The sequence below is a fragment of the Hypanus sabinus genome, unplaced genomic scaffold, assembly GCF_030144855.1.
Source record: "Hypanus sabinus isolate sHypSab1 unplaced genomic scaffold, sHypSab1.hap1 scaffold_387, whole genome shotgun sequence".
In the NCBI taxonomy this organism is placed as follows: domain Eukaryota; kingdom Metazoa; phylum Chordata; class Chondrichthyes; order Myliobatiformes; family Dasyatidae; genus Hypanus; species Hypanus sabinus.
This window is the reverse complement of record NW_026781277.1, coordinates 110,798-173,361: the sequence shown is the minus strand read 5'-3', so window position 1 is coordinate 173,361 and position 62,564 is coordinate 110,798. Positions and strand designations below refer to the sequence as shown.

Genomic DNA, 62,564 nt, shown 5'->3' with positions numbered 1-62,564 from the left:
AGGCAGGAGAGGTGAAGAAGGAATCTAAGGGGAAAGCACTATGAGTAGTAGAAGAAGGCAGAGTCATGAGAGGTGATAGGCAGCTAGAAGAGGAGACAGAGTGAAGGTGGGATGGGGGAAGGGAGAGGGAGGGGGGAATTTCTAGAAGTTGGAGAATTCGATGTTCGATTTTTCCTCTGATTGGTTTTACACCCTCCCCCCACCTTCTTTATAGGGCCACTGCCCCCTCCTTCTTCAGTCCTGACGAAGGGTCTCAACCTGAAACGTTGACTGCTCCTTTCAACCGATGCTGCCCGACCTGCTGAGTTCATCCAGCTTTTTGTACGTAATTTTTTTCTATACCAGGGCCTCAATACCACGGAGCAGAGCTATCGTTCGCCATAATTCCTTTGAATCTGATGGCATTGTGATCACCAGATGCAGACAGTCTCCACACACAGACTTCTGTTACGTTTGTCCGGTCTTAGTCCCTAATGAGAGATCAAGTATCACCTACCCCTTTAATCCCTCACACTCTATCGTGTCCAAAAGAACAGAACCCCAGAATATTGAGCTGCCAGTTCTCTGCAAGCCAGTCTCAATAATGGTGACAATATCATAATGCCATCTGTTGATCCATGACTGCTCATCTGCCTTTCCTTCAATACAATACATGGTGGGAATTTTCTATGTATTTCTATCAATTTACAGAGAGTGAGGAAGTGGTGGGTGCTGTTATCACACAGATTTACAAGGATTTCAGCCACCCCGGAAAAACAGGAGTTGTATTCTGTGACTGCTTCGGAGATGGGGTCATTTTTGTTGCAGTTGGAAGTTTGAACATCCCTTAGAAGGCTAACAATTATACCAGTGCCCAGGAAGAGCAGTGTGAGTTGCATTAATGACTATCGTCCATAGCAATAACAGTTACTGTGATGAAATGATTGAGGGGTTTGCGATGGCTAGAATTAGCTCTTCTCTCAGCAAGGACCTGGGCCCACTGTAATTTACCTGTATCCACAATAGGTCACAATGCAATCTCATCGGCTCCTCACGCGGCTTTGGATTACCTTGACAATACGAATACTTACATCAGATTGCAGTTTCTCAACCAGAGCTCAGTGTGTAATGCAATTATTCCTACAGCTCTGATCGAAAGGCTCGAACTGCTGGCCTTTCTACCTCCCTCTGCAACCGGATCCTCAATTTCCTCAACAGAAAACCACAATCTGTGCGGTTTAGATATAACGCCTGCACATTGCCATCGATACTGGTTCACTTCAAGGATATGTGCTCTGCCCACTGCCCTACTCTCTCTGCACCCATGACTGTGCAGCTTGGCACAGCTCAAACGCCTGTGACAAATTTGCTAATGACACCACTATTGTTGGCAGATTTACAGATGGTGAGTAGAAGGCAAACAGGAGCGAGATACATCACCTGGATGAGTGGTGTTGCAGCAACAAACTTACACTCAACATCGGTCAGATCAATGTTCTAATTGTGGACTTCTGAGTGGGTAAGACGAGGGCACAGGGACACACCAATCGTCATTGATCAGTCAGCAGTAGAAAGAGTGAGCAACTTCATGTCCCTGTGTGTCAGCATCTCTGAGGATCTCCAGGGCCCAGCATACCGATGCAGTTACAAAGAATGCACGGCAGCCATTATATTTCATTAGAAGTTTGACGAGATTTGAGATGTGACCAAAGACTCACAGATTGCTACAGTTGTACCGTAAAAACTATTCTAACTGGCTGCACATCGCTTGATATGGTGGGATGGGGGAAGTGGTGAAGCTACTGCACAGGATAGAAATACTCTCAGCAATGTTGTCAATTCAGTCAGCTCCATCATGGGCAGTAGCCTCCGTAGCATCCAGGACATCGTCTTGGAGCGATGCCTCAAAACGGCGGCATCAGTCATTAGGGATCTGCTTCACCAAGGAGATGCCCCCTTCTCATTGGTATCACCAGGAAGGTGGTACAGGAGATTGAGGACACACACTCAACTAGTCAGCAACCGCTTCCTTCCCTCTGCCATCTGATTTCTGAATTGACATGGAACCCACGAACCTACTTCACTGAATTCATTGTTGCAATACTTATTTAACTTTCAGTAACAGATACTTATTGTAATAGTTTTTTCTCTACTATTATATATTGCATTGTATTGCTGCCACAAAGCCAACAACGTTCACGATGTATGCCTGTGATATGACACATCCTCCTGATGACTCTACGGGGATTAATCCCGATTGGGCCTATCAGGCTGAAGATCCACTTCCCGTGTACTTCTCTGTTTCCCAATAACAAACTGTGCAGACAGACGGACAAAGATCACATCCTCATCCCTGGGACTCAATCACAGCCGTCGTGGGGCAGTAATGCCGCTGCTCCACTTGTCAGTGATGGGAAACCATCTTTCTCATTTCACTTTCCAGAGAGCCAGACTCTGAGCATTGCCGATTTGGGGCTGTGTTCACAAGGATACCCGAGGCTTTTTGAGGCAGACTCACTCCACTGCCCTGAGAGGACACTTGCAGTGTGGACGGTCCTGCAGCAGCCCCGGGGTCATCAGCTCCTGGACTCAGACACTGGGCCTTGGGCAACAGCGTAGCTCCGCAAAGTCTCCACCATAACTTACATGGTTAGTTTCTCCCCAGAGCAGTCAAAGTATGCAGCGCAAGAATGTTGTTGGTCAGTTATCAAACTGGAACAACGTGAAGAGAGAACAACGTGGAGGGAGAACAGTTAATTCACTGAATTAAAAATATATAGTTCAGTACAATGTAGCAAGACATTTGGCAGAGTCCCACCTGGGAGATTAGTCAAGAAGGTTTGGCATTCAGAATGAGGTGGTAAATTGATTTGGACATTGGTTTTGCGGCAGAAGCCAGTAAGTGGTGGAAGATGGTTTGACTCTCTGACTGGAGACCAGTGACTCGTGGGGTGCAGTGGGGGTCGGTGCTAGGTTCATTGTTGCTTAACATCTCGCTCAACGTTCTGGATGATTTAATTACTGCAATCGTTGTTTTTTGTTCAACAGTAGGTTATTTGCTGTGGTCCGCACTTGTTAACTTAGTTTACAGTAACTCTGTAGTCGGAGCTTTTCTTGTGCACAGACCAGGCAGAAATTGGCCACTCAGCCCATCAAGCCTGCTGCCCCACACAGTGAAATAATGGTGGTCGCTTTGCAATGCTGCCTGTCGCTTTCTGTAACTGGTCACCACCCCACCCACAATGTTTGTTATGTATCGAGACCTTGAACAGAATCAACGTCTTTTCTTTTAAAGGACGTTGAGGAAATCAGCTCGAAACACCAACAATAAACACAGTCATGAGAAAAACGACATGCATTCATCTGAAGTCACAAGTTTTGGAAACAGAAGCCGTGTTGACTAAACATCTTTTTGCACACTTGCTTTGGAATCGTAACCCCTGATGTAGGAACTGTTTTTAACCTGGACATGAATTGTGGAGAATCTCAACCATGCAGACAGGATAATGCAAGAACACAAATACCACGACCGCCAGAAGAGACAAAATAGAGCGAATAACTTCCTCCAATACACACAAAATGCCGGAGCAGCTCAGCAGGGCAGGCAGCATCTGGGAAAGGAGTCTTGCCGAAGGGTTTCGGCCCAAAACATCATCTGTTCACTCTCTTCCTAGATGCTGTCTGGCCTGCTGAGTTACTCCAACATTTTGTGTGTGTTGCTCTAGCATCTGCAAATGTTCTCTTGTTTGCAAGCAACTTCTTGGTCACTGATCCAAAACACGGGTAACGTGTCAACTGGAAGTAAAGATCAGAAATAAAGAACAGAAGCTGAATTCACCTCAATTCACTAAGAATGTTCAGTCTCCCTGTGGGTATATTTTCAAGTTGTTTCCTTCTAACTTTACACCAGACCATCAGAGGAGGGTCATTTAGTAACTATGGGGGAGGGGCCGGTGTTGCTGCTCTGTGAGACTCACAGTGCAATTTTCTGTGTGCAAGCGGCTGCCTGTCTGCAGGGCAAATTCTGACACGCAGGCATTCCTCGGAGCAGGGAGCGGCTTCTCTGCTGAAAACGAACAAACTACTTCAAAATTTTGCGCTCACCTTCAACTGTGAAGAAAACTAATTTAACACTGAATTTAAATATTTCTGTAACATGAAAAAAAACACCGATATAGAAAAGAAAGTTCACCAGTGTCTGCAATCTGAATGCCTACTTATTACAATTGCTATTAGACTTTGAGAGTTTCCAGTAGTTTATTTTACTTCAAACACCCAATATCTGTGGTTTATATATATATATATTTGCCATTTAATTAAATGAATCGATCTGTGGCATAGTCCACGACGATGTTCCGAATGCCAATATCTTACAGTAGTTCTGTATTCTCAATAGTTTTTCCTGCGTATGTGAGTGAGTGTGTGTCAGGGAGGGCGAAGAGGGAGAGAGACTCTTTCGCTGCCCTGTGGGGACATTTCACATATCACTGCAGAAAGGTTTTTCTGCAGAGTCTCAGTAGAAACCAACTAGAGAATGTTTGTAGTTGAAGGTAATTGTTTCTTTTAATCCATTTGGTCAATAATTAATTTGTTAATTTAAAGATTTCAGAGTTCCCTTCTCCCACTGACTTCCCTCCCGAGCCCGACAAAAGCCAAACCCGATTGTAAACGCTCCCTGGTTCTGAAGAATCGGAGACATCACTTACTGTGATGTTGAAACCGGACGGAGTTCAGTGAGGTGCCGGGTGAACGGTGTGCTCACCATACATAGAGATGTCAGTCTGAGCCGCTACACCCGAAGTTATTCGGTTATATAGTGTCAGTCGCTCATTTCAAAACACTCGCTTTCCTTACCGCGCTGTCCTCCCACTTGCCCCCTACCTGCTGCGCTCTTCTCCCACCCCCCATCCACTTTTCCTCCCACCCTCCTTCCCCCTCCCGTGCTCTACTCATCCCATGCTCAACTACCCTTCCTCTTTCCCCACACCCTTCCCCGCTCTCTCATGCCTTCATCCCTCTCCATCTCGCCTTCTTTTTCCTGCCCAGCTGCCACCTGTCAATCCCTGTCTAACAATGTAGACTGTCATCTAAACGGGAGAATGTTCAAACATCAGAGTGCAGAGGGAATCAGGTGTACTCGGGTCTGACTCCTGGAAGGTTAATCTATAGGTTGAGTCTGTGATAAAGAAGGCAAGTGCAATGTTGTCATTTATTGCAAGGGGAATAGAATATAAAAGCAAGGAGAAAATTCTGAGTCTTTATGAGACATTAATCAGGACATATTTCAAGTGTCATTAACAGTTTTGGGCCCAATATCTCAGGAAGCATGTGTTGTTGTTGTTGAATGACCGCAGGAGGCTCATGAGGATGATTCCAGCAATGAAGGGGTTCACATACAAGGAGCATGATGCAGCTTTGGGTCTGTACTCACTGGAATTTAGAAAAATGCTGGGGAATCTCATTGACACCTACTGACTGTTAAAAGGACTGGCTGGGGTGAATGTGGAGAGGATGCTCCTGTGGTGAAGGTATCCAAATCTAGGGGTTGCAGCCTTAAAATTGAGGGGCGACCGTTTAGAAAAGATTGAAGAAGGATTTGTTTTAGCCAGAGAGTAGTGAATCTGTCACAGACTGTAGTGGAGGACAATCTGTGGGTGTTTAAGGCAAAAGTTGATTGTCTCTTGATCATTCAGAACATCAAAGGAGATGGTGAGAATGGTATAGGGTTGAGTGGGATCGGGGATAAACGTCCTTTAAAAGAAAAGACGTTGATTCTGTTCAAGGTCTCGATACATAACAAACATTGTGGGTGGGGTGGTGACCAGTTACAGAAAGCGACAGGCGGCATTGCAAAGCGACCACCATTATTTCACTGTGTGGGGCAGCAGGCTCGATGGGCTGAGTGGCCAATTTCTGCCTGGTCTGTGCACAAGAAAAGCTCCGACTACAGAGTTACTGTAAACTAAGTTAAGAAGTGCGGACCACGGCAAATAACCTACTGTTGAACAAAAAGCAACGATTGCAGTAATTAAATCATCCAGAACGTTGAGCGAGATGATAAGCAACAATGAACCTAGCACCGACCCCCACTGCACCCCACGAGTCACTGGTCTCCAGTCAGAGAGTCAAACCATCTTCCACCACTTACTGGCTTCTGCCGCAAAACCAATGTCCAAATCAATTTACCACCTCATTCTGAATGCCAAACCTTCTTGACTAATCTCCCAGGTGGGACTCTGCCAAATGTCTTGCTACATTGTACTGAACTATATAGTTTTAATTCAGTGAATTAACTGTTCTCTCTCCCAGAGCAGTAAGTGTCACATTGTTCCAGTTTGATAACTGACCAACAACACTCTTGCACAGCATACTTTGACTGCTCTGGGGAGAAACTAACCATGAAAGTTATGGGGGAGACTTTGCAGAGCTCTGCTGTTGCCCAATGACCAGAGTCTGAGTCCAGGAGCTGATGACCCCGGGGCTGCTGCAGGACCGTCCACACTGCAAGTGTCCTCTCAGGGCAGTGGAGTGAGTCTGCCTCAAAAAGCCTCGGGTATCCCTGTGAACACAGCCCCAAATCGGCAATGCTCAGAGTCTGGCTCTCCGGAAAGTGAAATGAGAAAGATGGTTTCCCATCACTGACAAGTGGAGCAGCGGCATTACTGCCCCACGACGGCTGTGATTGAGTCCCAGGGATGAGGATGTGATCTTTGTCCGTCTGTCTGCACAGTTTGTTATTGGGAAACAGAGAAGTACACGGGAAGCGGATCTTCAGCCTGATAGGCCCAATCAGGATTAATCCCCGTAGAGTCATCAGGAGGATGTGTCATATCACAGGCATACATCGTGAACGTTGTTGGCTTTGTGGCAGCAGTACAATGCTATATATTATAGTAGAGAAAAAAACTGTATTACAATAAGTATCTGTTACTGAAAGTTCAGTATGTATTGCAACAATGAATTCAGTGAAGTAGGTTCATGGGTTCCATGTCAATTCAGAAATCAGATGGCAGAGGGAAGGAAGCGGTTCCTGACTAGTTGAGTGTGTGCCCTCAATCTCCTGTACCACCTTCCTGGTGATACCAACGAGAAGAGGGCATCTCCTTGGTGAAGCAGATCCCTAATGACTGATGCCGCCGTTTTGAGGCATCGCTCCAAGACGATGTCCTGGATGCTACGGAGGCTGCTGCCCATGATGGAGCTGACTGAATTGACAACATTGCTGAGAGTATTTCAATCCTGTGCAGTAGCTTCAACACTTCCCCCATCCCGCCATATCAAGCAATGTGCAGCCAGTTAAAACAGTTTTTACGGTACAACTGTAGAAATCTGTGAGTCTTTGGTCACATCTCAAATCTCGTCAAACTCCGAATGAAATATAACGGCTGCTGTGCATTCTTTGTAACTGCATCGGTATGCTGGGCCCTGGAGATCCTCAGAGATGCTGACACACAGGGACATGAAGTTGCTCACTCTTTCCACTGCTGACCGATCAATGACGATTGGTGTGTGTCTGTGCCCTTGTCTTACCCACTCAGAAGTCCACAATTAGAACATTGATCTGACCGATGTTGAGTGCAAGTTTGTTGCTGCAACACCACTCCTCCAGGTGATATACACCATTCCTCCAGGTGATATACACCACTCCTCCAGGTGATATACACCACTCATCCCGGTGATATACCCCACTCCTCCAGGTGATATACCCCACTCCTCCAGGTGATATACACCACTCCTCCAGGTGATATACACCACTCCTCCAGGTGATATACACCACTCCTCCAGGTGATATACACCACTCATCCCGGTGATATACCCCACTCCTCCAGGTGATATACACCACTCATCCAGGTGATATACACCACTCCTCCAGGTGATATACACCACTCCTCCAGGTGATATACACCACTCATCCAGGTGATATACACCACTCCTCCAGGTGATATACACCACTCCTCCAGGTGATATACACCACTCATCCCGGTGATATACCCCACTCCTCCAGGTGATATACACCACTCCTCCAGGTGATATACACCACTCATCCCGGTGATATACACCACTCCTCCAGGTGATATACACCACTCCTCCAGGTGATATACACCACTCCTCCAGGTGATATACACCACTCATCCAGGTGATATACACCACTCCTCCAGGTGATATACACCACTCCTCCAGGTGATATACAACACTCCTCCAGGTGATGTACACCACTCATCCCGGTGATGTATCTCGCTCCTGTTTGCCTTCTCCTCGCCATCTGAAAATCTGCCAACAATAGCAAATTTTTTCACTGGCATTTGAGCTGTGCCAAGCTGCACAGCCATGGGTGCAGAGAGAGTAGGGCAGTGGGCAGAGCACATGTCCTTGAGTTGCCCCAGTATTGATGGTGATGTGCAGGCGTTATATCCAAACCGCACAGATTGTGGTTTTCTGTTGAGGAAATTGAGGATCCAGTTGCAGAGGGAGGTAGAAAGGCCCAGCGGTTCGAGCCTTTTGATCAGAACTGTAGGAATAATTGCTTTACACACTGAGCTCTGGTTGAGAAACAGCAATATGATGTAAGTATTCGTATTGTCAAGGTAATCCAAAGCCGCGTGAGGAGCCGATGAGATTGCATTGTGACCTATTGTGGATACAGGGAAATTACAGTGGGCCCAGGTCCTTGCTGAGAGAAGAGCTAATTCTAGCCATCGCAAACCCCTCAATCATTTCATCACAGTAACTGTTATTGCTATGGATGATAGTCATTAATGCAACTCACACTGCTCTTCCTGGGCACTGGTATAATTGTTAGCCTTTTAAGGCATGTGGAAACTTCCAACTGCGGCAAAAATGACCCCAACTCTGAAGCATTCACAGAATACAACTCCTGTTTCTCTGGGGTGGCTGAAATCCCTTGTAAATCTGTGTGACGACAGCACCCACCACTTCCTCACTCTCCTGAAATCGATTGAAACACAAAAAAAAATTCCCACAATGTATTGTATTGAAGAAAAGACAGATGAGCTTGGGCATGGATCAACACATGGCATTATGATATTGTCATCAGTATTGAAACTGGCTTGCAGAGAACTGGCAGCTCAATATTCTGGGATTCTGTTGTTTCAGAGTTGACAGCGTTTGGGATTAAAGGGGTCGGGCTGGTTTCACTCAGGGAAAATGTCACGGCAGTGTGCAGTAAGGGCAGATGGGAGAACTCATCTAGTGAGTCTTTATGGGTAGATCGGAGAAATAAAATTTGTTTCAACATGTTAATGGGTCTATTTTATAGACTGCTCAAGAGTCTGTGGGATTTAGAAGAACAAATTAGTAGATGTCAGAGAATATTGCAAAAAACATAATTTGTTATAATTTGATTTTAACAGTCCACATACGGACTGGAACTCTCATAAGAACATAAGAACATAAGAGATAGGAGCAGGAGTAGGCCAATCGGCCCCTCAAGCCTGCTCCGCCATTCAACAAGATCATGGCTGATCCAATCTTAACTCTTATTTTTCACCGAATCCCACAAGGCAACAGTGCCAACCAACAGGGCACCATGCCGCCCATTTTATTTTATTGTTCATCCCGCCCAAACCCATGTGATCACCCGGGAAAAAAAACGATTTGCCAATTGAGGAGAAAAAATCTGGAAAATTCCTCTCCGACTCATCCAGCCTATCGAAAACTGGTCCAGGAGATCACATGGCTGATCTAAACCTAGCCTCATGTCCACTTACCTGCTCGCTCACTGTATCCCCTAATGCCATTTTTATCCAGGAAAATGTCTATCTCCGTTTTGAATTTATTGAGTGTAGTAGCTTCCACAGCTCTCTGGGGCAGTAAATTAGACAGCCTCACTACCCTCTGAGTGAAGAAATTTCTCCTCACCTCAGTCCTGGAATGGCATCCCCTTATTTTAAGATTAGGCCTCCTAGTCCTAGTTTCACCCATCATTGGAAACATACTCCCCACATCCACCCGATCAAGCCCCTTCACAATCTTATATGTTTCAATAAGATTGTCTCTCATTCTTCGGAACTCCAATGAGTAGAGTCCCAATCTACTCAACATCTCATCATACATCAACCCACCCATCCCCGGAATTAACCTAGTGAACCTTCTCTGCACTGCCTCGAGAGCCAGTAAGTCCTTTCTTAAATATGGACACCAGAACTGCACGCAGTACTCCAGGTGTGGTCTCACCAATACCCGGTACAACTGCAGTAAGACCTCCCTGTTCTTATACTCCATCCCCCTAGCAATAAAAGCCAGCATTCCATTGACCTTCTTGACCACTTCCTGCACTTGCATACTAACTTTTTGTGTTTCCTCATACTGTAGACATACTCATGTAATTGACAAATGTCTTCAGGAAAGTTTCATTAATCAGTACATCGAAGTCCCAAAGACTCAAGTGTGATAATTGATCTCCCATTGGGGACTGAGACAGGACAGACATAACAGAAGTATGTGTAGGGAAACTGTTTGCATCTGGTGATCACAATGCCATCATATTCAAAGGAAGTATGGAGAACGACAGCTCTGCTCCGTGGTATTGAGGCCCTGCTATAGAAAAAAAACGTACAAACAAGTTGGATGAACTCAGCAGGTTGGGCATCATCTGTTGAAAGGAGCAGTCAACATTTCGGGTTGAGACCCTTCATCAGGACGAAAGAAGGAGGGGGCAGCGGCCCTATAAAGAAGGTGGGGGGAGAGGGTGGAAAACCAATCAGAGGAAAAATCGTATTCTTGAACATCGAAATCTCCAACTTCCAGTAATTCCCTCTCTCTCCCTTCCTCCATCCCACCTTCACTCTGTGTCCTCTTCTAGCTGCCTATCTCCTCTCATGACTCTGCCTTCTTCTACTACCTATAGTGCTTTCCCCTTAGATTCCTTCTTCACCTCTCCTGCCTATCCCCTCCCTGCTTCCCCTCCCCACCCTTTGTTCTTTCCTCTGATTGGTTTCCCACCATCCCCCCACCTTCTTTATAGGGCCCCTGCCCCCTCCCTCTTTAGTCCTGACCCAAAATGTTGACTTCTCCTTTCAATGGATCATGCCCGACCTGCTGAGTTCATCCAGCTTGTTTGTATGTCTTGATTTGACCACAGCATCAGCAGTGTATTTTGTGTTTAGAAAAAAAATAGATGCATAACTGGTGTAGGCAGGTAGGAAAAAATTGAGGTACTTATGGAGTCGAGAAAATGCAAGATAAGATTGAGGAAAGAAACCAGGAAGTCTATAGGGTGGCATAAGTTTGTCCTAACAGACAAGGTGAGGGATTATATGTTTTAAATGCAAAAGGATTTCAGGGGACACAATTGATTGTCTGGATTATCAGAATGGCAATGTACGCATGGAGCCAAAACAGATAGAGGAGTTCTTAAGTGGATTTTTGCTTCTGTGTTCACTCGTGAAAATGATCTATATAAGTGAAGCCACGGATGTTATACAAATTGCGGATGAGTAAGTGTTTTGGGCAAGTTGGGCAACTTCGAGTGTATAAATCCCCAGTGACTGAGAAGTTCAGTCCTTGGACCCCGATGTAAGCGGATGCAAGAATGTAACCATTGTGTTAAAATTATGCTCAAAGACAGGAGAGCTACCAGAGGATTGGAGGATAGCTAATTTAGATCAACTGTTTAAAAAAGGATCCAAAATTAAACCAGGAAATTATAGGCCAATGCACTTGAAATCAGTCATGTGAAGACATTGGATATAGGAGTATTTAAATAAACAGGACTGATTAGGGACATCCAACATGACTTTGTGTGTTCTAGACAATCGATTGAGTTTTTCAAAGAGGTTACAAGGAATGTTACCAGGAAAGTTGATGAAGGCAAGGCTCTAGATATTGTCTACATGGACTTTAGCAAGGCATTTGACAAGGTCCCGCGTAGGGTGTTGACCTATAAATTTCATTCTCTTAGCATTTAAGTTGGGTTAGTAAATGGGAGTAGACATTAGCATAGAGGAGGAAGGCAGATAGTGGTAGCAGATGGTTGCCTCTCTGACTGGAGACCCGTGACTTGTGGATTTCCAGAGGGATCGTTGCTGATATCCGTTGTTGTTTGTCAACTTTCTCAATGATCTCGATGATAATTAGATTATCCGGGTCAGCAAATTGGCGGATGACACCAAGGTTCGGGGTGTATTTGACAGCGAGGAAGACTTGCAGCAGGATCTGCATCAGGTGTAAAAATGCCTGATAATGACAGATGGAGTTTAATCCAGGCTTGTGAGCTGTTACACTTCAGTAGGATCAACCACGATGGGTCTTACACAATGAAGGGTTCGGTACTAAGGGGTGCGGTAGGACAAAGGCATCCGGGAATACGGGTCCACAATTCATTGAAAGTGGCAGCTCACCTAGATAAGGTAGAAAAGAAATCTTTGGCACATTGGCCTTCATAAATTAAAGGATTCAGTACAGAGCTGTTCCTGTAATAAGATGGTTATGAAGCCTACTTGGTTGCAAAGAAAGAAAAAAGGAGAGATCCACACGGAAATCTGGACAGAAAGGTTGTTTGTTTTCCTCTTTAGGGTTGCTACATTGACCCCACTCCCGCCTCCTCCCGCTCTCAGACCCGTCCTGAGCCGGTGAGAGTTAGTGTGACCCAGACTGCGGCAGTCCCGCTCTACCCCGGCTCACCCGGTCCTGTCCATCTGTAATGAGCGACGGACACATCACAGCCGAGTGGCCTCGGGAGCAGCAGCTCAGACTCAACTCTTCGTACAGGGTGAGGACACACAGTGCAGGACCATTGTCGATCACCCGGGATGTCAGAATGTGATTTGCTGGGACCACACTGAACGCTGTCTGGTTAAACATCAGAGGTAAGTGTTGTCTATGATTCTGCACAACTATTCAGCGTTTACAGCGAGACTCGGCTTTGGTCGGGATCGGGAGTGAATTTAGTGGGAGAAGGGAGTCCTGACATGTTCATGTTAACAAGTCAAGTTACTGTCCAAATGGATTAAGAGAAACAACGTCTTTGCCGTCAAGCAGAAATACTCTCCCGGGGTGACTTCTACTGAGTGTGAGCAGAAAGCATCTTTCACCCCCGTAGTGGGATGTGAAATATCCCACGGGACAGTGACCCGTCACCGATCTCTCTCAAACAAGAGAAATCAGCAGGTGCTGGAAATTTGTGAAACACACACAAGATGTTGGAGGAACTCTACAGGCCAGGCAGTGTCTATGGAGAAAAGAACAGTCAACCTTCGAGACCCCAGCTAATGGATTTTACCACAAAGAGTTAAACTTTCTTCACACTTGAATGACAGTGTTTTCACTGGAACACTGGAATTTAGAAGGATGAGAGGTGATCTGATTGAAACATAAGATTATTAAGGGATTGGACACACTGGAGGCAGGAAGCATGTTCCTGATGTTGAGGGAGTCCGGAACCAGAGGCCAGAGTTTAAGAATAAGAGGTAGGCCATTTAGAACACAGTTGAGGATAAACTTTTTCACCCAGAGAGTTGTGAATCTATGGAATGCTCTGCTTCAGAAAACAGTGGAGGCCAATTCTCCGGATGCTTTCAAGAAAGAGTTAGATAGAGCTTTTAAAGATAGCGGAGTCAAGGGAGATGGGGAGAAGGCAGGAATGGGGTACTGATTGTGGATGATCAGCCATGATCACGGTGAATGGCGGTGCTGGCTCGAAGGGTCCAATGGCCTACTCCTGCACCTACTGTCTATTGTCTATAAAACTGCACCGTCTGGCACCAACAAACATTCCACTCTCAAAATCACTGAGATCACATTTCATCTCCATGGTGATGTTTGTTGGAGACAGAACGTACCCTGTGCTAAGGAACAGGATAGAGAGAGAGATCCGCTGGTAACGCTGTGGGTCTAGTTAATGTTTATCACCAGGAGCTGACTGAACATTAACCAGGGTGTGTTCATTACTTACTGAACCCGTAACACAGCCTCACTGGGACAGGGTGGTAACAGAACCTGGAGCCGCGGTACACAGTCAGAAGCTCTATATATTGAAATATAAACATCACAAAGGCAGTCAGACACTTAAATGAACAATCAAATGAGATTGATAAAGTATTGTGTTGATCGACGTTAGAACTGTAGCGAATCGCTTTTAAGTGAATTAACAATTCCCTTCATCTAGTTGAATGCATCGACGTCCTGTGCATGTCCCGCGGGAAACCGGGGCAGTTGGAGGTGTTATCGGAAACGCCGCACTTTCAACCCAGCTCCGAATCATCAGCAAAGGCTCGGGACATGCGAGTTTCCCGCATCTCAGAACTGTCCCCAGCAGCAGGAGGCCAATCCGCGCAAACTCGGGGATTTACTGATCCCTGACTGAGGGAACTGCGGATTTGCTTGGTTTATTCCTTCACTGGCGGGATCGACACTATCTGTCCATCCTAGACGGCATTTCGGTTGGTGGTCAAAAGTATGGAACCACCCACATTGGAGATTACATCCGGGGTGGGAGGTGGTCGTGGGGGAAGGCGGTGTAAGGAGTTGATGGTTCCATTATATAGTGGGTTTGTGAGACCTGTTGTGGATCACCGCCTGCAGTGTTGTTTCCCTTCTCTCAGATGTGACTGGGTAGGTGGGAAATGAAAGGAAGGTTTACCAGACAGATATCTGCCCCCGTGAGTTTTTCTATGAGGAATCTGTTGTCATCTTGACTTGTGGTGTTACATAAAACAGGGGAGACCTACTTGTATACATCACAGATTTTTTAAAATAACAATGTCCTTGATTGTATTCACGGTAATTTGGTAAAATGAGTGGGAAATTCGATGAGACATAAAGTATGCCGCGGAGTTTGACAGAGACATGGACAAAATAGTTCCTCTTGTGTGAGGATCTGAAACCAGGCACCGCCAGCTGAAGACAGTTGAGATATTTTCTCTCTCTCTGTGGGTCCAGTGTGTCATGGGAATGACTGTCCTCAACATTCAATTAATATTGTAATCCTGCAGCGTGGTGGCCCTTGATACACAAATGAGTGAGATGTTACAGGTGAGAGGCAGGATTGATGAGCCGAGATCACAGTCAGATCTGCGTTGGTCACAGTCAATGCGGGATGCTGATGTAATTAAATCTCCCATCAGCAACTTCTGGCTGACAAAAACACATATCATTAGGCACTGTACTGTGCACATCCCGTACCCAATACTGCGGCCACTGATTGTATGTCCGTGGTTTTCTACATCTGTAGCCCGTCCATTTCAATGTTCGACATGTTACACGTCCAATGACGCCTCTCTGCACAATGCATTTGCAGCGTGGTTATTTGAGTTACTGTCATTTTCCCGGCAGATTGAACCAATTTCGCTTTTCCCATTTGATCTCTCTCATTAACAAGGCGTTTTCCCTCTCAGAACTGCCGCTCACTGATCTTCTTCCGCGCCATTCTCCACAAAACTGAGACTGTTGAACGGGACAATCCCAGGAGTTCAGCAGTTCCTGCGATATTCAAACTGCACCCTCTGGCACCGACAAACATTCCACTCTCAAAATCACTGAGATCACATTTCATCTCCATGGTGATGTTTGTTGGAGACAGAACGTACACTGTGCTAAGGAACAAGACAAGGAGAGAACCGCTGATAAGGCTGTGGGTTTAGTTAATGATTATCACCAGGAGCTGACTGAACATTAACCAGGGTGTGTTCATTACTTACAGAACCCGTAACACAGCCTCACTGGGACAGGGTGGTAACAGAACCTGGAGCCGCGGTACAGGGTAAGGAGCTCTTTTTACTGAAATACGAACATCACAAAGGCAGTTACCCGCTTAAATGAGGCTGAGAACTTATTCAGTTGTTCAACAATTGAACTGTAGCGAATTGCTTTTGAAAGAATTAACAATTCCCTTCAGCTAATTGAATGCATCGACTTACTGTGCATGTCCCGCGGGAAACCGGTGTAGTTGGAGGTGTTATCGGAAACGCCGCACTTTCAACCCAGCTCCGAATCATCAGCAAAGGGTCGGGAGGTGCGAGCTTCCCGAATCTCGGAACTGTCCCCGGGCTACTGCTTGCAAGAGCGGGAAGCCGAACCGTCCACACTCGGAGATTTACTGATCCCTGACCGAGGGAACTGAGGATTCGCTTTGCTTATTCCATCGCAGGCGGGATCGACACTATCTGTCCACCCGGTACGACATTTCGGTAAGTAGCTGCTGGAAGATGGTGAATTTATGAGAACTACTCACACTGCAGTTTATAGCAGGGGTGGGTGGGAGCGGGGATGGGTGTAAAGATGTGATGGTTCCATTATCCAGTCGGTTGTTGAGAGCTGTTGTGGATCAATGCCTGCAGTGTTGATTCCCTTCTGTCAGAAGTGTGTGGGTCGGTGGGACATCAAAAGAAGGTTTGACAGAGAGACGCACACAAAATGGTGGTGGAACACAGCTGGCTAGGAAGCATCTATAGGGAGAAGCACTGTTGACGTTTCGGGCTGAGACCCTTCCTCAGGACTAACTGAAAGGAAAGATAGTAAGAGATTTGAAAGTAGTGGGGGGAGGGGAAAATGCAAAATGATAGGAGAAGACCGATGGGAGTTGGGTGAAGCTGAGAGCCGGAAAGGTGATTGGCAAAAGGGATACAGAGCTGGAGAAGGGAAAGGATCATGGGACGGGAGGTCTCAGGAGAAAGAAAGGGGGAGTGGAGCACCAGAGTGAGATAGAGAACAGGCAGAGCGATGGGCAGAGAGAGAGAGAGAGAGAGAGAGAGAGAAAGGGAGGGGGACATTAAAACAAAATATATCAGATTGAACTGAAAGCAAGCACTGCCAGTTGAAGGCAATTGAGATGTTCTCTCTCTCTCTGTCTCTGTCGCTATCTCTCTCTGTCTCTGTCTCTGTCTCTGTTTGTCTCTCTCTGTCTCTGGGTCTGCCTCTCTCTCTGGTTCTAGTGTCTCATTGGAATGGCCTCCTCAATATTCAGCAGAAGCAGATTATTACAATTAATTCTGTATCTCTGCACTGTAATGGTCTTTGAAGGACAAGTGAGTGAGATGTTACAGGTGAGAGGCTGGATTAAGGCGCTGAGATCACAGGCAGACCTAGATCGGCCACATTAATGGGGGATTGAATTCAAGAGTAGAGAGATCATGTTGCAACTCTACAAATCTCTGGTGAGACCGCACTTACAGTATTGCGTACAATTCTGGTTACCTCTTTATAGGAAGGATGTGGAAGCTATGGACAGGGTGCAGAGGAGATTTACCAGGATGATGCCTGGATTGGAGAACAAGTCATAAGAAGCAAGGTTAGCAGAGCTGGGACTTTTCTCTTTGGAGCATAGAAGAATGAGAGGGGATGAGAGAGGTCCACAAGATCATGAGAAGCATAGATAGGGTGGATAGTCAGTACCTGGTTACCAGGGCAACAATAGCAAACACCGGAGGGCATATGTACAAAATTAAGGGAGGGAAGTTTAGGGGAGACATCAGGGGTAAGTTTTTTACACAGAGGGTTGTGAGTGCCTGGAATGACTTGCCAGGGATGTTGGTGGAGGCTAAAACATTAGGGGTATTTAAGAGCCTCTTGGACAGGCACAAGCATGAAAGAAAAATGGAGGTTTATGGGGTAGTGTGGGTTTAGTACTTTTTTAAAGGATTATATGGGTCGGCCAACATGAAGGGCTGAAATGACTGCTCTGTGCTGTAGTTTTTTGTGGTAATGGGGTAGTTGGTTTACAAACAGAGGCAGTGTGCAGTGGAACTGCCAGAATGGGGAGGCTGCTGATAGGGCAAAATTGTAGTTAATGGGATGAGCTGCAACATAAAAGCAAACAAAATAGAAATGGGAGAGTACAAGACTGATTGTGTTATAGTTGAATCCGTACAGTGTATGAAATAATAGACGAACGCAGCAAATTTACAGATCGGCATGTATGGCATTGTGGGCGTCACTGAATCGTGGCTGAAAAAATATTTTACTTGGGAGTTTAACAACCAAGGATACACACTGTATCGAAAGGACAGACAGGTCGGTAGAAAGGGTGGCGTGACTCTTGGTGAAAAATGAAATCAAATCATCAGAAAAATGTGACATAGGGTAGTAGCGTTTTGAATCACTGTGGGTAGAGCTAGGAAACTGCAAGGGTGCAAAGACCTTGATGGGGATTATATACAGACCCCCACTCAGTAGTAATGACATGGTCTAAAAATTACAATGTGGGATAGAAAATGTTTGTCAAAAGGGCAGTGTTACGATCGTCATGGATATTTTAGCATGGTAAAATCAGGTTGGTGCTGGATCCCAAGAGGCAGAATTTGAGAGCAGCTTGTGGTTGATCCCATGCGGGGATCAACTATTCTGTATTGGGTGTTGAACAATGAACTGGAAGTTATTAGAGAGCTTTAGATAAAAAAAAACATCCAGGGCCAGTGATTATAATGTGATAGAATTTACCCTGCAATTTGAGAGAATAATAATGTGGGACAAGAAAACAGAGAATGAACTGAAAAAGTACCTTGGATCAGTTTTTACCGTGGAAGATAAAAGTGATATGGGATGAGAGCAGGAGATTGTGGCTGAGAGGGACAATGGAACAGCTATGAAATGGAAGAATAGACTCGATGGGACAAATGGCCTATTTATGCTCCTATATTTCATGGTCAGAACATTTAGTAATTGGGCAGGATCTTTCTCTGACACGATTCTGATATTGGGTCGTCCACTATTTATCTTTCCACAGATCCTATCCCATATACAGTTTCCAGCACATAATTTTCAATATCATAATTATAAAAGAAACATCTTATTCTTGTTACCTTGCTGGAAATGTGATCATTAATTATGCTGGGCAATGTCTCATTCAATAAGATAACGATAACGTGTTCAACTTAGCTTCAGGAGACAATGTGAGACATATTCCTGCCCTCTGGTGACCCACAGCCGGGATTTCCAGCACGATCTCCGGCCCATTCAGAAGACAATCATGTTCTCAGTGTTTTGTGGGTTGGTTGGGAGTGTTAGTTTTTGAACTGGGTATGACCGAGACGCTGGAGCATATTAGCGGAAGCAAAGAGTCTTGAGTGTTTTGGTGCTTGGGTTATAATCCAGGTATGGTGACTCCGGGGATATGGAACCTGCAGTGTTTGGCTTCGGCAGATGTGACGTGATTTTCATCCTTCCGCTGTGAGACAGAAGTTTTCAATGGAAGCTTCTGAGACTTGCCAGGCGGTTAAGTGGCAGGATCAGCTGTGAGCTTGGGTGATGGGATATCACAGTTTTTCACCCAGGTAAAATGGACTGGGGATCAAGCTACCTGTTTTTAAGAGGTGCTGAGCAAGCATTCTTATTCTGGGCTCCTTTGCTTGTTTCTAGAGTTCCTTTGGCAGTAATGACTGCTAATCTGAGGAGGGAATAAGTTCCTGCTCCATCCCGCACGGGAAGAGGCTGCGATTAAATGGGCTGTGCTGTTTTCACACCAGTAGTAATAGACCCGGGGGTTCAGTGTTGAAAACGTGTTTGGAAATCCGCCCTCACTGTCGCTGATCAGTCAGACAGAGGAAATCAAGCAGAAACTCAAGATGCTGGCGATCTCACTATACCTGAAAAGGTTTGAAGCTATTCTGAGGACAGGTTGTGAATGGGAATTGTTAACTTTGCTCCTCTCCCTACAGCTGTTCCTTACCCGCAGAGCGTTTCTCATGACAGCAGTTTCTTTCCAATGCTTTAACCTTGGGATGGTTTCAATCTTCTGGAAATGGAACTGCCCAGCCGCATGTTTTGTGATAGTTACTCGAACAGTAAAGAAACCACAGCTTCTCGCAGAAATCTATTCTGATCACACAGGAGGAACTCAGCAGGCCAGGCAACATCTATGGAAGAGTGCAATCAAAGATTCCAGCCGTGACCCTTCAGCAGGACTAACTCTTGGCCCGCAACATTGTCTGTACTATTTTCCATAGATCCTGCCTGGCCTGTTGAATTCCTCCAGTATTCTGTGTGTGTTGCTTGCATTACCAGAATCTGCAGAATTTCTCTTGTTTGAAATTATCCTGATTATTTCCTTTGACTATCTAAAACAACTTTCCGAGCAGTTCCATCGGGAACCCGACTCTATTGGCTGTACCAGACTTTCTGTACAGTTTCAAATACAGTGCACAGGATGTGGAGGTGGGGTCTATCCACACTGACGATATAAGGAGTTGATGGGTTCATTTCATTGCCTGTTTCTCAGACCTGAGGAGAGTCACCGCATGCCGTGATGTTTGTTTTTCAGAACGAATGTCAATCCGATGACCGTAGTTCAAAGAAGCTTTAGTACATTGATAGTTCGTTTGTGTGAATTTCCTTTCAGGAAATATCTGTGAGATTCCGTTTGTTTTCGCTGAATTACAAGAATCAGAGTTGAATCTATCTCATGCGCTGTTAGTGGATGAATGGAGAATATGACTGTTTCTGTTGTTATTAGGTAAAGAAGGAGATTTGTTTGCATTTGATGTTCGTTGGATAACTGAGTTGTGGACTTGCTTGGAACACACAACATCAAGCGGGATCTTGACAGGAATCCGGAGAATATAGAAGCATAGAAAAACTACAGCATAATACAGGCCCTTCAGCCCACAGAGAAATGCCGAACATGCCCCTACCTGAGAAATTACTAGGGTTACCCATAGCTCTCTATTTTTCTAAGCTCCCTGTACCTATCCACATGTCTCTTAAAGATGCTATCGTATCCGCCTCCACCACCGTTGCCGGCAGCCCAGACAATGTACTCACCACTCTGTGTAAACAACTGTGAAAATATGTTTGCTTCTGTCATGGGAGATGAAACAGTTTTTGCTTTTTTTAATGTCATGAATTCCGCAGATCACAGATTCTTGACAGCAAAGGTGTCTGCAGGCGGACGCAGGGTTGGGTCGCTGAGATGAGCTTATAGAATGGCGGAACAGGATTGAGAGGTCGAGTGTCCTAATGCTAATCTAATACGGCAGAACCAACCTCCCACAAAAAGGAGATGGAGTGAATTTAGAGTCCAGAGTTTTCCCATCACTGACTGATGAGAAACAGTTAATGTATCTGTAAAATAAAAGTGATGTCAGGCAAATGCAATGTAATTTCATGGTTGCTGCTCTGACATGATAACTTGTCCCAGTAAGTGATCAATCAACTGAAGGGGAAAGGTATTCCTGGGAGTTGCTCCACAAATAGCGAATTGCCCCAGTGATCCAACTACGGACAACTGTTGAGAATGACTTCATGAAAAGGTTGAACCTGAGATCACGGCATCTCCAGGCAGCTGGTGCACAGTTAGATCTGGAGAAAGGAAGTGTGCAGTGTTCAATGCAAAGGATTATCCCAAATGCATATCTTCTCACCAGAGTCCACACTGTCCTTCTTTCTGCTATCTAAATGCAATAAAACCATAGCTGGTGCTATGGTTTATAGTCTGACAATGGACCGGTCCCACAGTGAACAGTGTATCAGATTATACTAGCTAAACTGAACCCGGATGGGAAATATGATATCACTCTGTAGCAGATCAAGTTTTAAAGAGCAAGTTAACCATTGCCACCGTGTACTGAATTAGGAATTCTGGCTCGATCCAAATGTTAGGAAGACATTCGTGCAAAATGAGTCTTTGTGGGTTAGCACAGTCGTTGTGGAACAAAGCACGGAATTACATGCTGAACAGCCTGAAGTGCAGGTTTATGAACGTGTTATCAACTGAACATTGCTCAGGGTGTGTTCACTTACTGCGAGGGCCCATAAAATTCAGATGCTCGGATTCACTGAAACCAGAGCCAGGAGTCCAGCACCTGGTAAGAACAGGGACTGTACTGGGCTGTGTTATGGTGTTCTAATAAGCCCACTTGTCTCGGCAAGTATTTCTAGTATTCCTACCATATCCATACTATCAGTTGCTGTTCCAGGGAAAGCTGAAACAGGTGATGATAGGTGGGGTTATTTTTATGAGTTGGAACTGTTTTCAAAGAAAACGAAGTGCAGGGTTTTTTTTTCCAATGTGTTTAATTTCGCAGGGCACAGATCCTTAACATACCAGGGCTGTTCCAGGCAGTCGCAGGGATGAGCCACTGAGTTTCTGAACAGGAAAGGGGAGAACACGTTTTCTACTGTCGGGGGAGCTGAAACAGGTTAAGATAGACAAGGTTATTTTTCTGAGAGGGAATTAGTATATTTTTGGATTTCGCTTCCTCAAAGGGAAAGACAAGCAGAGCTTTATTTCAATGAGTTTAATTCCACTGAACAGAGATTCTCTACAGACAAGGGAGAGAATTGTTGCCGCTGGTCTCAGGGATGTACCGCTGAGATTACGTTCCCGCTCTGATCACAGAGAATGGCGGAACAGGATGAGGTGGTGAATGTCCTGTTACTCTTTCAACACTCTATGCGCTGGAACTAGCGTGTGTTTGGAATTCTCTTCCTCAAAGGAAATGAGAAGCAGGTATATTTTTTCAATGTGTTTAATTCCGCAGTGCACAGAGTCTTGTCAGACAAGGGAGTGAACTGTTGCAGGCGGTCGCAGGGATGTGTCACTGAGATCTCAGTCCAGCAGTGATCAGAGAGAATGGCGGAACAGGACTAAGTGGGCGAATGTCCAGTTACTAATTCAACATTCTAGCAGCACACTCTGAGAGATCAGAGACAAAGTGAATTTAATGTTTTCCCCATCATTCTCTGACGAGGAACGGTACAAGTTCCTGTAAAATAAATGCGATGCTGGTGGATGTATGTGCGAAGTAAACGGGTTGCCTGGCAAATTCGCCAGCGGGATATGATCATAATTTCATATGATTGCTACTCTGATGTGGTAACTTGTTTCCCGTCAGTGAGAAATAAGCTGAAGGAAAAGGCCATCCATATCTTGCTGTCGTCTTTGACCGGTTGTTATCTCTGGGGGATGGTTATCTCGGCACAGTTGCTCTCCAGTGAGCCCATTACTGCAATGGTCCAACTGCAGACAACTGTTAAAGATGGCCCTTTATAAGCAGGGTGAGCTTGAAGTCAGCTCCAGGAAGGGGGGGGGGGGCACAGTAAAATCCGGAGAAAGGGAATGACTTCTGTTCAAAAGAGAATATTATTCCAAATACATAATATTCCATCAGAGTTGAGAGCGCCCTTCCTTCTGCTGTCTCTGTGCAATAAATCCGCAGTGGTATTTGCCTTGAGCTGTAGCTGAAGTTTATAATCTGACAATGTACTGGTCCTAAGGTCAATAATAAATTAAAGCGATGACACGAACCAAACGGAACCAGGATGCAGGTTGTGATACTTCTCTAAAGCACGTCAAATACTCAAGAGAGAGGAAATTACTGCATCGCTTGCACTGGTTCAGACCACTTGTAAGAGTGACTTGTTCATGAAAATTAAGCTTTCATGTGGTTTAACACAAGCATTGTGGAACAAGGTGTGGCGTTACATGCTGAATAGACTGAAGTTCAGGTTTATGAGTGTGTTATCAACTGAACATTGCTCAGGGTGTGTTCACTTACTGTTAGGGACATAAAATTCAGATGCTCGGATTCACTGAAACCAGACTCAGCAGTCCAGCACCAGGTAAGGACACGGCCTTAGGGGAAATTTTATGGTGTTTTATTATGCCCACTGGTAGCCCTGGTAGTGCTAATGTTTCTATCAGTTCAATATTGACCTTAGGATTACGTGGATTAATGAATATGTGTGTTTTATACTGTTTGTTTATTTTGTTTTAGCAAAGTCGTCATATATCTGGCAATGATATTTAAAATAAGAATTCCTGTAATAAATCTCACTGGCAGTTGATAAAAGTATGGAAGTCTACACTCAGGGGGCATGTTTTTATGTACTTCTGCACATAATGATGTGGCACTGAGTGTTTGTTCACGGTTTACTGCGGCTGTTCCCCGTGTTCAGTGTTCAGTGATGCTCTTCTGCACGTCGCTGTTGCAGTGAATGGTTATTTGAGTTCTTGCCGCCTTCCTGTTGGAGTTAATCAGTCTGGCCAATCTCACTGAGCTCTCTCATTACCGGGCCTTTAGAACTGCTGCTCACTGGATTTTTTTTGATTTGCTTCCAGACCATTCTCTGTAAACTGAGAGATTTATGCGTGAAAATCCATGTAGTTGATCAGTTTCCATAACACTCAGACCACCCGGACTGGCACCAGCGGTCACTCCACGGTCAACGTCACTTACATCACATTTATTTCCTCTTCAGATGGTTGGTCTGAATAACAACTGATCTTGTTGAACATTTCTGCATGTGTTTGTGCTTTAAGTTGCAGGCAGATGATTAACAGATTTGCATTAATGAGCTAGTATACAGTTGTTCCTAACAAAGAGGCCATTTAGTGCATTTACCATTTATACAAACCCTCACCCATTTTGAATATGAACACGGATGAGATCTGGGTCTGATTGTTGATGATTTGCATGTTTGTAACCACAGGCTGTCGCTGGCAAAACACTGTTAAAAGGTGCAGGTAACTTGGAGAGAGAGACCCATTACTGTTCACTCTAAATTGCGTGTCTGTGTAACCAAAATGCTCCCACGAATGGAACATTTGTTGCAGCGCAGATGGAATTAAACACTGTCAGATAAACATTTATGAAACCTGAAAGTTTTTCTTTGTTGTACTGCATTTTATCCTAACCTTTAGTTAGTAATTAAAACAAAAGTATGTTTTTTTTCTCTTGTCTGTCTTCATCCTAGATATTCATAGATGCATTTTACAAAAGAGGTCCCATCTACGACGTTGTGTTTTTTTCAGGCCGTGTGAAAACTTCCGGCTCAGAGCAATGGTTATCCACGTAGCTGCAAAAATAGTTATTATTGGGAACATTGGAGACCGAACCACGTTACATTCTATGCATATTAATCACGATTGAATACGATATACTATCGTGCTCCCTGTTATAGACAAGATGTTAGAAGTCAATAGAGTGGACAAAACTGTTTCACCGGGAGCCTCTCTGGTGTCCAGGAAATAATAATGAACAACGCAAGAAAAAATAATAATAATTTCACCTTTTTGAGGGAGCGCATTGTGAGGCGATGAGGCTCAAGTGCTTAACAATATAGAACTAATTTTAAGCAGCAAATAACTAGAAAGTCCATTTACTATAAAGTTAAGAGCTTTTCATTTTCATTTCTGAAAAGATCACTATTTATGCCCTGATAATCACTTTCACTACCTTTTCAGAACACTGGGTGTAGTACCTCCCCGATTATCGGTATGAGCAAGGAGAAGATCTGGGCCAAGTTGCACAATTAAGCATTCAGCATATCACGCAGCATCTTGGACAATCCCAGTTCTGATACTGGGTCTCCCACAGTGTCTTTCTACACAGATCCAATCTGATGTACAGAGTTTCCAGCACTTTAATTTCAACTTTATATTAAAATCATTGTTTCTTTATTCATTTACGGGATGTGGTCGTCACCAGCTCAGCCAGCGTTTATTACCCATCCCTAAATACCCTTGAGAAGGAAGTGATGTGCTGCCTTATTGAATCGCTGAAATCCCTGATGTGCTTGGATCTCTAAAGTACTGTTAAGGAGGGAATTACATGATTGTGATCCTGCAACAATGAATGAATGAATGGTGAAATGGTTCCAAGTCAGGATGGCGAGTGACTTGGAGAGGATTTCCAAATGGTGGTGTTGTTCCTTTTATCTTGCTGGAAAAGTGATGGCCAATTGTGCCAGGCAATATCTCATTTAACAATAATAACATGTGTTCAGTTTAGCTGCTGGAGACAATGTGAAACGTATCCGCGCCCACTGGTAACTCACACCCTGGATATCCAGCTCGATCTCTGGCCCAATCAGAGGATCATCCGGTTCCCGTCCTGCTATAGGTTGATGTAGGAGGGACAGGTTTTGAACCCTGAATTGTCGAGACACTGCAGCATATTAACGGCAGCACAGAATCCGGGAAGAGTTGGTGCTTCAGCCCTAATCCTGGGATGGGGACTTCTGGAATATGGAACTGTCAGAGTTTGAGATTTGGCTCATGCATGAACTTCTACAGATGGGGCTGGATATTCCTTCTTCCGCAATGAAGCAGATGTGTCTGGAGGCTGGGCATTGTTTGGGACAAATTACTGACCACACCACTCCATGTGAGACATTGTGTAAGGATTTTGAGTTGAGTATGTGACAGGTTCCTGTGAGGTTGGGTCCTGGATTACCACAGGTTTTGACCCATGTAAAGTGGACCCAGTGATCTGGCCACTCAGGTCTATGAGATGTTGAACAAGTCTGCATGTGTTCCAGGCTCAGGAGTTAGTTTCTGAGATTTATTTGGAAGCAATGATTGCTAATCTGAGGGTGGAGTGAGTTCACATTTCATCCCTCTCAGAGAGAGTCTGTGATTGTATGGGCTGCTCCTTGTTTACAACAGGGGAATAGGATCTGGGGGTTCAGTGTACAAATCCTGTTTGGAAATTTCCCCTCACTGTCACTTGTCTATCAGGCAGTGGAAATCAAACGGAAACTCAAGATGCTGGAGGTCTGGACTAAAACTGAAAATGTTTGAAGTCCTTCTGATGAAATGTTGTGAAACCGAATTGTTAACTTTATTCCTCTACTGACAGCTGTTCCTTACTTGCTGAACGTTTCCATTAATTCCAGTTTCTTTTTATTAGATTCACCTTGGACGGGTTTAGTTTCCTGGAAATGGTCCTGCGCAAAGGGTCTCGCTTTTTGATAGTTGGTAACAGTAAACAGTAATAGTTCTCACAGTAACGTATCTGGATCACAGACACAAAATGCTGGAGGGACTCAGCAGAGTAGGTAGCATTTATGGAAAAGGGTACAGTCGACGTTTCTGGCCAAGACCCTTCATCTGGACTGAGTCTCGGCCAGAAACGTCGGATAGACTCTTTTGCATAGATGCTGCCTGGCCTGCTGTGTTCCTCCAGCATTCTGTGCGTGTTGCTTGGATTTCCATTATCTGCAGATTTTCCCATGTGTGAAATTATCCTGGAACTAATTAGCCTGTTATTTCTGGAAATGTGTTCAGTACAGTGTTTCGCAACAAAGCTTACAAGAGCAATCACGGAAATGATTGGTTTTATGAATGGGGAGCATTTGATGGCTCTGGGTCTGTGTCCAATGGAGTTCACAGGGATGGTGCTGGCGGGAACTGTTAAAGGAACCAACTGAATGTTGAAAATCCTACGTACAGTGGACATGGAGAGGATGTTTCCTTGAGACGGAGAGTCTGGGATCTGACAGCACAGTCTCAGAATAAAGCTGCTTTCCTTTAAAACGGAGATAAGAACAATTTCTGCCAAAGTTTGGCTAATTTGTTGAATTTGATGTTGCTGAGGGTGGCGGCAGCTGTCACTTTATATTTATAGAAGGCATCAATATATTTTTGATTGTTATTTTACTTCAGGGTTGTGAGAGGAACGCAGGAATATGGCATTGGGGCGATAAAAAATCAGCCATGATTGAATGATGGAGCAAACTCGATGGATCAAATCACTTCATTCTGCTCCAACATCTTAAGTCTTATCATGACTGAATGTTGAGTCCTTCGTATCCCGTATCAGGATTTGTGACGTGTGAAGGACTATTACAGATTTTTTCACTGAGATCCTTTTACTTGTCTTCTATGTTTAAATTTCAGTGAGATTTGCATTTGAAACATTTATGAGGTTAAAGCAGTAGATGTTGTCTATATGAACTTCAGTAAGGCCTTTGACAAGGCTCCGCATGGAAGGTTCAGTCGTTAGGTATTAATATTGAAGTAGTAAAATGGATTCAACAGTGGCTGGATGGGAGGTGCCAGAGAGTAGTGGTGGATAACTGTTTCTCAGGTTGGAGGCCGGTGACTATTGGTGTGGCTCAGGGATCTGTACTGGGTCCAATGTTGTTTGTCATATACATTAATGATCTGGATGATGGGGTGGTGAACTGGATTAGTAAGTATGCAGATGATACTAAGGTAGGTGGCATTGTGGATAATGAGGTAGGTTTTCAAAGCTTGCAAAGAGATTTAGGCCGGTTAGAAGAATGGTCTGAACTATAGCAGATGGAGTTTAATGCTGAAAAGTGTGAGGTGATACATTTTGATAGGAACAATCCAAATAGGACATACATGGTAAATGGTAGGGCATTGAAGAATGCAGTAGAACAGAGTTATCTGGGAATAATGGTGCATAGTTCCCTGAAGGTGGAATCTCATGTGGATAGGGTGGTGAAGAAAGGCTTTGATATGCTGGACTTTATGAATCAGAGCATTGAGTATAGGAGTTGGGATGTAATGTTAAAATTGCACATGGCATTGGTAAGGCCGAATTTGGAGTATCGTGTACAGTTTTGGTCACTAAATGATAGGAAAGATGTCAGAGAGAGTACAGAGAAGATTTACTAGAATGTTGCCTGGGTTTCAGCACCTAAGTTACAGGGAAAGGTTGAACAAGATAGACCTTTATTCTTTGGAGCGTAGAGATTGAGGGGGGACTTGATAGAGGTATTTAAAGTTATGAGGGGGATAGATCGAGTTGACATGATTAGGCTTTTTCCATTGAGATTAGGGGAGATTCAAACAAGAGGACATGAGTTGAGAGTTAGGGGGCAAAAGTTTCAGGGTAACATGAGGGGGAATTTCTTTACTCAGAGAGTAGTAGATGTGTGGAATGAGCTTCCAGTAGAAGTGATAGAGGCAGGTTCGATATTGTCATTTCAAATAAAATTGGATCGGTATATGGACAGGAAAGGAATGGAGTGTTATGAGCTGAGTGCGGGCCAGTGGGACTAGGTGAAAGTAAACTTTCAGCATAGACTAGAAAGGCCGAGATGGCCTGTTTCTGTGCTGTAATGGTTATATGGTTTAAGTTTGAACAATGCACAGTAGTTGCTGTTCACAGAGAAGATTATTGTAGCATATAGGGGATCTAAATGGACAGGGGTGGTAAAGAGTTTGTAAAACCAACCCGAACAGTAGCAGATTCATGCAGATGTTGGAGATTATCTGCAGGAAACAGCCAGAGGAAGTGGTTGAGGCAGGCACAGTTGCATAATTCAAAAAGCAGCTGGGATGTGTAGATGATAAGGCCAGATGGGAAATGGGCCCATCACAGGAAATTGTGAACATCTCCGTGGACACTGTGGTTGGCATTGTCTCGGTGGGCTGAACGCTCTGAATTTGGGCTCTATTGCTCTGTGATTCTGTCAGTAGATGTGCCAGGTATCACTGGAGAAACATACAGACATCGTGTGGAAATTGTTGTTAATGTGGAATGTTTGGTCCCCAAGTCAACTGCTTCTCTGATAAACAGGGGATGGAAATGCTGTCATATTTGCAAAGTAATCGTACTCTCTCTGACTCACTGTCTGCATGTTGTGTGTAATGCAGGTCATCACCAGCAGGTTGTGCTGTCCAGCACCGGGACCAAAGTGTGAACAAGACGAAGACAATCAACAATCGTCAGTCAGAATCAGAATGGACAAAGGTATGATCACAGGGATCTTTGAATTAAACTTTTGTCGCTTTTGTACACAGTAGTTCAGATGAAACAACTGACAATGATGTTAACAGGGCATAGAAAAGTTTCATCAAGCAGTGTCATTTATCCCGCTGGCAAAGCGGCCTTGAGTAATTGATCAACCCAACAGTTCCAGCGCAGGGACCTGACACCGGTAATAATCGAATCATACTGCTCACCGTGCAAAGCTTCAGCTGACTGAAAGGAGCAGGGAGTCCTGAATCAGGTGGTCTTGAATGAAACACAGACAGGAATGCGATATCGATCTTGTGGTTTACGTAAATGTTCAGGGTCAGGGTCCGTTTCACCTCCAGACAGGCCCTGATATGTAAGCCATCGCCAGCTTTCATTTATAAAACTCAATGCCAGATGATAGGAACATTTCCGGTATTTCACAGATTGTGCAATAACACAGCAATTCAGGGTTTGGAAGGAAAGCTATCAAGAGGCCCCTGGTTTTTTTCGGCTGCTGCACAAAAGAGAAGAGGGGTGTTTCCGAAATCTGTTTCCTGTAGCAGAGCGGAGATCACTGGCGGTGTTGGGAATTGCTGAGGATCAGGAGGCAGCTCATTGCAGATACATTTGTGATCTACTTTGGGGTTTTAATACCCCAGTGAATGTCTGGGCTGTGGAGAAATGGTGAACTTGAGTTTCTAAATATTTCCCTCTTGAGATGATCTTCTACCTGAATTTAAATTCCCAGGATCTCTGCTGTGAAACCCAGTATAACCAATGACCAAATGTCTCTGTCACCTGTAGACATTGTGATTGTGTTCAAAGCTGTGATTCCAGGTGGAACAAAAGATGTTACAGCCTGGAAACATGCCCTTCTGCCCATCTGATTCATGCAGTTTTAAATGTCTGAGCTTGCCCCTTTTTCCTGCAGCCTTTTCCAAATATCCCTTGTAAACTTCTATTCTTTTTTTCTTGACGGCATGCTATCAACCTGGTAATTTTATTTGTGTTTGTAGCCTCCTCTGGATGCACGTAATTTATACAGATCACCCAACACATGAAAAAAATGCCCCTTTGGTTCCTTTTAAATATCTGCGCTGAAGTCTTAGACTCCCCTACATTGCGAAAAAGTCTGTGGCCATCTACCCTATCTTCACCCCTAATTATTGTGTGTGTGTGTGTGTGTGTGTGTGTGTGTGGGGGCACCTTTAAGCTTCTGAGCTCCAGGGTAAACTGTCCCAGCCGAACCAAATGACACAAAAAAAATACCCTAGTACAGTACCGTAGTGGCCATTCTCCACTACACACTTTCCAGCTTAATCACCTCCATCCTACAGATTAGCAACTACAACTACACACAAAGCTCTCTAAGCGAGACATTCCCAATGACTTGTATAGTTGTTACATGATGATCGTCAGGCACGGGATAAGATGGGAACCAGGGGAGCGGTCAGCATAGATCTCTTGGTATGGTCAGTTTGCGACCTAGGATAACGGACAATATACGTATCAAGGGAATAGTCAGTCTGTGACCAAGGAGTCTGGACATCATGTAACAAAGCGATTGGATCATTGGACCATATGTATTCCCGTTGCTGGTCTGTGTGTGACACAGACTACTGGACAGTTAGTGAAACTGCAAGATTTTAGCTTGTGGAAGATAATCACAGTGATATTTTCCAGTATCACCGGACACCGTTGCATTTAGATCCTGTGGTCATCCGTGCGTTCAACTGGTGTGAATTCAGTGATCAGCATTACTGTGTCTATCCTGTTATTTTACTGGGAGTGAATGTGTCCAGTCATTGGCTTATTGGGATGGTCACCTGGCAGGATGTACGGTTCAGATTACTCAGCACAGTTCCACTCCAAATCTGGTCAGCCAGAGTCTCGGCTCCATTACAGTCTGAATCAGTTTTGCTCAGATCTAAATCATACTTGCAATTCATCACTTATTTCAGGTAGGAAATCGAAACGAGTAGGGAAAGTACTGAAGAGGTTTTTATCAGGCAGCTCATCGGGGAAAGATGATCGGGACACGAGAAGAAAGGTACCAAAGCAGGGTCAGATTGAGAGCAATGTCCCAATGGAATGCGGTCCAACTGCAGCAGAAGTGGGGCAAATTCAGCCCACAGACAGTGACGTCAGAGACGCTGATCCGGTCCCTGGAACCAGCACAAGTGGGGTGACTGCCTGTCAGCTCGAAAGCTCATTAAACACAGAATTGTCAAGTCTCAAACAAACAGGTGAGTGAAATATGAGGGTGATGTGTTCACAGAATATAGCAGGGAGGAGGAAAAATATGAGGCCTTGTTGGAGGGTTGGTCAGAGGAGGGGGGTGTGGGTGTGGTACATGTGGTGTAGTGAGGCACCCGTTACCCCACTACAGCAAAAGTACTACCTGCTCTGAGGATTTCCAGGATGTGTATTGGAGGAAATGCAGCTGTCCGGATGAGGAGAGTATTTCCAGGATTGAATCAAGGGAAATGTATTCTCCAGGATGGAGACAGCATCTCTGGGAAACGAATATTACCGACAGTTCCAACATTTATTGCCCATCCAGAATTGAAATAGGTGAGTGGGTGGGATGTGGGATGGACTGGTTTCCATTAAATGTGCTCCCTTTGGTAACCTAATACCCATAGCATTGTTGGGCAGTATTAAATATGGTCCTTTATTAAAGTAACACCGAGGTTGTTGGTTCGGTTTTAAAGATGGAGATGGGGAATTAATCCAATTTTGTGTCTGTAGGCAGGTTCAAGACATGTTTTTGTGTTGAGTTTGCTGAGAGTGGTGGGGATGAGCGATATCTGAGTTCAAGCCTACATTTTCCTTTTTATATTCACAGGGCCAGAGTTTACAATCTCTGACCTCCTGGCACAGGGGGAGGAATATCGACTGTACCAACTGACAAAGTTCTACCGGGAGAGACTCCAACAAGCGATTGAAGAAAAGGTTGAAAGACTCGGTTGGATGTTGACAAAGGAGGGACATTTCAGTAGAGAAGAAAATGAGGTGAGTGTATTTAGTGTATTGTCACTGAACTGCTGGTATCAGAGGGAATAGAGACCGATATTAATCTCCGGCATGTTCTAGGAGTTCTACATGGCAATGGAGACTTTGATCACTGACTTGTCTCTCGCAGATCTAGTCTCACCTGTTAAGGTGAGGAGCACTGGGAACTACAGGTTCAGCGTCACATTTCCCTCTCACACCTGCTGTATTTATCAGTGTTATAGAAGTTGTGATAGCAGTGGCTCTTATTCTGGACTTCCAACAGGCATTCAGTCTGAAACTAATTTCAAATCTTGTCTGAACCGTCGGGCAGATTCACCTCATCTCATTAATCCAGGATGAATCTTAAACTGTCAGATTGTAGATTGGGCCAACCGGCCTCACTGCTGTACTTGACTGAGAGAAACCTGCCAACCACATCTGGTCTTGGCTCCGTGAGTTCCCAAACAATATGTGTCATAGACATAGAAAAGTACAGCGCAGAAGCAGGGCTTTTGGCCCATCTATTCCATGCCAGACTCCTTGGAATACCTATTCCCATTGACCTTGACTGGCCCATGGCACTCTATACCCTTATTTTTCATGGATCTATCCAGTCTTCCCTTAACTGCATGTACTACTTGCGCTGCTATCTAGTTTCACAGTCTTAGCACCCTCTGAGTCAACACGTTTGTATCCCTTCAACTTTCATCCTTTACCGATAATCTCTTGTTGTAGTACCTCGTTAACCCAGTACAAAATGCCTGCTTACATTTATCCTGTCTATACCCCATGTAATTGTGTAAACTTCGATCTAATCTCCCTTCAGTCTTTCACGTTCCAATGAATAAAGTCCTAACCCGTTCAACTTTTCGTTGTCCAGTCCCGGCAACATTCTTGTCAAGTCAAGTCAAATTTACTTATAAAGCACGTTTGACCAAAGTGCTGTACAAACCACAACAGGTAGCTAAAATCACAAATACAAGAAACACAGATATAAACAACAAGACACTCAGCTTACAGGCACAAAATAAACAACACACGAGCCTGGGCACAAGCCAAAAATCAGCCACATCAGGAAGATTCAAACGCTAGTGAATAAATGTAAGTTTATCCTTATTCTTTCATGATATTGATCTAGAATTTCCTTCAGTTACTGTTTCTCTGTTAATGACTGAACCCAGGGATAATGAGGCAGCAGCCCAGCGACTGCATTAATTCTGAAGTTACTGAGACCATGAATAGATATTTTCCTCCACATTCTCATGCCTGTCTGTCTGCTCCACAATAAATTCATTGTTTCCATTTGTAGAAAGTTACGGAGCTGACAGAGAAAGGAAACCGGGCAGAGAGTTCCACAATCTTCCTCAGTTTGGTGATGGGCAAAGGCTCCCGGGCCCGGAGGGCAATGTGGGAATCCTTTCTGATGTGGAGGACTGAGTTACCGAAGTTGGACAGAATACTGAGGGAAATACAGGAACTCGGTATGTTAAAACCATGCACTGAACACAAAGGCACATTGAGATAAACATTTTAGTTATTTTAATTATTTTAGCTCTATTCCCATGGATGTTTTTAAAAATATTTAAACAGGTCCTGATCAACAAGAATACATGAACATCGCTCAAGGGTTATCTGAGTTATCCACTCAACTGATAGGTGAGTGATGAAATGCACGGTTCAAATCACATCTTAAATGTTAGTCTGTGACTTTGCAAAACATGGGAATCAAAATTCACCATTAGTCATTCGCTGATCTTTGGATTCAAGTAACAATTCAAACACTCTGCAGCCTGAATATTCTACATTGTATTTTCTATTAATCCAGCTGTTGGTTCTGCTGAAACCCTCACTCCAGGTCCTCACACTCTGGGAATGCCCACACACCCCAGGCGGGCTCCTGATACACTGTATGACCCAGTCCAGGTGATTTTCTATCTCATAACTTTCATCTTCCAAGCCCCTTTTTCCTTTGTGATAGCACTACACCCAATTCTGTTCACTGATCTTCTTTACCGTTTGTAATTCCGCGAGTGACTTCCACAGAGTTTGTCTGGCATTTCCTTTTCACCCGTTACTGTAACCAAAACATCATTTTCCAGCGGTCTGATATCGACCCTCTCCCTTTGTTTACTGTTTATATAGTATCTGGGAAAGACAACAATCACTTTGGTATCCTCTCTTATATTATTGACTATATACCTACATTTCCTGTACATACATGTATATCTAGGAGCATCTATAACATCGTTGCCTCCGACATGACCCAGACAGTAAATTCCAGCACCCACAACTCTGTGAAAAAACTACCCACAATTGCTGTAAATTTACCCCATTTCACCTTAACCAAATGCTGTCTGGTATTAGACACCAGTCTTAAGTGAAAAATAACAAACAAAATACAGGCTGTTGACCCAAACTCTTATCTCTCAAACTTGTCCAAATCTGTCAGATCCTTATTGTACCACCAGAGTAAACAAACCAGGTTTCTCAAACCTCTACTTGTAGCACATGTCATCGAATCCAGGCAACATCCTGATGAACCTGTTCTGCACCCTCTCCAATCCTTCCAAGAGCTGGACAATCAGATGTGAACACAATACTTTAGATGCTCCCTCAAACCATAAGATCCAGGAGCAGAATTAAGCCATTAGGCTCAATGAATTTGCTCCTGAATTCCTCTCAACCCCATTACCCTGTTTTCTGTAAATTCTGACACTCTTCCGAATCAGGAACATATCGACCTGCATTTTAAATATATCCAATGATTTGTCTTCCTCAGCTGTCTATGACAATAATTTCACAGATTCACCACCTGCCAGCCAGGAAATTTCTCCCAGTGTGGGTCTCCTCCAGCCAGGAGAGTTCCCTACGGTTCCCAGGCTTGTTAATTTTCTGTATAAGCCTCCCATGGGGGAACTTGTCAAAGACTCTACCAATATTCAAGTAGACAATATTTATCTGTAACTTCATCCATCACCTTTGGCGCCTCCTGGAGGAAATCAATAATGTTGGCAAAACGCAAACCCTGCCCAAAGCCTTGCTGCTCAACGCCAACCCACCTCAAGCATTCTCTCTTTCATAATCCCATGCGGCAGAAGATATAAAAGGCTGAAGGTACGTGCCACCAGCCTCAAAGACAGCTTAAATTCTGCATTTATCAGACTATTAAATGGTCACCTACTCTGTTATTATTGGCTGTTAATAATAATAAGACAATTTTATTTATAAGATTGTAGCATCATGCATCTCATAGCTAATAACAACTTGCAGATACAAATAACAAATACTCACAGGAGAGCAGAAAGAATACCGTTCGGGTGTGAACAACAGGTAACAGATTATGTAATTCTATTTCAAACCCCGTGGAAAGCAGAAATCTTTCAGTGGTATATTGTCTATCAACACACATTTGATTCTCTCCCTCACATGGTTAAGAGAAGTTCCAAATGTATATAAAATTCATCCAATACTTGTGAAATTTCTACAACATCTGATGAAACAATGGCGTAAAATAATCGTCCTATTAACAACCACAAAGAACAATGACCATTATCAAAATAAATCGAGGAATTTTCCAAAGCGACTCACAAAGCTCACAATCGTTTTGTCTAGCTTTAAACCCGCTCATAATCTACCGAAACGGACAAAAATCAGGTATCAAATCAGAAAAAAAAAATCAAATTATACCTTGATAGAGCTATACAGTGATGATTTGAAATTATTTGCTCTTGCATCAGTAAAGCTAAAAGAAATAATTCAAATAAAGGAACTAATTTCCAAAGATATAGGAAGAAACTTTAGACTAGAAAAGTACAGAACATGAAACATTAAGTGTGGTGCAATAGAGCCAGTAGAATATCAAGCAGAGCATCAGGATACAATGGAACAGAATATGAAACATATATTTAGGATATCAATAAGCAAAGAAAATAAATAATCGTGTGATAAAGGAAAACTTTCCAACAAAATTTACTTCAAGACTGAAGAAAATATGAATTTACTGCAAGCCTGAAGAAAATCTAAATTTACAACAAGGATCAAGAAAAATCTGCCAAACAGAGCTGAACAGTAAAAATATAACAAAGGAAGTAAACACTCACTGTGCCCATATTGATGAATTATTTTGGTATAGTATTCTGGTCTGAAACAGGTCTGGAAAATATGCAAAGAAAAATAAGAACTTAAATAACAATTTCTGGAAAACACCATGTGCACTAGAGCGCACTTAAGATTGCTATGAACGAAGACTGTATGAGAATTATGAATAACAGATCTAAGAAAAAAAATTGAGACAACAGCCAGATAAAAGTTCTCTGAATCAAGGTTAATACCACAGACACATGTTGTGAAAATTGTTTTTCTGTGCCAGCAGCACAATTACAGTAAAGTGTGTGCAGTGAACGTGGGTTTATGTAGACAATTGTAGAAATAGAATTGTATCGGCATGAATTAATCAGTCTGGTGGCCTGGTGGAAGAAGCTGTCCCGGAGCCGATTGGTCCTGCCTTTTATGCTGTCGTACCATTTCCTGGATGTTAGAAGCTGGAATAGTTTGTGCTTGTTAAGGCTTGGGTACCACCTGTCTCTGAAAAGCCTTGAATAGTGGGAAGTTCACATTTACAGATGCACTGGGCAGATACATCTACAGATGCACCACTCTGTGCAGAGTCCTGCGATTGTCAGAAGTACAGTTCCCGTACCAGGCAGTGATGCAGCCAGTCAGGATGCTCTCAATTGTGACCCTGTAGAAAATCGTTATCATTTGGGGGCCCATACCAAACTTCGTCAACCATCTGAAGTGAAAGAGGTGTTATTGTGCCTTTTTCCATCCCACAGCTGGTATGTACAGACCGTGTGAGGTCCTCAGTGATGTGAATGCCGAGCAAGCTGTTCACCCACAGACCCATTGATATCAATAGGAATTAGACTATCTCCATTCATCTTGTTTTTGCGACATTGCAATCAGCTCCTTTGTTTTTGTGACATTGAGGGAGAAGTTGTTTTCTTGACACCACTGTGTCACTGTGTATTATTATTTATCATTGTATCATCTTCATTATATTATCATCATTATTATTTATCATCGTTATTATTTGAGATTTGGCCAATAAATATGGTATCATCAACAAATTCAATTAGCCAATTGGAGCTGTGGCTCGGCGACACAGTCATGCGTATACTGAGGCTACGTCCGCACTAGACCGGATAAATCCGTAACCAAAGCTTTTTCTCTTCGTTTTGAATCTCTGTCCACACTAAAACGGCGTTTTCCTCCCCTGAAAATGGAGCTTTTCTAAAATGCCCTCCAGAGTGTGTAATTTTGAAATCACTGGATTGGCCAGAGCTGTGTGGATGGTGTACCCGGAGAAATCTAAAAATGCTGTCATGACGTGCCAGAACAGACGGTGACGACAGCGTGCTATTTCATTGTTTTCTTGAATGCAATCTAATAATTTCAGAACAGACGGCAACAGAACTGAAGCCAGAAGAGTTAGAAATGTACTCACCAAATACTTTGACCCATAACTTACTGAATGAATAAGTATACTCACGTTGCCCTGTTTTCTGCCCTTGCTTGTATGAAGGTGGTTTAGCTATTTATGCAAGTACTTCTCTGACAATAGCTGTGTAACAGCCTAATGTAACACTGTATGGAAATACAAGATAACACTGATGCATACATGTTTTATACATTTAACAAGGTGCTTTATTAATGCAACAGAGTTAGTCAGTTCTTCAATGTTCGTCATCAGCTGGGTCATACTGTCCATGAACTCCCTGTCGGTTGCCTTCGTACGCTCCATTATATGTTTTTTTTTAGTTTTATGTCCTCCTGCGTGAGAGCCAATAGCTGTCAATCGTTTTCCTTTTTCTAATATGTAACGGGACAAACGCCCACCGTCTTTCACAGCGAGATTTGACAACAAACATGTCGCTTGTTTTTGGTAGATGTGCCCTGCGCATGCGGAGTAGCAGGAGATTCGCTGGAATATACGTTTTAGTGTGGACGGAGGTATTTTCAAAAACGCTTAGTGTGGACGCCTATCGTTTTTACGCGAAACCAGCTTTTTTAAAAAAAGTTATCCAGTCTGGTGTGGATGTAGCCTCAATGCAGGGAGCTTAGGAAACAGCCTTGAGGGTCACCTATGTTGAGTGTCAGAGGGGCAGAGGTGAAGGAGCCCAATCTTATTACTTGCCAGTGATCTGACAGGAACTTCACGATCCAGCTGCACAAGGCAGAGTCAAGGCCGAGGTCTCAGAGTTTCTTGTCAAGCCTCCAGGGAGTAATGGTATAGAATGCTGAATTGTAGTCCAAGAACAGCATTCCCACAGAAGCATCCCTCTTCTCCAGATGTTTAAAGACGGTGTGCAGAGCAATGACTATTTCTTTCATCTGCTTGTGACTGTCCACTCGTTGGAAACGCCTGTGAACTTCAGCCTCAGAGATGACCAAGGTGCAGGTCGCTTTGGCAGCTCTCATCAGGAGCTCAGTGTTGGCGATTTCAAACCGAGCGTAAAAAAGATTTGGCTCATCGGGGAGGGAGGCAACGATGTTGGAAGCATCACTGCACTTAGCTCTGAAGTCTGTGATGGTGTGCAGGCCTTGTTATAAGCTGCGTGTGTTGTTGATGGAGAATTGTGCCTGGATCCTGTCCCTGTATTGTCATTTCGCTGTCTGGATGACTTTGCACAGATCAGAGCTGCATTTCTTGAGCTCCTGCTCATTACCGGCAACGTAAGCTGTCCGTCACGTGGCAAGTGCTGTTCACAAGGAAAGGTTGATCCAGGGTTTCTGGTTTGGGTAGATTTCTGGGGAAAATATCCCACATCTGTGATAGTAACACACAGCTGGGGAATGTATTGCACAGCTGTGATAATAACAGCCGTGAACTCCCTTGGAAGACAGAAAGGTTTACACAGCAGCACCAGGTACTCCAAATCCGGGGAACAAACGGATTTGAGGGCATGCACATTCCAGGGTTCTACCAAGCATTAATGATCAGGAAGCAACGCATACCTTAAATCCTTTTCTCTTCCCTGTTGTGGTGGTGTGTGTGTGTGTGTGTGTGTGTGTGTGTGTGTGTGTGTGCGTGTGTGTGTGCGTGTGTGCGTCTGTGTTCGTGTGTGCGTGTCTGTGTGTGTGTGTCTGTGTGCGTGTGAGCGCGCGTCCGGTACTGGATGACAGCACGATCGTTAGTGACTGTAGGGGCCAATACTGGATCTGTGGACATGGGAGTAGTAGGAATACGGGTGCAGCTGGAATACAGGCTTTTGCATAGTTGGATCCTTCTTGCACCTCCTCTTCTTTTCAGCTGTCACTCTTCTTAGTTCCTCAAAATCCTTGGCTTTTCCGTGAATGACCCGCTGCCAAATTATGCTGCTGCTTAATTTGGTCCTTGTACCTCTTGCGCGGGGCACCACGATCTCTCATGCCCTGAGAGAGTTCCCCATAGAATACTGCTTTCGGTAACCTGGAGTTGTCCATGTGAGGCACGTGGCCTGTCCAGCAGAGCTGGCTGAGCAGCAAAATGGCTTCAGGGCCTGGAAAGTGAGCAGGTATAGCTATGCATGTCTGTGTGATTATATGAAATATTTAATTAAATAAGTTGTGCAGAAATTGAAATTTTTAAGAAGAGATTAGTGAGTCACTATCGAGAGGTTCAATGTCCATTCAGAAACTGGATGACAGAGGAGAAGTTGATCCTGAATTGTTGAGTGTGCACCTTACTCTGATCCTGTGCTGTAGCTTCCACATACCAGACAGTGATTTAACCAGTTGCAATGCTCTGCAATTTACACCTGTAGAAATATTCGAGTGATGTTAGATACTCCTGATGAAATATAGCCACTGTTGTGCCCACTTTGTAGCTGCATCGATATATTGGGTCCAGGCTAGATACTCGAAGATTTTAACAGCCAGGAATTTGAAATTGCTCACTCTTTCCACATCAGTTCCCTCGATGAGGACTGGTGTGTTGTGTTCCCTCATCTCTCCTTTTCTGAAAATGACAATTAGTTCTAAGGATATATTTTCATTAACACAAGTAGGATCCAGCACTCTAACCAATTCTGATAAGGGGTAGACATCACTGAATGGAAATGAAAGTATCACCCATAAAAATGAAGAAACTAACATAATAGTAGAAAACGTTAACCAGTGGAAGAACCTGACTCCCCACGGAGGACATCCACACGATCTGAGCTGACTAGTTGTCAACAAGGAAGCATTGCGCCCCTGGCTCAGAGTTGGAGATCTCTTCCCAGAAACAGAAGGGATCATTGTAGCAATACAGGACAAGGTTGTTAACACATGTAGTTCACAATAATACAGAATACACGACCAATAGGTTCAAGATGATAAATGCTGAAAATTACAAGAGAAACCAGAAACAATCCGACACTTTACAGGATCCTGCAGCAATTTAACTGAATCTCATGACTTGCACAAGCACAATCAAGTGATGGACAACAGTCACAAAAATCTTGCTTGAAGTACAACTGATGAAAAACACCATAACTCACTATAAGTACAAGTCGGCTCCACTTTTAGAGTTAGAGTCCTTCATATCATACTGTGAACAATTATTATTTAATTTAGGATATTCCATGATAACCATTCGGATATAATTTTACAGGATAAAGAAGCAAACACAACTTTTTTAAAATGTATATAGCCATTCCAAACACACGCAGCTCACAGAAATGAATTAGTGAAAAACGCCAGCAACATGCTGAATTAAGAGGGGAAAATGAAAGACTATGGAACACAAACAGGGTATTCATTATCCCAATCGTAATATCGAGAACTGGTATCATCCCAAAGGCTTTGCACTATAGTATTAATAAATTAGGCCCACACGGGAATACTTGTGTAAATCTTCAAAAACCCACAATACTATACACCGCGAGAATAATCTGAAATATCCTATCAATTTAGATATGAGTGTGCTTGGCTCTGCCCGTACCTCAAGTTTTACCAGTTTAGGGTAAGGAGGAAAAAAATAAAAATAATAATAACTTATTTATAAAGCACCTTTCATCCAGACGATGCCGTTCAAAACGCATCACAACGGGATAAAGTGCAAACTAGAAAATAAAAGACAAAATGTTGTCAGTCGGAATATACACCTCAGACTTCTGCACAGTCCTGTAGTTTTAGGTGTTGAATTATACAGTTTAGGAGCACAGTTCCAAAAACAAAACCATGATCTCCCAATGATCCTTTGGCTTTCTACCTTATTGTCTGCCTGTACTGCATTTTCTCGGCAACTGAAACACTGTTTCCCTGAACTATTCTGCTCCGTTTTTTCTTGTGCGACCTCATTGCATCGATGTGATGAGATGATCTATTTGGATCACATGCAGAAAAGTTTTCCATTTTATCGTGTGTATGTGAGAATAATAAACCAATGTATAAATTTATTGTTGTCAATAATACAGCACCCCTTGGTTGCTTAAGGTTGTTATACCTGGGGTTGGTAGTGGGGATAAGCTGCCACGACCTATTAAAGGCTCCCAGTGGCGTGTGGCTAAAACAGCTTCTGAGAAAAATGTCCAACTCCTGGCCAGGTGTGGCTAGCTGCAAAGTCTGGCAAAGCGTTTCTTCCAACAGAAGGGGCAAAGGTGGTTTACTGGTTCCTTACAGCCAGTCACTTCGGAGAGATAGGGCTTGTCAATCCATGCAGGAGTAGAAAAATTCTGATCTCAAAACTGCACTGCCGTCCCATCATGGGGAAGACTTTGGGAGTATACCTAGTGGGAAAACCCTGGAGCTGGAGTACCTAAGGCAGAATTAAATGGAGTTCGGCGCAGACTGGCATAACCTACGACATCTCTGCTGCCAAGCTCTATCAGTGTTTCCCATTTCTTTGTGTTCATCAGATGCACGGATGAATGCTTCCCCTCCATATCAAAGCATCCTGGCTTGCAGGGGCAGGACATCCATGATTGACTCTGACAGACGGAGTCCTCATGAGACAGCGCCCCACACCCCCACAGCAAGACTGATGAGTAGCGTTTGCCAAGACTTCACCACCCTCTCCCACAAACACGATGTTCATCACTGAGGCAGACACTTGTGGTTCCTTCCATTGACAGAGATTTCATCTTTCCACCAATCCTCCATCACTGCGACTGAAAACTACCCATTTTCTTTCTTGTAACTCCGATGGTTTATCGATCCGCAACTTCACTGTGATTCTCCCCCAAATGCTGGCCGACTTGAGTATTTCCTGTATATTCTGCTCCTGTTTTGATGCAAGAACAGTGGACACCTTTGACTCCCCAGTGTGCAGCTTTGCCAAAATGCACAGTGTCCTATTTCCAAAGCAGATCAACATTAACATCGTCTGTTAATGATGCAAACAATCCTTTAACTATAGTGAAATGGTGTTGTAACGGGAGTGCAGTCGGGATTGGAATAGGATATCAGGGGAATGTTTACCTTCATAATTAATTAGTGTCAGAATATGAGGATTGGACATTTTCTGGGACTTTCATCGCTGTCAATTCCAATGTCTGTGAACTGCATTTTACTTTATGATCTAATATCCATGGAAGTATGAAATTAATTCATGTAATCTCAAACACAATGTTGAAATACAGTGATAAAGTTCTTTGTCAGTTGAGCTATTTAACATTTTGACTACAATTTCTGTTCCCATGGAAGATGTTCAACAGAAACACAAGGAGACTCTGCGGGCACAAACTGAAACACTGAGAGTGAACACGATCCTGATGACGGAGAAGGTGAAGGTTTTCCAGCTGGTTGATCGATACGCTGAGCTCACGGTCATTTCTACTGTTCGAGATTGGAGACTGGTGGAACATGAGCTGCTGGCAAGAGGCAGAGACCACGAGGAGTGGAGAGAGAAACATCTCCGTGGAGAACTGGAAAAAATCCAGACTGATCAGTTATTCCAGAGAAGTTTCTCCCGGAGTAAATCCAAATCAGGTAGATCGGCAGGAGTAGCCGGTGTCCCGGGGATCGGGAAAACAACAATGGTACAAAGGATTGTTTATGACTGGGCCACGGGGAAAATATACCAACAATTCCAGTTTGTCTTCAGTTTCAAGTTTCGAGATTTAAACTCTATTAATTGCAGAATTAACCTGAGCGAACTGATTCTGGATCAATATCCTTACTTTGGGAATTTACTGAGAGAGATCTGGAAGAACCCAGAGGGATTGCTGTTTATATTCGACGGTTTGGATGAATTCAAACACAACATCGATTTTGCTGACAGTCGGAGAGACACAGAACCCATGCACCAGTGCCCAGATCCCGAGTCGTGGTGTGAAGTGTCTGACATTGTGTACAGTTTAATCCAGGGCAAGCTGCTCGAAGGGTGTTCAGTGCTGGTGACCACTCGCCCCACTGCATTACATTTATTGGAAAAGGCAAAGATTGGGATCTGGGCTGAAATCCTCGGATTTGTTAGTGAGGAACGGAAGGAATATTTCATCAGGCATTTTGAAGATCAGACAGTGGCGGAAGCTGTTTTCAAACACGTGAAGGAGAACGAGATACTGTACACCATGAGCTACAACCCCTCCTACTGCTGGATCCTCGCTCTGACACTGGGCCCTTTCTTCACACAAAGAGTCAGGGACCGGCAGCGAGTTCCCAAGACCATCACCCAACTGTACTCCTACTATATTTACAACATCCTGAAAAACCACGGCCGTGAGATTGAGAACCCCCGTGAAGTGTTACTCAGGGTTGGTCAGATGGCCTTCAGAGGAGTGTCCGAGAAGAAGATTGTGTTTACAGATGGAGATTTGATCAAGTACAATCTGCAGCCTTCCCAGTTCCTGTCCGGGTTCCTGATGGAGCTTTTGGAGAGAGAGGATTCTGCCCACTGTGTGGTGTACACATTCCCACACCTCACCATCCAAGAGTTTGTAGCTGCTGTCGCACAATTCCTGAATCCCCATCTTGGGGATATTCTGATATTCCTCACTGAAGCCCACAACACAAAAGATGGGCGATTTGATGTACTTCTCCGTTTTGTTGCTGGTCTTTCCAACCCAATGACAGCTCGGGGTCTGGAGGAGTTTCTGGGTCCATTTCCTCATGAAACAACCTGCCGGGTGATTGACTGGGTGAAGGAGGAGGTTAAACGCCAGAGTAGAAACACGAGGAGTGAAGCTGGTAAAAGGAGCCTCCTGAAAACATTGCACTACCTGTTTGAGTCTCAGAATCGTGGACTGGCTCAGGCTGCTCTGGGATCTGTGGAAACACTTTCATTCAGTGGAATGACATTGACCCCGATTGACTGCACGGTCCTGTCTCATGTCATCGGACTCTGTGATACAATAAAACAGCTCGACCTGGAGAAATGCCACATTCAGTGTGAGGGAATACAGCGGCTGGGGCCCGGGCTGCACAAGTGCCAGGAGTTGAGGTAACTTGATTTTCCTCTCATTCCGAAATGTGAATCCGTTCTATTGTGTTGTTTCGATGCAAAAGGAATTTGGGCAAAACTGTGGTAAATCAGATTGTAAAGATCTGTGACAAATGCCATCCCCCTTCCTCCTGTGGGATCTCTCTTCCCCACCCCCCTTCTCCCTGTAGGATTTCACTTCTCCCATCCTCCTTCCTCCTGTGGAATCTCTCTTCACCATCCTCCTTCCTCCTGTGGGATCTCTCTTCACCATCCTCCTTCCATCTTCAGGTTCTGTCTTTCCATCTTTTTCCTCAGGTGGTGTCACTTCTCATCAACACTTCCCCATTCACAAATCTTCCTCACTGTGGGACGTTCTCCTCTTCAACCATGCCCCTCCCCCCCCCCGACCCGCTCACATCAGGAAATCGTTTCTAACCATCGGGGAATGAGACAGAACATGTGGAGATTACAGGGTCACACTGACAGACTAAATTACTGACAATTGGTGAGTACCCTGGAGCTGGTCATTGAGGGACATTGACAGTGATGGGAACTCTGATCAGTGGTTTCCTGAAGGGTTTTCCTGAAACATCCGTGAGACAGAAATTCCCTCTGGCCGACGATTTCAATCATTTTGTTCATCAATTTGTCTATTTGTGTTTAGCCTTGGGGAGAATAAAATAGGAGATTCAGGAGTGAAACTGGTGTCTGCGGCTCTGAGGAACCCGAAGTGTAAAATACAGAAACTGGGGTAAGTACCAGACTGTGGGATATTGTGTTTACCGTCACTGGGTGCCTGACACGGAACATTAAGATGATCAGAAGAAACACAGAAATATAGAAACATACAGTATATTACACACCCTTCAAACCACAAAGCTGTGCCGATCATGTCCCTATCTTAGAACTACCTAGGCTTACCCATAGCCCTCAATTTTCCTAAGCTCCTTGTAGCTATCCAGGAGTTTCTTCAAGACCCTATCATTAAAATAGACACATCCCATACTGTGAAAGGGATGGAAGGTTTGGAGTTTGTAGAATGTGTGCAGGGTAGTTTTTTTGCAGCAATACATAGAGGGACCAACTAGAGAAGGGACAGTGTTGGAACTTCTGTTAGGGAATGAGATAGGTCAGGTGACAGAGGTATGTGTTGGGAAGCACTTCAGGTCAAGTGATCATAATGCCATTAGTTTCAATATAATTATGGAGAAGGATAGGACTGGACCCAGGGTTGAGATTTTTGATTGGAGATAGGCTAACTTTGAGGCGACGCAAAAGGATTTAGAAGGATTGGTTTGGGACATTTTGTTTTATGGGTAGGATGTAATAGAGAAATGGTGGTCATTTAAAGTTGAAATTTTGAGGGTACAGAATCTTTATGTTCCTGTTAGGTTGAAAGGAAAGGTTAAAAGTTTGAGAGGACCATAGTTTTCTAGGGATATTGGAAACTTGGTTAGGAAAAAGAGAGATATCTACAATAAGTATAGGCAGCATGCAGTATATGAGGTGCTCGAGGAATATAAAGATCGTAAGAAGAATCATAAGAAAGAAATTAGAAAAGCTAAAACAAGATACGAGGTTGCTTTGGAAAGTAAGGTGAAAATAAATACAAAGGGTTTCTATAGTTATATTAATAGCAAAAGGATAGTGAAGGATAAAATTGGTCCCGTAGAGAATCAGAGTGGACAGTTATGTGTGGAGCCGAAAGAGATGGGGGAGATTTTGAACAATTTCTTTTCTTCGATATTCACTAAGGAGAAGGATATTGGATTGTGTAAGGTAAGGGGAACAAGTAGGGTAGTTATGAACACAATGACGATTAAAGTAGAGGAAGTACTGGCACTTTTAAGGAATTAAAAAGTGGATAATTCTCTGGGTCCTGACAGGATATTCCCTAGGACCTTGAGGGAGGTTAGTGCAGAAATAGCAGGGGCTCTGACAGAAATATTTCAAATGTCATTAGAAATGGTGATGGTGCCGGAGGATAGGCATATTACTCATGTGGTTCCATTGTTTAAAAAGGGTTATAAGCATTAACATAGCAATTATAGGCCTGTCAGTTTGACGTCAGTGGTGGGTAAATTAATGGAAAGTATTCTTAGAGATGGTATATATAATTATCTGGACAGACAGGGTCTGATTAGGAACAGTCAACATGGATTTGAGCGTGGAACATCATGTTTCACAAATCTTGTTAAATGTTTTGAAGAGATTACGAGGAAAGTTGACAAAGTTGATGAAGGTAGAGCAGTGGATGATGTCTATACAGGCTTCAGTAAGGCCTTTAACAAGGTTCCGCACGGAAGGTTAGCTAGGAAGGTTCAATCTTTAGGTGTTAATATTGAAGTAGTAAAATGGATTCAACAGTGGCTGGATGGGAGATGCCAGAGAATAGTGGTGGAGAACTGTCTGTCAGGTTGGAGGCCGGTGACTAATGGTGTGGCTCAGGGATCTGTACTGGGTCCAATATTGCTTGTCATATACATTAATGTTCAGGATGATGGGGTGGTAAATTGGATTAGTAAGTATGTGGATGATACTAAGGTAGGTGGCATTGTGGATAATGAAGTCGAGGGATTTAGGCCAGTTAGAATGGGCTGAGCGATGGCAGATGGAGTTTAATGCTGCTAAGTGTGAGGTACTACATTTTGGTAGGAAAAATCCAAATACGACATACATGGTAAATGGTAGGGCATTGAAGAAAGCAGGAGAACAGAGTGATCTACGAATAATGGTGCATAGTTCCCTGAAGGTGGAATCTCATGTGGATAGGGTGGTGAAGAAAGCTTTTGGTATGTTGGCCTTTATAACTCAGAGCATTGAGTATAGGATTTGGGATGTAATGTTAAAATTCTACAAGGCATTGTTAAGGCCAAATTTGAAGTATTGAGTACAGTTATGGTCACCGAATTATAGGAAAGATATCAACAAAATAGGGAGAGTACAGAGAAGATTTACTAGAATGTTACCTGGGTTTCAGCACCTAAGTTACAGGGAAAGATGAGCAAGTTATGTCTTTATTTTTTGGAGTGTAGAAGGTTGAGGGGGGGACTTGATAGAGGTATTTAAAATTATGAGGGGGTAACATAGATTTGACACGGATAGGCTTTTTCCATTGGGAGATTCAAACAAGAGGACATGAGTTGAGATGACTTGAGTTGAGACTTAGTGGGCAGAAGTTTAAGGGTAACATGAGGGGGAATTTCTTTACTCAGAGAGTGGTAGCTGTGTGGAACGAGCTTCCAGTAGAAGTGGTAGAGGCAGGTTCGGTATTGTCATTTAATGCAAAATTGGATAGGTATATGGACAGGAAAGGAATGGAGGGTTATGGGCTGAGTGCGGGTCGGTGGGACTAGTTGAGAGTAAGCGTTCGGCACGGACCAGAAGGGCCGAGATGGCCTGTTTCCGTGCTGCAATTCTTATATGGTTATATGGCTATCTCAAACCATCAGACGGAGTGCGTCCCTTGTCTACAACCTGCCTATCCTCCCTCTTGCACTGTCTCCAAACTTGCTCTATTTCTGAGCCAACCTCTCTTTCCTCCATCACTTCAGTTCCGTTCCCACCTCCCAGCAATTCTAGTTTAAACTCTCCCTCGTAGCTTTTGCAAACCTTCCCGCCAGGACGTTGGTCCCGCTCGGATTCCAGTGCAAAACTTTTTTTTTTTTTGTTCAGGTCACACCTGCTGCAAAGGAGGTCCCATTGATCCAGAAATCTGAACACCTGCCTCCTGCTTCAATCCCTCATCCACACATTTATCCTCACTCGTTTCCTATACTCACAGTCTCGTGGAACAGGCAGTAATCCTGAGATTACTACCATTGAAGTCCTGCTTCTCAACTTCTTTTCTGACTCCCTGTAGTCTTTTTTCAGAACATCTTTCATTTTTCTAGCTATGTCATTGGTACCAATATTTACCATGACCTCTGGCTGTTCTCCATCCCACTGCAGGCTCTCGTGGGCGTGATCAGAAACATCCTGAACCTTGGCACCTGGGATGTAAACTACCATCCAAGTTTCTTTCCTACGTCTAAAGAATCGCCCGTCTGACCCCCTAACTATAGAATCCCTACTGCCTTCCTCTTCCTTTCCCTACCCTTCTGAGCCACAGGGCCAGACTCTGTGCCAGAGGCACAGACACTGTTACCTCGCACATCCCGCTCCCCAGAGGCCGCCCCCCCCCCCCCCAGCAGTACCCGAACAGGAGTACTTGTTGTCAAGGAGGACAGCCACTGGTGTTCTCTCTAGTACCTGATTCTTTCCCTTCCCTCTCCTGGCGGTGACCCACTTCTTCAGTCTTCCATGTTCCTGCGTGACCATCTGCCATCTGTCTGTATTGTAAACAGATAACCTACCTCGCCTCGACCCTTTATCACCGAAGCCCCGTTGAGCCAAAGCCTTCCTACTCTGTCTCCCGCTCCTCTGACGCTTGCTCTGTAAATCTGTGTTCCTTTTAAACTCTTCTCGCTGTTCTCACTGGCCGACTTGCGCAGTCGTGCTGAAGAAAAAAAAAATCAGTAATTGTGTTTCTGATAAACACTGGGGATTTGTACCGTCTCCTGTCTCTCTGTGTCCTTCACCCTCACTTTCTCTCATCTCCAGGCTGATGAAGGTCGGTCTCACAGATTCTGGTGCCAAGGACCTCGCCTCCGCTCTCAGTACAAACCCATCACTGACGGAGCTGGTCCTGACTGGTAATGAACTGGGGGATTCAGGAGTGAAACTGGTGTCTGCGGCTCTGAGGAACCCAGAGTGTAAAATACAGAAACTGGAATAAGTACCAGACTGTGGGAGATTCTGTTTAGAGTCACTGGGTGTCTGACACTAAACATTAATGTTATCAGTAATTATAATACTGTTAAACACTGGGGATCTGTACCCTTTCCTGTCTCTCTGTGTCCTTCACCCTCACTCTCTCTCATCTCCAGACTGTGGGAGATTGTGTTTACAGTCACTGGGTGTCTGACACTGAACATTAATGTGATCAGTAATTGTGTTACTGATAAACACTGGGGATTTGTACCGTCTCCTGTCTCTCTGTGTCCTTCACCCTCACTCTCTTTCATTTCCAGGCTGTACCGTGTCGGTCTCACAGATTCTGGTGCCGAGGATCTCGTCTCCGCTCTCAGTACAAACCCATCACTGACGGAGCTGAACCTGAGTGGTAATGAACTGGAAGATTCAGGAGTGAAACAGGTGTCTGCGGCTCTGAGGAACCCGGAGTGTAAAATACAGAAACTGCGGTAAGTACCAGACTGTGGGAGATCGTGTTTTCAGTCACTGGGTGTCTGACACTGAATATTAATGTGATCAGTAGACACAAAGAAACATAGAAAACATACAGCACAATATAGGCCCTTCGGCCCACAAAACTGTGCCGAACATGTTCCTACCTTAGAACTACCTAGGCTTTACCCATATACCCATATTTTTCTAAGCTCCATGTAGCCATCCAGCAGTTTCTTAAAGACCCTATTATTTCTGCCTCCACCACCGCCGGCTGCCCATTCCATGCACTCAATACAATCTGTGTAAAAAAAAAAAAAACACCTTACCCCTGATATCTCAACTGTACCTACTTGCTTAAAACTGTGCTAGCCATTTCAACCCTGGGAAAAAGCCTCTGACTAACCACATGATAAATACCTCTCATTATTTTGTACACCTCTATCAGGCCACCTCTCATCCTCCATCACACCAAGAGAACAGGCCGAGTTCACTCAACCTATTCTCGTAAGGCATGCTCCCCAATCCAGGCAACATCCTTGTAAATCTCCTCTGCACCCTTTCTATTGTGTGCACATCATTCCTTCAGTGAAGTGACCAGAACTGAACACAATACTTCAAGTGCGGTCCGACCAGGGTGCTATATAGCTGCAACATTTTTACCTCATTATCTCTTGGCTCCTGAACTCAATCCCATGATTGATGAAGGTCAGTGCACAGTATGCATTCTTAATCACAGAGTCAACCTGCGTAGCAGCTTTGGGTGTCCTATGGACTCGGACCCCAAGACCCCTCTGATCATCCACTGACAAGAGTCTTACCATTAATACTATATTCTGCCATCATTTTTGACCTACCAAAGTGAACCACCTCACACTTATCTGGGTTGGACTCCATCTGCCACTTCTCAGCCCAGTTTTGCATCCGATCAACGTCCTGCTGTAACCTCTGATGGCCCTCCACACTATCCACAACACCCCCAGCCTTTATGTCATCAGCAAAATTACTAACCTATCTCTCCACTTCCTAGTCCATGTTATTTATAAAAATCACAAAGAGTTGGGGTCTCAGAGCAGATCCCCGAGGTACACCACTGCTTAACGGCCTCCATACAAAATATGACCCGTTTACTAACACTCTTTTGTCCTTTGTGGGCAAGCCAGTTCTCGATCCACAAAACAATCTCCCCTTGGATCCCATGACTCCTCACTTTCTCAATAATCCTTGCATGGGGTACCCTATGAAATTCCTTGCTGAAATACATACACACTACTTCTACGGCTCTACCTTCATCAATGTGTTTAGTCACACCCTCAAAAAATTCAATCAGGCTCGTAAGACACGACCTTCCTTTGGCACAGCCATGCTGACTATTCCTAATCATATTTTGCTTCTCCAAATGTTCTTAAATCCTACCTCTCAGGAACTCCTCTATCAACTTATTACCTACTGAAGTAAGACTCACTGGTCTATAATTTCCTGGGCTAACTCTACTCCCTTTCTTGAATAAGGGAACAACATCCGCAACCCTCCAATCCTCCGCAACCTCTCTCATCCTCATTGATGATGCAATCATCATTCCCAGAGGCTCAGTAATGTCCCCCCTTGCTTCACACAGTAGCCCGGGGTACATCCCATCATGTCCTGGTGACGTATCCAACTTGATGTTTTCGAAACGATCCTGCACATCCCCTTTCTTAATACCTACATGCTCAAGCATTTCAGTCCGCAGCAAGTCATCCCTACAATCGGCAAAATCCTTTTCCGTCATGAATACTGAAGCAGATGATTCATTAAATACATCCGCTACTTCCGAAAGTTCCATACACATTTTTCCATTGTCACACTTGATTGGTCCTATTCTCTTGCATAATATCCTCATGCTCATAACATACTTGTAGAATACCTTGGGGTTTTCCTTAATCCTGTCTGGCAAGGCCTTCTCGTGGCACATTCTCGCTCTCCTAATTTCATTTAAGCCCCTTCCTGCTAGACTTATTAACTTCCAGATTCATATCTCCAGATTTATGCTTCCAAGTTCCTGATAGCCTCATAGATCCTCTTAGATCCTCCTACTCCAATTTAAACTTCCCTAACTTTTCTGTTCCGATTCCTCTCCAAAGCTACGGTAAATGAAATAGAATTGTGATCACTATCCCAAAATGCTCTCCCACTGTGAGATCCGACACAGGACCAGGTTCATTTCCCAATACCAAATCAAGTACAGCCTCTGTTCTTGTATGCTTCTCTACATATTGTGTCAAGAAACATTCCTGAACACACCTAACAAATTCAACCCCATCTAAACCCCTCACTCTAGGGAGATACCAATTAATATTTGGGAAATTAGAATCTCCCACCTCAACAACCCTGTTATTGTAACTTCTTTCCAGAATTTGTCTCTTTATCTGCTCCTCTATGTCCCATTTACTATTGGGTGGTCTATAAAAACTCCCAGTAGGGTTATTGACCGCTTCCTGTTTCTAACTTCCACCCACAGAGACTCTATAAGACTTCCTCCTTCTCTGCAGCCATGTCACTATCTCTGATCAAGAGTGCCACGCACCCACATCTTTTGCCTCCCTTCCTATCATTTCTAAAACATCTAAAACCCGACACTTGAAGTAGCCACTCCGGCCCCTGCACCATCCAAGTCTCTGTAATGGGCACCACATCATAGCTCCAAGAGCTGATCCACGCTCCAAGCTCATCCGCTTTATTCATCATACTCCTTGCATTAAAATAGACACATCTCAAGCCATTGGACTAAGTGCATCCCTTTTCTATCACCTGCCTATCCTCACTCTTGCACTGTCTCCTAACTTCCTCTATTTCTGAGTCAACCTCTATTTCCTTCATCACTTCAGTTCGGTCCCACCCCACCCAAGCAATTCTAGTTTAAACTATCCCCAGTAGCCTTTGCAAACCTTCCCGCCAGGATATTGGTCCCCTTCGGATTCCAGTGCAACCCATGTTTTGGACAGGTCACACCTGCCCCAGAAGAGGTCCCACTGATCCAGATATCTGAATCCCTACCTCCGGTCCAATACCTCATCCTCGCATTTATCCTCCACCTCACTCTTTTCCTATGCTCACAGTCTCGTGGAACAGGCAGTAATCCCGAGATTACTGCCATTGAAGTCCTGCTTCTCAACTTCTATCCTGACTCCCTGTCGTCTGTTTTCAGGACCTCTTCCCTTTTCCTGGCTATGTCATTCATACCAATATGTACCATGACCTCTGGCTGTTCTCCATCCCACTGCAGGCTATCGTGGGCGTGATCAGAAACATCCTGAACCCTGGCACCTTAGAGGCAAACTACCATCCGAGTTTCTTTCCTACGTCCAAAGAATTGCCTGTTCGACCCCCTAACTATAGAGTCCCCTATCAGTACAACCTTCCTCTTCCTTTCCCCACCCTTGTGAACCACAGGGCCGGAATCTTTGCCACAGGCATGGACATTGTTGCTCTCCACAATCTCCCGTAGGCTACACGCCCTAGTAGTACCCGAACAGGAGTACCTACTGTCAAGGGGGACAGCCACTGGATTATTCTCTAGTTCCTGCTCCTTGCCCTTCCCTCTCCTGACTGTGACCCACTTCTTCAGTCTCCCGTGATCCTGGTGCGACCACCTGCCTGTAACTCCTCGCTATCATCTCCTCGCTCTCCCTGACCAGACGAAGGTCATCGAGCTGCATCTCCAGTTCCCTAACTCCGTCCCTAAGGAGCTGCAGCTCGACACACCGGGTGCAGATGTTGCCGTCCAGGAGGCTGGGAGTCTCCAGGATCTCCCACATCTGACACCGAGCACAGAAAACCAGCCTCACACACATACTCTCTGTCTGTATTGTAAACAGATAACCTACCTCGCCTCGACCCTTTATCGCCGAAGCTCCGTTGAGTCAAAGCCTTCCTACTCTGTCTCCCGCTCCTCTGACGCTCGCTCTGTAAATCTGTCTTCCTTTTAAACTTTTCTCACTGTTCTCACTGGCCAACTTGCATAGTTGTGCTGACAAAAACAAAATAAGTAATTTTGATACTGATAAACACTGGGGATTTGTACCGTCTCTTGTCTCCGTGTTTTCACCCTCACTCTCTCTCATCTCCAGGCTCGGGAATGTCGGTCTGACAGATTCTGGTGCAGAGGATCTCGTCTCCGCTCTCAGTACAAACCCTTCACTGATGGAGCTGGACCTGAGTGATAATAAACTGGGAGATTCAGGAGTGAAACTGGTGTCTGCAGCTCTGAGGAACCCAGAGTGTAAAATACAGAAACTGGAGTAAGTACCAGACTGTTGGAGATTGTGTTTAGAGTCACTGGGTGTCAGACACTGAACATTAATGTGATCAGTAGTTGTGTTAATGATATACACTGGGGATTTGTACCATCTCCTGTCTCTCTGTGTCCTTCACCCTCACTCTCTCTCATCTCCAGGCTGTACCGTATTGGTCTCACAGGTTCTGGTGCTGGGGATCTCGCCTCTGCTCTCAGTACAAACCCATCACTGACGGAGCTGAACCTGAGTGGTAATGAACTGGGAGATTCAGGAGTGCAACTGGTGTCTGCGGCTCTGAGGAACCCGGTGTGTAAAATACAGAAACTGCGGTAAGTACTAGACCATGGGAGATTGTGTTTACAGTCACTCGGTGTCTGACACTGAACATTAATGTGATTGGGAATTGTTTTACTGATAAACACTGGGAATTTGTACCATCTCCTGTCTCTCTGTGTCCTTCATTGTCACTCTCTCTCATCTCCAGGCTGAAAGATGTCGGTCTCACAGATTCTGGTGCCGAGGATCTCGCCTCCGCTCTCAGTACAAACCCATCACTGACGGAGCTGTACCTGGGTGGTAATAAACTGGGAGATTCAGGAGTGAAACTGGTGTCTGCGGCTCTGAGGAACCCGGAGTGTAAAATGCAGAAACTGCGGTAAGTACCAGACTGTGGGAGATTGTGTTTACAGTCACCTGGTGTCTGACACTGAACATTAATGTGATCAGTAACTGTGTTACTGATAAACACTGGGGATTTGTACCGTCTCCTGTCTCTCTGTGTCCTTCACCCTCACTCTCTCTCATCTCCAGACTGTGGGAGATTGTGTTTACAGTTACTGGGTGTCTGACACTGAACATTAATATGATCAGTAATTGTGTTACTGATAAACACTGGGGATTGGTACTGTTTCCTGTCTCTCTGTGTCCTTCACCCTCACTCTCTCTCATCTCCAGGCTCGGGTATGTCGGTCTCACAGATTCTGGTGCTGAGGAACTCGCCTCCGCTCTCAGTACCAACCCATCACTGACAGAGCTGGGCCTGAGATGGAACTCGCTCACAGACCGATCTGTCCCCGCTCTCCACCGCCTCATACTGACCCTGTCAAGTCTGGAGTGGATCGAGTGAGTGTTTGTATTATTGTTCTTTGTGATAAAATAACTGGGGCTGCGGGTCTTCTGGTGAGATTTGTCTGTGAAATGTTGTTGAAAAATTAACCCCGGTCCCCTGTTACTGACACTGTTGTGTAATCTAAGGCAACACGAGTGAATCTGCAGATGCTGAAAATAAATAAGAAACACAAAATGCTGGCAGAACACAGCAGGCCAGACTGCATCTATGGGAGGAGGTAATAACGATGTTTTGGGCCGAAACTCTTCATCAGGAGTGAAGTAACATGGGATGGTCGAGGGGGGAAAAGAAGTGGGGGGAGGGATAAAGTAGAGAGCTGGGAAGTGATAGGCTGGAGGGAAATGGGCTAGGGGGAAGGTGGAGAATTATGGTAAATAAAAGAGAAAGAAAGGTAGGGCTGGGGGAATGATTATAGTGAGGGGGAAAAAGAGGGAGAAAGAGAACCAGACTAAAATAATGGATAGGGATTCGGGTAAGGTTGGGGGGCAGGGATATCAACAGAGGTCAGTGAATTGGATGTTCCTGCCGGCAGGAAGGAGGCTGTCGAAGTCCTTTATGTCAACTTACTCAGGACATATTGAAAATAAGAAGCGTGCTTCTATTATTTTATTATTCCAGCCTATCACTTCTCAGCTCTCTACTTTATCCTTCCCTCCACTTCTAATCCCCCCTCGACCATCCTATGTTACTTCACTCCTGATTAAGGGTTTCGGCCCAAAACGTTGTTATTACCTCCTCCCATAGATGCTCTCTGTCCTGCTGAGTTCTGCCAGCATTTTGTGTTTCTTATTTATCTGCTGTGTCATCTGTTTATTTCATCTTTATTCTTTCATTTGTTTCAGGCTGTTCGGGAATCGGTTCAGTGAGACCGGAAAGAAGGAACTGAGATCTCTGCAGGGAGTCAGACCCGGACTGAGAGTGACCGTGTGAATATCTGAATGTTTGAACATCCCCACTCGAGGGATGGGACATGTTGGCCGATTCCCCACCGTCCCCTTTAACTCCCTCCCTCCCCTTAAACTTCCATCCCGCCCGTTAACTGCCGCCCTTACCTTTAATTGCCGTTCGCCAGGTTTAATTCCCAACGGGACTGGCTCCAGTTGTCTTCCTGTAATGACGTATTTCGACCTGTTATCCAGTGGCACAGCTTCTGCCGGATATGTGGGTTCGAGACTCCCCCATGTGATACCCGGGAAAGTACACAGACGGAAGAACCCGGGGACCGGGGCTCAGTCTGGGACACCGGTGTCCCGGGGTGGGGGGGATGGTCCCGGGAGAGAATCCTTTTGCCCCCTTTGCTGAGGACGGTGCATTCGGCAGCCTGGCCGATATAATGATGTTAAATTGACAAATCCCTCGGCAGTGACCCTGGATCTGCAGCGATCCCGGACACAGTCCTGAAGTGTGATTTTATAATCATCGGTTCCCCGATGCAGAGTGACAGTGAGAAACGGACTGATTATTCAAACTGTCACTCGTTGTTGCTGGTCAGTTAATTGTGTGTGACTGTGAGTGAGTCAGGAGCAGCTTATTTATTCCCGCATGTCAGCAGCTCACACATTGTTTAATTTACATTTGTCACAGAAATCAATAAACCGCTGTAACTTCCTGTCCTGGTGCCGGACTCGAGTTTTATTTGAGGCTTCTGCTGCCCCCCCCCCCCCCCCACCCCGCACCCTGTGCTCTGCAACAGTGGGTAGGAGCTCCTCACACTGACACAGTAGCGTCTCAGCTCCAGGCTGAGGGAGGTCGGACTGCCAGAGTCTGGGTGTCCAGGATCTCATCTCCAACCAACCCCCTTCCTGGCTGGCTAACTAACTGACCTCCTCCTGTCCCCTGCAACCAGTTATAATGGACAATAGTATCAGACTTGCGTCCACTGATGTCCCAGCTCCCTCTGCACCGTCCCATCACACACTCCCAGGGTCAGACACAGAGTGAAGCTCCCTCCACACCGTCCCGACCCACACTCCCGGGGTCAGACACAGAGTGAAGCTCCCTCCGCACCGTCCCATCACACACTCCCGGGGTCAGACACGTTGTGAATCTCCCTCCGCACCGTCCCATCACACACTACCAGGGTCAGACACAGAGTGAAGCTCCCTCCACATCGTCCCATCACACACTCCCGGGGTCAGACACAGAGTGAATCTCCTTCCGCACCGTCCCATCACACACTACCAGGGTCAGACACAGAGTGAAGCTCCCTCCACACCGTCCCATCACACACTACCACGGTCAGACACAGAGTGAAGCTCCCTCCACATCGTCCCATCACACACTCCCGGGGTCAGACACTTTGTGAATCTCCCACCACACTGTCCCATCACACACTCTCGAGGTCCACACACACACACACACACACACACACACACACACACACACACACACACACACGAGATGATGGTGAAAGCGACGGAGAGAAGTAGTGGAACGGCGGGGAGCGATACAGGGTGCATGGAGGGCGGGAGGGGGCATAAACGGGTAGCCAAGTTCAGGTGGATATTAGAAACTTACCGATTAATAAACACTATTGATTTCTGGGTTCGAGAAGTAGCCCAGGATGAAATCGAAGATGAGGAAAATTTTGTGAAAAGGGGAAGCCGTCCTTTTACGAATCAAACGCCACCCTTTCCCATTAATCCTCACCATCGGCATTCTTAACGGGACACACCACTTCCCATTCACTCCCACTGTCTGTCTCCCATTGGAACTCCTCCTGTTCATTTCTAACGCGACCGGGATCCTGAAAATTGGTCGCAACGTCTGAATTCCCTGTTTGTCAGAACTCAGGGCGGTGTTTACGGAATTTGACGAGAACGCCGACGGGTTGATTAGTTATACTGAAAGTCGAGGGTCGTGTGGATGTTGACGGCATTGTAACACTGACGTTACTCAGGACTCAAAATGGTCTCCGGGGAGAAAGTGAAGGGCTGAGTGACAATGGGCGCTCACCTTGTTTCTCATGGTCGGCAAGGAGGGAGCGGCACATTGACAAGGGATTGGGAGTGACTGGCAGAATTAAGATGACCGACAGGGTGGGGATTGTGAACTGATTGAAAATTAACACCAGGGAGGGAGTTCTGTGAAGATTAAAAATAGGATTCTGGATTAAAGCCAGAATAAAAAATTGTCACCAGGGAGAGAGTGACGCACCGACATAACATTGTCACCGTGGAGGGAGTGACGCGCACACCGAAAATGGTCTCCAGGGACCTAAGGATTTACTGAGAGAAAATGGACCCCAGGACTGGAGTAACGCACTTATAAATCAGAGGGCGTGGCGGCCCGATCTGAAATAGTCCCTGATTCCTTTGTCACAGTGGCTGACAAGGAGAGAGTGATGGACAGACTTAAAATGGCCAAATGGGAGGGTGAGACGCACCGGGTAAAATGGCCGAAACGGAGACAATGGCACATTGTGAAGGGAGAGGGCGTAATGGGTCGATTAAAATGATCTGCTGGGAGAGAATGACGCTCTGACATAAAATGTCCGCTGCTTCGCTTAAAATGTTTGACGGGGCAGTTTAGGGTTAGTGATACCTTGTTTAAAGTGAGCGGCGGGAATGGAGGGGATGCGACACTGACTTACAATGGCCACTGTCACACACAGAATCTATGGTGAAGGAACATGCGGTGCCCGTGGATGCAATCCCGGGATCGACTGTGTTATTGATTGTAATAACAGTATTTTAATTTGTGTTTGATATGCTCTTGCGTATTGTATAGATTGTTGTATTGTATTGTATAGATGTTTTAATTCTAATAATTTTGTCATTGAATAAACTAATGCATATATCTCAGATATTCACACATACGCGTATGTACATACATGTGGGATATTCACACATACATGTGGGTTTTGGGGAGGAGGGGTGAGGGGTTTGGGAGGAAGAGGAGTGACGGGACGAGGAGTGGACTGATGAGACAGTGAGCGTGGCGAAGTCACTGACTCAATAGGGGACGGAGAGGGGAGGGACGAAATTCCCTGTCACAAACTGGTGGCCGACATGGAGAAGATAAAGACGGGGTGAGGAGGTGTGAAAAGACAGGAAGGGAGGGGGAGTGATGGGACGGGGAGTGGGGGGAAGTAATGGGACGTGGAGGGAGGGGAATGTGATGGGAACGGAGGGGATGTAACAGGACGGGTGAGAGTGGGGAGCAAAAGGATGGGGAGTGTGGGGGTGACTTTTCAATAATGGAGGAAGGATGAGTGGGAACGTTTCCTTTGCAAATAAGACAAGCTGCAAGAAGGGGGCGTGATCCGGGGAAAAGTGGAGGAGGGGTCGGGACCAGTCAGGGCTGATGGGATGGAAAGTTGAGTGTCTCAACGGAGGAAGAGGGGAGTGACTCACTCAACGACGGAGGGAAGGGGACGGGTGGGGGAGCGAAATTTCCCATGAGAAAATATAAGGGTGTCAGGAGTGAAGGGGTGAGTAGGGGAGTGACTCACTGGGTAACAGAGAGAGAGAGGGCGATGAGGAGAGGCAAATATTGGCATCGCAAAATGGCAGCCAACCAGCATACGATGCAGAGCATCGAGGTGGTGGGGAGAGGACAGCTAGGGGAGGGAGGGAAGGAGTTTGCAAGTGATGGTATGGGAAGGAGGGTGACAAGATTGTGTGTGTGAGGAAGTGACACTTCGTGCTGGAGGGAGGATCAGACCCCGTCACGATATGGTTATCGGCATGAGGTTAAATGGAGAGATGTGAGAGTGGGCACCAAGGAGAGGAGGGATGAGAAGTTGAGGTTGAATAAACAGGAGGGGAAGTGAGTAGTTGAGGAAAAGGGTTTGCCCCATTCTACAATGGTGGGAGAGCTGTTGTCAATGGGAACCATCACAAAATGGCCACCAATCAGGGTGAGATGGGCGGTGGTAGAGGGGAGACCGAGGGGACAGCGAGCGGAGTGTTTCAGGAATATGCCGAGGGTGGGAGAGGGCGACTCGTAACAAGGGAGCCGGAACTGGGGGGTTCCTACAGGGAGGAATGTGGCTAGCACCGTTACCCCTCCTTCCTCCCTCCGTCTCAAAAAGCCCGCCTTGATTCCGCTTTCGGGCTGAGCCTCAGGTAGCTCGGCCTGAATCCTTCAGGCTGTCCCGTGGAGTAGGGGGACGTGTCGTCACTGGAGCCCGTCAAAGGCAGGAGTGGGCGCCGGCTTGCCGGAGACGGAGGCGAGGTCTGGCGGTGCCGGCTGGTTGGCGCGGTTCATCACCATTTTCTGCGGGGGAGGGGGAGAGGGAGGGGTCAGATTGAGGAGGGGAGGGGAGAAAGAGGAGAGGAGACGAGAGCCACTACCCACTCCCTCAGCCTCTCTCTCAGTCCCCTCTCTCCCTGTCCCCACTTCTCTCCCCATCTCTTCCCCCACCTCTCTCTCCCCACACTATCCTCCTCTCTCCACTCCTCTCGCCACACTATCCTCCTGTCTCCACATCTCTCCCCACCTATCCGCTCTCCACCCCCTTCCCCACCCTATCCTCCACCCCTCTCCCCACCCTATCATCAATCCACACCTCTCCCCACCCTATCCTCCTCTCTCCACTCCTCTCCCCAACCTTTTATTCTTTTTCTATCCCATCTCTCTGAAATATGTAGTCCATCAGCAATAACAGGAACGATTCTCTAATTCCCTATAAAATATGAAATTATAAGTATTATCTCGTATAAATTCCCCCGTGAAAAAGTTTGCATTTGAACAATCGTTGTCAGACGAAAAATGCAGATGTTGGCAACAAAATATTCCTTAGGGTAGCAGGCAATCGTCTGTGCGGTATCACACAGAATGGAACCCGTCTGTCACGATATAGACTGTATCGATTCTGTCGATGAGATCGGGACCGGGCGTTTTATTCTTTTCTGCCGTTCCCGGTGAAGTGAAATTGGGCGATGTGAGAATTATGAGGACGGGTTTTATTGTTCCCGGCGAGGTGAAATTGGGCGATGTGAGAATTATGAGGACGGGTTTTATTGTTCCCGGCGAGGTGAAATTGGGCGATGTGAGAATTATGAGGACGGGTTTTATTGTTCCCGGCGAGGTGAAATTGGGCGATGTGGAGAATTATGAGGACGGGTTTTATTGTTCCCGGCGAGGTGAAATTGGGCGATGTGAGAATTATGAGGACGGATTCTATTGTTCCCGTGAGGTGAAATTGAGCGATGTGAGAATTATGAGGACGGGTTCTATTGTTCCCGTGAGGTGAAATTGAGCGATGTGGGGAATTATGAGAACGGGTTTTATTGTTCCCGGCGAGGTGAAATTGGGCGATGTGAGAATTATGAGGACGGGTTTTATTGTTCCCGGCGAGGTGAAATTGGGAGATGTGAGAATTATGAGGACGGGTTTTATTGTTCCCGGCGAGGTGAAATTGGGCGATGTGGGGAATTATGAGGACGGGTTTTATTGTTCCCTGCGAGGTGAAATTGGGCGATGTGAGAATTATGAGGACGGGTTTTATTGTTCCCGGCGAGGTGAAATTGGGAGATGTGAGAATTATGAGGACGGGTTTTATTGTTCCCGGCGAGGTGAAATTGGGCGATGTGAGAATTATGAGGACGGGTTTTATTGTTCCCGGCGAGGTGAAACTGGGCGATGTGGGGAATTATGAGGACGGGTTTTATTGTTCCCGGTGAGGTGAAATTGGGCGATGTGGGGAATTATGAGGACGGGTTTTATTGTTCCCGGTGAGGTGAAATTGAGCGATGGGAGAATTATGAGGACGGGTTTTATTGTTCCCGGCGAGGTGAAATTGGGCGATGTGAGAATTATGAGGACGGGTTTTATTGTTCCCGGCGAGGTGAAATTGGGCGATGTGGGGAATTATGAGGACGGGTTTTATTGTTCCCGGCGAGGTGAAATTGGGCGATGTGAGAATTATGAGGACGGGTTTTATTGTTCCCGGCGAGGTGAAATTGGGCGATGTGAGAATTATGAGGACGGGTTTTATTGTTCCCGGTGAAGTGAAATTGGGCGATGTGAGGAATTATGAGGACGGGTTTTATTGTTCCCTGCGAGGTGAAATTGGGAGCTGTGAGAATTATGAGGACGGGTTTTATTGTTCCCGGCGAGGTGAAATTGGGCGATGTGGGGAATTATGAGGACGGGTTTTATTGTTCCCGGCGAGGTGAAATTGGGCGATGTGGGGAATTATGAGGACGGGTTTTATTGTTCCCGGCGAGGTGAAA

General features: G+C 45.1%; 1 protein-coding gene across 1 annotated transcript; it reads left to right on the top strand.

The window, feature by feature from the left end:
- Positions 1 to 12,187: 12,187 nt before the first annotated feature.
- LOC132388722 (NACHT, LRR and PYD domains-containing protein 3-like) lies at positions 12,188 to 56,848 on the top strand. The gene is made up of 15 exons (XM_059961110.1): positions 12,188 to 12,806; positions 15,638 to 15,697; positions 29,282 to 29,378; positions 31,328 to 31,612; positions 32,215 to 32,381; positions 33,673 to 33,844; positions 33,954 to 34,019; positions 43,032 to 44,769; positions 45,416 to 45,502; positions 49,824 to 49,994; positions 54,087 to 54,257; positions 54,413 to 54,583; positions 54,739 to 54,909; positions 55,209 to 55,376; positions 56,226 to 56,848. The coding sequence occupies exons 3-15, from the start codon at positions 29,369 to 29,371 to the stop codon at positions 56,311 to 56,313; spliced, it is 3,465 nt and encodes a 1,154-aa protein (XP_059817093.1). The 5' UTR covers positions 12,188 to 12,806; positions 15,638 to 15,697; positions 29,282 to 29,368; the 3' UTR covers positions 56,314 to 56,848.
- Positions 56,849 to 62,564: the final 5,716 nt, after the last annotated feature.

Excerpts from the sequence above, each read along its gene's own strand:
- LOC132388722 (XM_059961110.1), top strand. Across the intron at positions 34,020-43,031 it reads GTTATCCACTCAACTGATAG|ATGTTCAACAGAAACACAAG; the intron begins GTGAGTGATGAA and ends TTCCCATGGAAG. Across the intron at positions 54,258-54,412 it reads TGTAAAATACAGAAACTGGA|GCTGTACCGTATTGGTCTCA; the intron begins GTAAGTACCAGA and ends TCTCATCTCCAG.